Source organism: Neophocaena asiaeorientalis, unplaced genomic scaffold, assembly GCF_003031525.2.
Source record: "Neophocaena asiaeorientalis asiaeorientalis breed wild unplaced genomic scaffold, Neophocaena_asiaeorientalis_V1.1 scaffold280, whole genome shotgun sequence".
In the NCBI taxonomy this organism is placed as follows: domain Eukaryota; kingdom Metazoa; phylum Chordata; class Mammalia; order Artiodactyla; family Phocoenidae; genus Neophocaena; species Neophocaena asiaeorientalis.
In genome coordinates, this window is record NW_020185321.1 from 8,957,328 (window position 1) to 9,029,192 (window position 71,865).

A 71,865-nucleotide genomic window follows, 5' to 3' on the forward strand; every position below is an offset into this window, starting at 1 on the left:
CCTACAGGTTAGTTTTTTCTACTACTGATAATCAAAACAACTGCTTGATGGAAATAAAATTTTGGTTTAAAATGTAACTCACATATTATCTTTAAAATGAGAATAGGAAAGATACTGTGAGAGGAAATGAGTATAAACCAATATCAATTTTCTTAAATGTGGTTATTTTCTACATAAAATAAAACAACACAGTATTTGGAAATATACTTATTGACATAAAACTATAGTGTATACATACTATAAATATGTATACATTCATATAGTTTATGTATGTGCATAGATATTAATAGTGTATACATACTAATAAAACAAGTTTATTTTCATGATGATTCTTTCTAATGTGCACTCAATTAGAAAGCAGTAAAAACACCAGCAGATGGCTCAGAGTGGTTGACAATAAACCTTTTCTCCTCAGGTCACTAATACAGAATTGTAATGAAAAATTGTATATACTTTACTCAGCACCTTTGCTTAGGACACTGTGAGCACAAGATATTGCCTAATACTGCTTTATTTGCTACGTTTGCAACAATAAGCTAGCAAGAAGAAGTCGCTTATGCATGTATACAGGTTTATACACTTTTGCAATTTTTGAGGATTATCAAGGTTTGGTCTTGCCCTGTGATTTAATCCTATTAAATTACATTTAAATATGATATATAGCATTTTATTTTGTACTTAGTATTATCCAAAGAAATAATATTACATATAGACCTCTTAAAAAATAACTTAGGCAAAAGCAAGTTTAAAAAATACAATAGAAACTCTTATAACCTACTTAGAAATATCAGGTATGGGTTTAAGAATTAGATAGCCTAATATCTACCCTAATTCTTACCATTCCCTTGTCGTCATGAGACTGTTGCTTGAAGTAAGAAAATATTATCTTGAATTTATATAACTATTTTTATTCAAAACAAAAAATTGGAACTATCTTATATATGGTAGTCCTGTATCCTAACAGTATCTTCATGAATACTAATTCTAGGTAACATTTATTGAGCGCCCCTTTGTACCAGACACTCTGCTTAGCACTTTACATTTAATCTTCACAACAGCTCTCTGAGGTAGGTATATGATTGAGCCCTCTTTACAAAAGAGGCCTTCAGTTTGAGGTTCATGGAAGGAAAAAGATGCAGATGGGGATGTTTATACCCTGGTCTTCCTGAGCTCCTCAACGGACTGAGCTCCTTGAGGAGGGGCTTTCTCTTACTGTGTCTCAGCATGCACTACTGTGCTGATCGTGTAGAGGAGAGTGGGGAGAAGGAAGTGAGAGGAGATCCGTGCATTGGTGTCATGACAGTGGGCAACACTAGATCTAGCAGATGAGTAGCCAGATCAAGAAGTGTAATCATGCTCCGAGCAAGCTAAGAGAAAATCACATTTGTAAGGATGTTAGAGTAGGAAAATAATTCCACAAGAATGGTAGCATACTATGAAAATTAAACATTCAAACACCCGTCTAATTTCCCTGGGATTAAATCTAATTAATTAGTGCCGATATTATTATCTATTATGATGACTATTGTTGAAAACCTAGGAGTTTTTGTTATCATGTTAAGCTAGTTCCTTTGTCTTAGCCTCTTATTTCATCTTAATGTTTCTTTTCAACTCACTTGTATCTCTGAAAGGAAAAAATTATGAAAGGGAAACAATGTAAGCCATTTACATTTCTCTGAGGCAGAAGACTGCAGGGTCCGAATTTTTGGTATTTGTGGTCAATCAGAATAATTAATTAAAACTTAAAAGGGGTCTTTTGGGTTCTTTATTTAAACCTTTACTACTTTATTCTAAATGAGGTCAGGAATAGTGATTAAAGAATGTGAATAAATCACATTCATCGCCTATAAATATGTTAAATTTCTTTACCAGTGCAACTTTGGGCTTCTCAAAGGTCTTCAGCATCCTGAAGAAGACAGGAGCCGCAAGATGAGCCATTTTCCTGCTCCTGCCCTATTCAGAGTCCCTACTTTTTTTTTTTTTTTAACAGAGTTCACAGTTTAGCAAAAAGGTCTACTGAACTATTTAAGCTCACTGTGACTGTGTTCTGAAGTCCTAAGTGAAAGTAGTTTATCCCAAATTGGCCCAGAGGAAACAAAAATCAAAGTGAAAAGAAATAATTTCATGTTGTTTGGAATGTCAAATTACGTAAAGGTAAACACCTTTGGTCAAAAAAAGGGAAGAAAAATAAAGGAAAAAAAAAAAAAGAAAAAACAAACAACCCCCCACCACCAAGTGTTCAGTATTGTTTTTCCCACTCGTAAAGAGAACTTTTTAAAAAGTGCCTTTCTTTCATGCACATTAAAGCAAATGTGAAAAAAGATTGATTCAGTGCTCTGCTTTGTGAGGAAAACAGCCTGGGGATACTTTAGCTCCCTGCTAAGCCTTTGGTATCCATCAGAACTGTATTTCCATAGTTGCAAAATTGACTGTAAGTGAAAGTCTGTTCAATTATCTGTGTATTTCCAATTTGTCCACATAAAAGCACTTGTAACAGTGCCTGGCACATAGGTAGTGTACCTATGCCACAATGTACAATGGTAGCAATTGCAAGAGAACAGCTTAGATAGCATCCATATCCTGCTAAGGCAAAAAAGGAAACGTCAGATGGGATGATTGTTTTGTGTTAGGCAACTCAAGTCTTTTCAAGAAAATTAAAAAAGGATATTGATCAAGTCTGAAATTAAACATTCATGAATTTTCAGGAGGCTGCCCTCAGGATCTTCCAACCTTACCTTTTCAACTCTATTTTAAAACATAAGAATTCAGAAAATATTTTTTAACAAACAGAGCAATCTTTTACTTCCAATTTCCTACATTAGACTGTTGTATCTTATTTGGGGTTTGAGGAGATATACAAAGTGTTTGATTTATCACTGTTTGAGTATATTTTATAACACAACTCAGAAAACCAAGCTGTGCTCAGTTAAAACGCAAAACAAACTATAGCTCAAAGGATTGAACCAGCAAGGAATTAACATGGGTTTATAATAGCTGTTAATATTAACTGATAACCCATGCTAAATGACCAGGTAAAACCTTTTAGTGTTTAATCTTACAAAAACCATTTGGTCATCAAAGTAACAAAAAAAAATTTTTTTTCCCCAAATACTGAAAGATTTTGGTAAGCCTACCCAAAATAAAAGTTTTTCTTTATAACCATATTTTAATGTGCTTAATAAACTATTCCACATGAAAAATAACAAAAAAACTTTTAAAGCACAACACAAATTCTAATGCACAAGAAAAAAGCTGAGGGGAAAAATTGGAAAAGTTATCAATTTTAACATGGACCTTACTGCCACTAGTCATATCTCCCTTAGTATTGATATGAGGTCTGCAGGTAGGAAAATTCCAACTTGATCGTATTTAAATATGTAAATATTGGTTGTGTCTTCAGGTTTCTAGTCACGTGCTTAATGAAGCAATAACTCTGAAACTGCTTCAACTTCAGGATACTCTTGTTGTAAAGGACAGCACTAAGAACATTAGAATGTACTTGCCATTTAGTGTACCAAAATGAGCTAGACTTTTTGGTTTACTTAATTATAGAGTCTTACCACCCAAAATAGATTCTCGAAGTTAAAAAAATACTTTCTTTGTAATATTTGATGACATTTCTGATCAAAGCCTATAACATCTCTTTAAAAAATAAAACAGTACTTCAAGATGTAGATATAGAATTCTCAAAAAACTTGTCATTTAAAAAACACTGCTTCCTTCCTGTTTCTGTTCCTGTCAAAAAGCAGGTTATCTTTACACAGTCTCTGTAGCTCCAAGGAATTCCATTTCTACAGCAGCTTTTGGTGCTTTGGTTGAAGCACTCTTCTTTCGGAACTCTGCTGCAATTTCCTCAAAGGACTTTCCTTTGGTTTCTGGAACTTTGAAAAATGTAAACAGAGTAAAGGCCAGGACTACACCAGCAAAGAGGAAAAACACATAAGGTCCACAGAAGTCCTGCACAGAGAATAAACAGAGTTCCAATTAGCAGCTCTTCAACCTTATCTTCTGTTCAGTAAATTTGTACAGTATTAGGCTGCTTACCGCAATGTACTGGAAACACAGAGCTATAATGAAATTGCAGGTCCAGTTGCTGAACGCAGCCATTGCTAAAGCAGCAGGGCGTGGTCCTTGACTAAAAAACTCAGCCACCATGAACCAGGGGATGGGGCCTGGTCCAATTTCAAAAAAACTGACAAAGAGGAAGATGGCTGTCATGCTCACGTAACTCATCCAAGCCAATTTATTCTGAGGAGAAAACAAAAAACAAAGCAAAAGTGGAACTGACATTGACTGCTTCTTCCTTTAGCTAGGTAGATTCTCATTGAGTTCAGAGATGACATAGCTCCCTTCTTGATGTGTTTATATTCAATTAAGTATAAGTTATTCTAGTCGTAGACAAGTTTATTCTAGTTTTAGTCATCCTTAAATCTTTTGCGCTATAGGAAATCCTCTGGATTAGGATTTTCCATGACTCTCAGTCACTCTTTTCCTGTGAAAGAGGAAAAGCAAGGATCCAGTGACCTTTGCTTCTACTCATACCAAGGTTGCTAGACAGGATGCATGACCTCCTGTAAAGTAGTGGATGCTGGTGCTGGGCTGGAAAGGTCTAGGTACTTGTCCAAGGTCACACAGGCAGCCAAGTGGCAGAGCCAGGATTAGAACCTGGTTGGGCTAATCCCAGAGCTTGTGCTCTACTATTATATACATTGCCTCTCTGGGTAACAAGCACAGTTTACCTGCTGATGTTCTATATTTAAACCCCTAAACTAGTTCTCTTTTTCTTTACACTTCTCCTTTGTATTATATGCTGTTCCTCTTGCTTTATTTCGTAAGTCAATCTCAAACATTTAACCTTGTAGCTCAGAAGTGCTATCATATGGTAATCAAAAATCTCAGTGCAGGCACCAAACTCACCAGTAGCACAAGTCCCACCGACATGAAGATGGCACAAACAAACATCCCACTCATTCCGATTAAAAACAGAGAGCGTCGCCCTGCCTTCTCCACAAGGAATACCTAGGAAAAATGTAAAACATATTGGCTTTATACTTAAATCGTTTTTACTGCCAAAGAGATCATTTTAATTTATACAGCTGGAAAGAGGCCGTTCTGTTATTACGTTTTACAGATGTGGAACTCAGGAGGGGGGTGACTGTTGCCTGGGGTGGCAAAGCTGTTCTCAGTGAACAGAGGTGATTTACAACTACTGGCTTCCTTTCGTCACATTGATTTGAACAGGCCATTCTAGAGAAAGAACCATAGCATTACCACCACTGATGTTTATCATTTTGGGTGCAATATTTAGAGACTGGACCTCTTGGACCTCTCCCAGTATATTTCCTGTAGACTTAAAATACGAAGGTCCTACATAAAAATGATGTTAATTTCCCTTCTGATAATTATCCTAAGTTATAATTGCAAGGGTTTGAGCACTGCAGACCCCTGAAACAGTACAACTGTTGATGTGTTAACTATTTTCATCCAACTTTCTTACTGCAAATAAAGTCAAACTGTGTCCACTCAGGGGCAGCATACAGAGTCTGATGGCCTTACCAAAATAGTCAGGTCCACATTTTTCTGGTGAGCCTAAATGTACCTGGTGCTGGTAATGAACTATCCACTTGAAAAGGTATGACTTTAAAGCAAAAGGTTAAAGGGCTTTCTTATCCTAATTCAGGAGATTTGGTGTCGATTCCTGTGGGTCTGTGGATCTTGCACTAATGGTTAAGATTTACAATTAGCCAGGACCAGAGTTTGTTGAATAGACTCTTGCTTGATCCTTGGAATACTGCCGAGGTTGGAGAGTCACACACACAAAAACTACCTGTCATAATTTCTCACTTCAGTGAGTAAATTGGCTAGGCTCATAAATCTATCAGTAAATCAACAGCAATCCAATACCCTTAGTATAGTGAGTTTTGGCTCTGAAAATATCAGAGAAACATTTCTTTTCACCTACAATGAAAGCCCCTTTCATCTCAGAGACATTTCATATTAGAGTTTCAAATCACTTCAGGGTGGTAAGCAAAGAGCCACATTAAAAAAAAAAATTTTTTTTTTTAATTTTCTTTATATTTTTGGCTCTGTGGGGTCTTAGTTGCAGCATGCGGGATCTTTTGTTGTGGTGCGTGGGCTTCTCTCTTAGTTGTGGTGTGCAGGTTTTCTCTCCCTAGTTGAGGCGTGCGGGTTCCAGAGCGTGTGGGCTCTGTAGTTTGCGGTACGTGGGCTGTCTTGTTGAGGCGCTCGAGCTCAGTAGTCGCGGAGCGTGGGCTCTAGGGCGTGCGGGCTTCAGTAGTTGTGGCTCATGGGCTTAGTTGCCCCGTGGCATGTGGGATCTTAGTTCCCTGACCAGGGATCAAACCCGCGTCCCCTGCATTGGAAGGTGGCTTCTTTACCACTGGGCCACCAGGGAAGCAAGGAGCCCACGTTTAATTGTTGAGAAGAAAGTGGGAAAAACAAACCTTTCTCAAGTTCATAAAATTTCTCTCTATATTTTGACTCTTTAATTATGACTTTTAAATCTGATTTGATGACACCATGTCAAGCTGCCAAGAAAACTGGAGGATTTCTTCAGGAATAAGGGCTTTTACTGTGTCTGTTTCTTCTATTTCTGAACAATTATTGCTAATAGGATTATAAACTCTAAAACTACATGCCTTGAAAATTGAGTTGGACTCCCTCCTTGGGGCTAGGTGAGCACTCAGGAAAGGGTGTGATACAGGGTGAGATTTGGTCAGGGGCCAGAGATGTCTACCTCATCTTAATTCTCATTTTCGCTGCAGACACTGTACATCACTCAGATCCTGGATGCTTACTTGGAGCCACTCTTTCTCCTCTGGACCTATGCTGCCTTCCAGTTCCCTTTATATTCTTCCTGTTTTGTTTTCTTACTCAAGATTACAGGGTCCCTTCTACCAGCTCATTAGTTTAAAAGAAAATCTGGAAATGTGGAACATAATTCAGCATCGAGTTGGAAAAGTCTATCTCTTTCTCCAAGTACTCATCCAGAAAAAAAAGATTGATTATGTTCCTTCCAAACTGTTGAAACATTAATATGCTATCAGTACATATTCCTAATTGCACATCTTTATTTGAAAGGATACACAGAATTCGGTAACCTTGGTTGATTTTGGCGAGAGAAACTGGATGACTGAGAGGCTGTCCTTTATGTACTTCTTTGAACTTTAAAACAACTTTTCAAAAATAAATATAATTAAAAATGTTAACTGTTATCTGTAGTCCTGGAGGGTTAATTAGACAGCTGATTAGAGTTGACTTTTTAAAATTATGTCAGGGGGCTTCCCTGGTGGCGCAGTGGTTGAGAGTCCGCCTGCCAATGCAGGGGACACGGGTTCGTGCCCCGATCCGGGAAGATCCCACATGACGCGGAGCGGCTGGGCCCGTGAGCCATGGCCGCTGAGCCTGTGCGTCCGGAGCCTGTGCTCCGCAATGGGAGAGGCCACAACAGTGAGAGGCCTGCGTACCGCAAAAAAAAAAAAAAAAATTATGTCAGTCATGCAAAAACTTTCACAGAATAAAAGGATGAGTTCAAAAAAGGTAGATTCAAAATAATCAAGGCTCTATTTTCAGAACAACTCTTCCCACTCCATGGGGTTGGCTGGTGGGGGGGAGGACAAAAATGGAATTCTGCAGTAGTTTTCTCGTTAGATATTCTTAGAGTTTGGGTTACCCTGATCTTGATAACGTGATGCTTTACATAGCAAATCCTGTTACACATAAAATGTTTTAATCATAGTCTCTATATGAAAAAAATATGTTGAAGTGGGATTTGCAAAAATATTATCTCAGGAGACAAAAGAATGGGAATAGTCCCTTGGATTCCATCCTAGTACCAGGCCTTTATTGGTTTAGAGTGGCCTTTTGGATTGAACAGGCCATGAATGCCTTTAAATGCCTCTAAAGGCATTTCTACAGAAGCACTGGTGTTCCCTTAATATCTGTTCTTCCTTCTCTTTCCAAGGTCCAGTTCTGTTTAATGTGGCCTGGACAAACCTGCCTTTTGATCTAGGTAGCCAGGTTGTAATTTATTGACTACTCTAGGTAATAGTTAAAAGTCCATGTGCAGAGAATGAAAAACAAGTGACTAAAGTATATTGAGTATATAGCACTGTGACCAAAATTAAAAAGCACAAGCTTTTTTAACATCTGCATTCAAAGATAAACTCAATTATCCTCATTTTAAAGTGAGTTACGTTAGTTGGGAAGTTTGGGGGGTTTTGCTGTTGTTTTTTGTTTACTTTAATTCTTAGATTGTTATATTAAATATTATTACTGTCAATATACTGAATCATTCCTTAGATAAGGTATTTGATCTTAAGAAGAGTATATGACCTCCTCCCTTGCTGAGAAAAATTTTCAAAAGTGTATAATAAAATTTGACAGTTGAAAAAGTTACATTTCAAAAATAGCAATAACATTTCAAGTTATAAACCGCTTCTATTCCATCCTCTCATAATATCACAGTCACATACATCACCAGAAGCCATGGCCTTGTGAACTACCTGGAAGTTCTGCCCAATGGCCTAACATCATAAGAATTTACTGAATCAGTTTAATTTTGCTAGAGGCTTAGCTATCTAATTGAGAGGACCATGTTTATTTTAAAAATGTTTTTTCTGAGATATCAGGATAAAAATTTTCAACCATGGAAGGAGAGGATCTAGGATCCAATGCTGATAGAAATGACAAGCTGTTTGCTAATATCAAGGGGCTTAAGTACAGAGCAAAGGAGAAAGAGCCCAGGTATTTACACAAAAATACTAAGTGTCTGTGCCCCCAAGTGAGTTACTAATTCACAAATGAGTGACAAATGACATCTTCAGCAGATAAGGAGAACCAGTGATCCACCTGTTCAGTTATGCCTAATCTCAATACAGTGGTTGGTTATTCACATATAGGACTCTTCCTGTGACCCACTTGGTTCTATCTACATACCCACTACACGTGGACAATAAGTCATAGGTCACTTTTATATTACAAGGTTATTTTACTCCCATTTCTGGACTGAGGAGCAAGCAGAATATTTATATAGAGTTATTTTACTTACGGAGAGAGCAGTGAAAACTGTGTTGACAGCACCAACTCCAATAGTTGCATAAACAGGTTGGCTGATTCCAGCTGTCTGAAAAATGCTGGTTGAGTAGTAAAATATCTGCAAAATAATAATAGTTTAGCCTTAATCAAGAAGCCTAGCACTCATGGCTTTAAAGCAAGAATTATTTTAGTTTTTTTATTTTTAGGTGTTTCAATGGAACCAGGGTCCCTAATACTCCCAAAAGGTTTTATCCACCCTCTTCCTCCAGGGAAGGAGAAACCACAATCTTCCTTCAGTGTGTAAAGCTTCCAGTCACTTAAAAGTTCTCCTTCTATTTAGCTGAAAACTGTACATCTGCACTTTATTTTTTTGTTCAAGTATAAAATACATGCAAAAAAGTACACATATCATTTAAGTGCACAGCTCAATTAATTTTCACAAACTAAACACACCTGTATAGTCTAGATCAAAAACAAATCATTTCCTGCCCTCCAGAAGCCCCCTGAATGTCACCCTTTTCTCAAAGGAAACTCTTTCAACTTCTATCCTTATAGATAAATTTTGCCTAGTCTTGTACATGATATAAATGGAACCGCATAGTTTGTGTGTATTTTGTATCTGGCATCAACATTACTTTTATAGAATTATCCATATTGTTGTATTTTCAGGCTGTTCATTATCATTGCTGTTTAGTGTATAATTGTATTAATATACCACAATTTAGTTACTCATTCTACTATTGATGGGTATTTAGGTAGTTATTTAGAGTGGCTATGAATAGTGCTGCTATGAACATTCTAGTACAAGCCTTTTGGTAAAATATGTATACATTTACACCTAGGAATAGAATTGCTGGGTTGTAGTGTATGCATGTTCTCAGCTTTGATAGATACTGCCAAACAGTTTTCCAAAGAAGCTGTGTCACATACACAACTAATGGAGACCTACTGTATAGCCCAGGGAACTCTACTCAGTACTCTGTAATGGCCTATATGGGAAAAGAATCTAAAAAAAGAGTGGATATATGTATTTGTATAACAGATTGCTGTATACCTGAAACTAACCCAACACTGTAAATCAATTATACCTCAATAAAAATTAAAAAAAAAAAGTTGTGTCGATTTGTACTCTCACCAGTGTGTATAGAGTTCTAGTTGTCATTGATGTAACCCAAAATTTTCCACCAATCTCAGTGGATGGAGAAATCTGATTATTTGGCTACGTCCTTATGTTTATAATAGTCTTTTACATCATCTTTTTTGTTCTATCATCTTCCATCAGTTCCTTTCCCACATAACATGTCCTGCTGCTGGTGCCTCTTCCTGCAGACATGGCTGACGCAGGAGGACTGTTCAGACTGTGTTCAGTGAGGAGTGGATTACTCACTGCACACCAGCCCACCATTTTAGGCTGCCTGACAGCGCGTGGTTCGACACTTCCTGAGTGCCTCTAAGTCAGGCACAGGGATGGAAGCTAGAGCAGGGAGGTTTAGAGAGATTAAGTGTTGTGCTCTTGGATATACAAGCAGAGCCGAGAGAGAGGATAACAGATTTGGTCTCTGAGCCCCAAAGTTATAAAGAGTTAAGAGATAAAAAATGAGTATCAGGGACCTGTTAAAGGAGGATGGAGACCACAGCAGAGCAGCATTCACTTTGTGGAGTGAGGCTCAGGTCTTCTTTTGCTTCAACTCATGCTTCAACTTTTGCTTTCTTTGCTTCCCCCAAGTCTCTGCCCATTCATCAGTCACCCCCAAAGTGTCTTTGTGAATCTAGGATTGGCTCACTATAAAAGCCCAAACCACATTTTTAACAGCAATGAAAGGGGATCAGTGATTTTCTTTATCTAGTTTCTTAACAAATGCTTAATTTTTTTCTTCTAGTAGCTAATTATCAGTAGAACAATTTTAGTCTGCGTAATATGAGAATTTCAATTCAAAACCTAAATGCTAGCTAGTTTAGTACTCAGAATGTTTTTCAGTCATTTCTTTTCTATTACCCTTACTCACCAATATCATGTCAGTTCACTCTATTGTTTATTTTGTGTGCTATCTCCCCAAATAGAGTGAAAGTTTCTTGGATGGCAGGAAACTTCTTTGCACAAGGCTATCTGGTGTACTTCATTTAAATAGACAGAGGGAATCATGGACTCCTTTTGCTTAGGCTATCAGAAATCCTAAATTTGATACTCAACTCTGGAAGCCCCTTGTAATTTAGTCTTCTAGTTATATTTATTCTCCTCTTCCCTCTTTTGTATTCATTATGACTTGCCTTTTAACCTTCACCTTAATAGACATGCAGACCATTGATTATTGACATTTTAAAAAACTGTAAGTTGATTTTAGAAGGCAGATGAGTCAAGACAAAAAATTAACGCTCATTCAATATATTTGTTGTAGTAAGACATGTGATGTCAACATTTTAAAGTATCCTTTAGTTATTTAAACTTAAACCCCTTTCCTCAGCTACCTTAATTCACTTTGCTCTTAAGAGTTAGGGGACGTTCTTAAACTTACCCCATTGATTCCAGAAAACTGCTGAGCCATGTGCAGCATCAATGCCACTAGAATAGGCTGTCGGTAGCTGGAATTGGTGAAGAGCTGAACTATGGAGACTCTCTTTTCACTTGATGCTTCTTCCCTTTCTTTTCTCATCTCAGTGATGTCATTGGTGACATCATCACTTCCTCTGAGTCTTTTCAAGCCTGTCCCCCAAAACGATCAGGTTGACACAACTCAGATCAAAACAAAAATAAATTTATTTGTATTATGTTAATGAAAGAGCTACAGTTCTGCATAGCCCTTTCTGTTACTTAATAGCATGGGTGTTGGAAATTCTTTCTTGTTAAATTAAATCCTGCTTTTTTATTTCTCAAAAAGGCAGAACATTTCGCTTCATCTTATGACAAACAAAGCTGTGATCCTCATTATCATGGAAGGATAATGCAGGAAAGGTCTCTTAGAAGTCTCCGTATGTGGATTTTCTGTTTGGGTTTGTGTGAATGTTTACGGTTGCAAAATGGCATACACCAGTCAGATTAAGTGATCTTGCATATTCTTCTTACATATAATCACTGACTTCATTTGGAAAGCGCTGGTAGCAATTTCATGAGTATCCATTCATGCACACTCTTTCTCATTAGCTGATAGTTCCAAAACAATAGGAAGAAAGTAAAACCACCCATAGACTTACTTTTCTTTGCTTTGGCTTCCTCATCCAACTTGATGTAAAGGTATCTGGGGCTTTCTGGACAGAAGAAGAGCAGCAAAGATTGGAAAACAGCTGGCACAGCAGACAGACCAAGCAGGATGTGCCACAGCTCATGATTGCCCAGGATAAAGTCGAGGCCAACGATCTGAAAAGTCAGGGAGGAAGCATGTCAACTGCACATCACTCTGGATCTGCCTTCTGAAACAGTTTGTTGAAAAAGCACATTGGCTATTTGATAGTAATCCCTGACAGCTGTGACTCACGTATGCACAAGCATGCACAAGATGAAAACTACTGCTAGTGTGTCTCATCTGAACTGAATTATGGACTCTTTGTTCTACAAAGAATGCACCTAGATTTGTTTTCATTAACTCCTATGGGACATTTAGGATGCGAATCAACCAAACTTTTAAGCACACATTCGATATCTAAAACAACAGCAAAAATCATGCATCTTTGGACCTTTGTTAAAAAAATTTCTTCTTAGGGCTTCCCTGGTGGCGCAGTGGTTGAGAGTCCGCCTGCCGATGCAGGGGACACGGGTTCGTGCCCCGGTCCGGGAAGATCCCACATGCCGCGGAGCAGCTGGGCCCGTGAGCCATGGCCGCTGAGCCTGCGAATCCGGAGCCTGTGCTCGGCAACGGGAGAGACCACAACGGTGAGCGGCCCGCGTAACGCAAAAAAAAAAAAAAAAAAAAAATTTCTTCTTAGATTACCCAGAACTTAAATAGAATGGGGTTACATAGATAAAACAATTACTCTGATGAGAACTAGTTTTGTGATCCCTACTGCAAGTAGTTTATCCTCTGGATAGCCATAGGTTTGAGGTTCTAGGACTCCCTCTGAGAACGTAGGACAGAAGGAAAGAGTAGAGCCAGCTGAACAAGAACTGCTGTTGTAAGCATTTGCATATTAAATTTGAGCAGGTAAGATGCTCAGAACAAAGGAAACCTGGGTAGGCAAAATTTTGAAATTTTTTATTCCTTGAAATCTAAATGGAGTAATTTAATTCTAGAATAGCTCCAGCAGTTCAAGACTTGGCTTACCAGGTCACCTCCAGTGCCAACCCCACCGCAACTCCAAGGGGAAAAGTGAAGAGTGGAGTAGTAGTACTTTAGCTTTGAGCTAAAAAGCCTATGTCTCTATACCACCTCCACTACCACCTGTGGAACTGCCTCTTTCCTCTGTGTCGTTCTACAGTGAGAGTGGACAGTCAGGGAAGGAGAAGTTGGGTAAAGTAGAGGATGGGTGAGGTAGGGGATGGGAGTTTTTACCTGACTAATAAGAATGCCTGTGACAATGGCCAGCTGATGAAGGGCGCCAATAGCGCCCCTGAGCGTGGTTGGAGCAATTTCACCAATGTACATTGGAACCAAGCCTGAAATTAACCCTGAATGAAACATGAACATAAACGTTAAAGTGTAGCCAGGACTATCTCAATAACAATAATTCTGTTTAAGTACAGTCAATATTCTGCTGAAACTCCCTTCCTGAGTTCGTTGGAAGGAAGAGCCCTTGTCACCAACAATTACACACAGTTTACGCAAAGAATGTTTGCTGATGCGACTCCAGATGAAGTTGTAGTTGGATATACAAATAGAAAGGAATGGTTAGTCATGCATTTGGCAATTATTCATAGCATTGTCTTACTTAGTTAAAAAAAATCCATGTTAATATTGAGTTTGTATCACAATGCCTTAGGTTATCTTCAGAAAAGAGACTGAAGAATGCTTTAACAATATTCTTAAAAACACAATAATATTCTCACTCTAGATTTGTGGGATTAAAGGAAATTAGAACTTATCTAGGCCAACTTCTTTACTTGATAAAGGTGAGAAACGACTTAGCCAAGATCACAGTGCAATAGAGTGTTAGTGGAGAACTACAAGCCCTGTCTGAGTATCCACAATGTGGAGGTGCCTCAAGGTCACAGTTGAGTTGGCCAGGCCAAGGGGGAAGGTGGAAGGGGTTGAGGAACTCAGAGGCTCTTCCCCCAATCACTCCAACCAGAGAAAACCTAGCTTCTTTATTCTCTCCAAATAATAGGCTTCAGAAAAGATTTTATTTGCATAAAGACTTCTGGTGCTTAAAGGAATACAGACATTTGAAAAGCTCTAGGCCATTCTGCCGTCTATAGTTTTCCTAGATGCAGATGCAATCAGTCATGTTGGAAATGGTGGAGTATCTAGCCATTTGCTGAGTGCATAAGAAGGTCAGAGACTATCAATGAGCAAGGCTGAATGCGATGTTCGGCATTTTCTTAAGAATTTAAAAGTGAGATTTGTCATAGGCTTCCTCTTAGAGGGACGGCCTGCCTATCAAATGTATGAAAGATGCTTTGAGGAATTTTCAATATTTTTTTTCAATATTTTTTAATCCTTCAAATTGTTCTTAATATCACATGAACATTTGCATGATTGATACAGCATCTGAATTTCTGCTTTTACATGTAACTCTAATGAGTGGTCTGTTGATCTTAAAGAAGAAGGGGAAAAAAACCCATTTGTTTGGTCCTATTCTAGGCTGTACTATTTTTGTGTAATGCCTAACATTATACCCCAAGAACAGAAAACGCAGATAAGCTCACAGGTCTGAAGTCACATGAACCTGAAGTCAAATTGTATTTCCTATAATTTTTAGCAATTTTAATGCTCATAATAGGATCCGACATAATTTTAAAAGGTGGTTGGAGAGTACGAGTTACTTGGCTATGCTAGTGATAGGTTGCTCCATGTTACGTTTACAGCATTTATCTTCAACTTTACCAAAAATATTTTGTCATTTTTTTCTTGCTATATTTTAAAAAACAGAGAGAAAAGATAGAAGAATCATGATTTGGACTTCTTTGATTGTGTTATTATTTGCATTTTACAGAAGAGGAAACTGAGTCTCACATTCAGTTACTAAGGCCAGACACAGACAGTGCCAGAATCGATTCACGCTGAATCCAAAGCTTTTTCCACAAGTGGGGTGACTCTTGACCTTGATCAAGCTACCCTTCAGTTATTTTTATTAGCATTGAAAATAACAAAAAGAGACAAGTAATCTTAGACTTTTGTTTCAACTGATCATTGAAGACTCATGGAATTATAGTCTTTTCCTCTTTGCAGGTAAAAGTGTTAAAAATATTTTATATACCATTTTGTGCCCTCACCTTTCCTCTCCCACCCCCAATGGATATTATTAGTGGCTGTGATTTGGGACAATGGGTGTCACTGGGATTGAGAAGCAAAAGATTTGACTATTTTAGAGAATGCACGATCCTCCCTTTCTGCTGATAATTTGCTTCAGGTAGTTTGAAAAGCTGTGTCCAAGAAATAGTGATTCAGCTGTTTAGATGGGAAGTTCTTAGGAAGAGCACCCTTCCTCCCTTCTGAACTCCTCTACCAACTGATTCTGCCTGATTCCCTCTCCCTATATGGTCAGCACCACTTTAACCCTTCAACCAGCTACATGTGGAAGCATTTAGGGCTAGGGAATGTGGTCTGAGAGATGGGCCAGGATGTCAGGGTCTTTCCAGATAGGAGAGACAGAGACACCAGTGGCCAGGTAGGCCATAAGGGTAGAGTTAGGGGTCTGGGCATAGCAGTCTTCCGCTGTCTACTGAACAATGGGAGTAATGATAACAGCTAGCACATTTGGCAGCTTGCTGTAGTCACATTCTATGCTGAACACTTATTCTCACAAGCCATCTCCAGGAGGTAGATACTGTTATCCTTCTCACTTACTGGATAAGGAAACAAAGTTAAATAATTTGTCTTAGATCGTACGACTAGAAATGTTGTCATCGCTGTGGATAAGAACATACCCTTACAACTCCACTTACTGGTCCCAAACCTCCCTGACTCAGGACTGCAACTTTATGCTACTGCCTTTCCCTTTCATGATGTCACTCGAGGCTCAAAAAAATTCTCTACATGTAACCACATCTGCCTTCAGAATAATTTTCAGATGTGTGTATGTGTTTGTGTGGGAGTGTGCGTGTGCCTGTGTGTGTGCATGACTTACCACAGTAGAGTCCTGATATGCCTCTTCCTGAAATTATAAGAATGTGAGATGGTCCCAATTTCGAAAACCCCATCAAGAGAGCTCCAGCTAATGAGAGAATGTTTGCTACCAACATGGCTTTGATTCTGAAAATTTGAAAAGCAAGAATTATAAATTTAGCATCAAGACTTGATAAAATTATTTGCTTTCAGAGCATGCTGAGATTTTTACCTAAGACTGAATATTTTAATGTTGCTGATAGAGCTAGTTGGGGAATCTTAAACCATGATTGCTACTTTGATCTGTCTGTGGGTTAAAGCATTAACAATACGTAATATATGTATAATGGGAGAATTAGGGTTGCAGGTACCTGATCTCCACATTTTGATAGAGATGATTCAATTGTGATGATGACTGGTTTGCTTTAAGATAACACTTCTGACACCTTTTCAAATAGTTAACAATTAAGTTTTCTAGAAGTTGATTGTTTTAAAGAATAATTGCCTGGTGATAGCTAAATTTAATTCTGGAGTTGTAACCTATGACACCCCTTTTCTTTTCTTTTAATGGTACAAGTTTTTAGTTGATGTAGATCATGAAAGGAACCTTCAAAGTTAAGTTTTCTCTAGTATGAATTATTTGGAAGTAAATTAAAACACGTTTTTACTTTAAGCCTTATCATAGAGAACTATAGTTATCCCTATTTTGTCATTGTATGCCAGCATATTTCCAGAATCTATGAGTTAATGTGAACCAATGTAAAATATGTAATAAAGCTGATAATAGCAACAAAAACATCATATTCAAAATTAATCATATGAAAATTGACATTTGCAGGTATCTGATACTCTTCCTCCTGTTAAATGGGAAACTGAGGTACACAAAAACCTTCTTCAAAGTTCAGTCGATGCTAAGGCCAATAAAAAGAATTTGAGTGAACAGGTGTGAAAATTTTTGTCCCACGAAGAAATGTAAGTATCTTGTTATGCTCTATGTCATTTTTGTCCCACAAAGAAATGTAAGTATCTTGTTACGCTCTATGTCAGTGTTTCAAACTTTAATAGGTGAGCTTTTTCTAAGCAAGTATCTTAAACACCAAACAGATTTTTTTTTTTCTGGAAAATAAAACTACATGATCTCATACTGCAATGATTGCCCAAAAAACCATGTGATGGGCTGGATAATACCCCACAAGGGTCCACACCCTAATCTTCAGACCCTGGGAATATGTTACTTTATATGGCAAAGGGATTTTGCAGATTGATTAAATTAAGGATTTTGAATTGAAGGGATTATCCATTCGGGCCCAATGATGTAATCATGACTATCCTTATACTAGGAAGGCAGAGGAGAAGGTGATGTGATGAAAGAAATAAAGCTTGTAGTGATGTGCTCTGAAGATGGAGGAAGGGGCCACAAGCCAAGGAACAGAAGTGGCCACCAGAAGCTGGGAAAGGGAAAGGAAATGGACTCTTCCTCAGAGCCTCCAGAAAGAATGAGTCCCGCTGACACTGTGACTTCAGCCAAGTGAAACTGAATTTGGGTCTCCAAAACGGTAAGAAAACAAATTTGTGTTGTTTTAAGCCATTAAGTTTGTAGTAATTCATTAGAGCAGTAACGGCAAGCTAGTATATGCAAGTTATCAACTACCCAAAGACAGGTAAATAGAGTGCTTTAGAGCTGACCAGCTTCAGAACTGCACAGTAGAAAAAGACAGGGGTGTTCTTCTGTGAAGTGCTTTTTCTCTACACAAGGACAGAGGGCAGGCAAATTCAATAATTTACCCTAGGAAACTGTTACTAGCTAAGCTAATAGTATATTCCATTAGGCGGGGAAAAGATAAAAAGTCGTAAAAGAGATAGATAGCCTGAAAGTATTTTTGATGCCGGATTGCTCTAAAGTCCCTCTTCCTTACCACCAGTGGATGCTGGAGCACTCTATACACCTTAAAGGATTTTAACTTCTGCTCAGACGTGAGAAATGGCCAAGAATAAATAATCTAAAAATACACGAAATGGTTGAATCAGGGAGAAAGAAATATATGTCTACGTATATTTCTTTAAATCTTGCTCTAAATACTTCTGTAGGCATAGGCTTCTTCATCATCATCATCTACACTTGCTGCCTGCTCACTTTGTGCCAAGCAGTGTACTAAACCTTTTATATTCATTTTAATTTAATCCTTACAATAATGCCACGAGGGAGGTATTTCTTTCCCCACATTGCAGATGGAGGGAAACATCTTAGAGAACTGAGGTAACTTGCTCATTTTCACATAGCTATTAAGTGACAGAGCTGGGATTTGATCTGTGTGAAACCAAAGGTTAATGCTTTATTTTGGTGAGTTCCATTTTTGATACAAAAGAAAGAACATATTCAAAGGCAAGCTGTGTATACCTTCCTTCACTCATGGTAGTGTGGATTGCCCAGATCATGGTCTCCCCTACCTTACCCTGGTACTTAAATTTTAAGTAAAATTTCACTTTGAGAACCCAAATCTATAAAACAGTGGCTATAGACATCTATTGACTATTAACACAATTACGAGGAAAGATGTTTTTTAAAGCAGTAACGGAAAAGTACACTTTTATTTACTTTTAACTAGTAAAGCAGTGACCCTGGCAATAAGGACCATCATGTTAGTTCTCAGTGAATCTCCCTAGAAAAATAGTTTTGTGAAAGAGACTGAACTATTTTGTCTTAATTTTGAAGTTAAAATGATTAGTTTTAGGGCTATTTTCAAGGAGGATCATTTTTCTACTGAGAGTTGGAGGAAGCCTCACTTTTAGTTCACAGTAAATAATTTGATAAATGGTCATTTGACATTGTTTTGGTCGTTTGACATTGTTGATGCTAAATCCTACGACCTTTTTGTTTGTTTGTTTTTGGCTGCGCTTCATCTTAGTTGCAGCACGCAGGATCTTCGTTGTGGCATGTTTTAGTTGCGGCATGCGGGATCTGTAGTTGAGGCATTCGGGCTCTTAGTTGTGGCATGCATGTGGGATCTAGTTCCCCGACCAGGGATTGAACCTGGACCCTCTGCTTTAGCAGCACAGAGTCTTACCCACTGGACCACCAGGGACGCCCCTAAATCCTAAGGCTTGAGAAGACAAGCATCCTGATTCCACCACCAGGACACTAATTAAATATTTTAGAGTAAGTCACTGGATTGTTAGAATCTGTTCTCTAAATGAGGGACAAGGGCTTAAATTCTTTCCTCAGTGATAAGAAGTATAAAACGTCAATAGCTGCTAAAAGAGTTGGTCTATCCATATTTAAAAATTTAACTTAGCTTTGCTTAATTTTATTTATTTTAGACATAATTAATCTAGAAAAATTTCCAACTATTGCTTAAACCAACTTGGTGCAAATTGAAATGATTTTTAAATTTTTTAAATAATTAAAGAGAGTTAATGACCTGCATAATTTATGGATACTGATTTAAAGATCAGCTAAACACCAGTAAGTTGATAAAAATTTGAAGAACTGACCATTTTCTTTTATGGTAGAGGAAGTCCCTCTCAAATAAGAGTAAGAATAAAACTTGCATTACCATGCTACCCATTACTTAAGAGAAATTCTTACAGTCTTATTATATAAAAACTCCAGTACAAGAGGAAGAACTTATCAGAATTTAATAACCAGAGAGGGAAAACTATAATTTAAAGTAGGAATTTTAGGATTTCCCTGGTGGTCCAGTTGTTAAGACTCTGCACTTCCACTGCAGGGGTTGCGGATTCGACCCCCTGGTCAGGGAACTAAGATTCTTGCATGCCATGTGGCGTGGCCAAGAAAACAAAAAGTAGGGATTTTATTAATTAAATGAGGGACTTCCCTGGTGGTCCAGTGGTAAAGAATCTGCCTTCCAATACTGGGGACGCGGGTTAGATCCCTGGTCGGGAAACTAAGATCCCACGTGCTGCAGGGCAACTAAGCCCACGCGCCACAACTACTGAGCTCGCGCACCTCAACGAGAGAGAGAAAAGCCGCATGCCACAGCTAGAGAGAAACCTGAGCAGGCTGCATGCCGTAACAAAAAGGATCCTACATGCCTCAACAAAGATCCTGTGTGCCGCAACTAAGACCCAACGCAGCCAAAAAAAAGGAAAATAAATAAATACAATAAATAAATATTTTAAAAATAGTTAAATGAATTGTAATCCAGTATTACTAAGATAGTTGCCTATATCATTTAGAACTTTAAAGGTTTTGCATTTTCCATATTTGCATGTTTTTATCATGAGAAAAAGAGTGATAAAAGATGGATGCAAAGAGCAGAAAATAAATCTAAAGAAATAACCGTTTTATTTTCTGTTTTACTTCCTCTCTGCGGGGGTGGGGGGGATCCAAGAGCTTTAGTACATCACATGACTAAATGAAATTTGAGTGTAAAGGAGTTCCGCTGATGTTTTTAATCCAAAACACATAATAGAAACCAAAGTAGAGAAATGGAGACACCACTTGCTTCAGCCCTTTGTTGGGGCTTTGAGATAAAAGGAGCGGTAGCTAGAAACCCCAAGCCAAGTATATTGGGCAACTGGGAGCGGGGGATATTGACTGGACCTTAGGACCTGACTGATCCAAATGTCAAATTCTAATTTGAAGATGAAAACCTGGATGTCTGAGAAATGGAGCAATTTGATGAAGCCAGCAATCGACTCCCAGGTTAAAAATTCCACGCTTGACTCCCCACTGAGTTCCTGAGTAAACCACTTGTGCGGTGGTTTCTCAATATGTTTTACAAGTTACAAAGTCAGAGAATCAGAGTGATTATCTAGAAATACACACCAAACTCACTTTTGCTGTAAATGCCTCCACTATTAAGCCGATGGTTGCAACAGATTTTTCCATTATTTGGTCCAATACCAACCTAACTCATAGGGTCGTGAGTTGAAAAAACAACTCTGAAACTATTCCACAAAAGGAAAGATGATTTCTTTCTAAGCAAATTATGACACCGAAAATACTGAAGTTTCTGTGTTTCTGCTTGTCTATGAAATTTGCCTACCTTCCAAGCTGGTCTCCAAGCAACCCACCAAAGAATGAGGCAATCATTCCACCAACTGGAAAGCTGGACACAGACAGGGACCAGAACATGGTGACGAGGCTAGCAGATGCCACAGGCTCTTCCTCAGCCCAAGGGGTTGGTGTTGGGACCCCTAGGAATGGGCTTGCGGGTAGTTCCTCTGTACTGTTGATAGCATAGCTGTTGATAGCTTTTCGGTCATCAAGCGGAACACCCAAAACATGTCTATAATGGGTTATTATTACCTAAGGAGATAAAAAGAAAAATAGCTCCAATATTTCAAACATTCTGTATATTTTTTGTTTGTTTTTCCTTTAAAATATTTGTTAGGTGTTTAAACAGGATTATCTCAATTATGTGTGTTATGCACTTACTAACGCATCTAGTTGTTTCAGTTGACCATATCCTATAAAACAGAGGTCACAAATTCCAGTGCCAACAGGAACCAGACAGGAACAAACAAGTGAAGGAGGCAAGAAGGATCTTGATGACTAGAGGACTGAAATACTGTCTGTAATTTTGAGAATGTAATAGTGAGTTGGCAGAATTTATTTGTCCCATCTGAAGGAGGAAGTTGCAATGTGAGACTAGTGTTGCATGACCTTTAATTTTTTTTTAACATCTTTACTGGAGTATAATTGCTTTACAATGTTGTGTTAGCTTCTGCTGTATAACAAAGTGAATCAGCTATACGTATACATATATCCATGTCTATTTATGACCTTTAATTTTTAACGAGAAGCCAGAAATCTGGATTTTTATGTAAAATTCTTCAAGTTTTAAAGGTTGGCTACTATCCAAATTGAAAATATCCTGCAGGTTGAAAAGATATATTTTCACTCCACTGTTACCCCTGCATAGCAGGATTTTAATTGGCTTCTGTAAATATTTTAACAGAAACATAAAAGTAGGTATAAGAATAAAGATTGGGAAAGATGAGGCCCAAAATAAAGTTGGTATACAAATTTAAACACTAGGTGCTGCATCCTTGCTTTAGGTGAGCTCTAAATTTATTAATAAGCTTCCTAGCAGCCAGTGAAAAGAGAGGAAAACAGTCATATATACTGGTGAATTCTGAAGATCAAAAACAACTCAGTAGTACCTGAGAAGGTATTGAGACCTGAAGGAAGTTTCTTGTATGGGTCCTCACAGAGTTCAGTATGTAACAGAATAAACAATGTTCAAAACTAGATTTCACAGTGCCGTATTTTATAATGTGTTTCAGTAGAGGTAAAGATCAAACAAAAGTATAATCGAGTAAAGGCACATCCTTCAGGCTCTCTTCCTTCTGTGTCATTCCTCTGGATGATTTGGTCACTATTTAGCAGCAATGAGCTGGGAGGACCTCTGACAAGGACCTGGAATGCAGCTGCCCTAGGTTGCCAGTCCTGGGCAAAGTCTTATGTGGTAAAATCAGCCAATGAGGGAGAGAATGATATCCTCTTACAATAAAAGAAGTCTGATCCAGACATTTATCTCATGGAAGGCCACTCTATATGGATAATATACACAGAAGAAAGGCTGAAAGGAAATATCCCAAATGTTCTCAGCAGTTTGCTCTACATGAATAATCATGAATTTTTTTCTTCTAAAACTTTCTGCAACAGCCATGCATAGTTTTCATATTTGTAAAAAAAATGTGACTTTAAAATACCCTAAAACAATTCCAAATGTCATTCTGCTAATAAAAACAAATGGGCCTGAATGACTCTTCTTACGTAATAGTGTTTAAGCAGCTCTTTCCATACAGAAGGAAGGGTTATAGAGAGGGCACTAATCCGGATGCCAGTGGGGGATCTCTGTGTTTAGGTTTGGCTCTAGGACTTGGATTGGAGGAGGGGAAACCTTAGATTAATTTTCCCTCCCAAGACTGAAGAGGATGCTTTAAATAAGGATTTGAAAAGTTCTACCACAAGAAGAGAAAACGTTCTACCAATTCCAAATTTCAAGAATCCTGTTAAATTAGCATGTGTTGTCATCACCCACAGAAAAAATTATATGGCCCCCAGAGTTATTCCCCAAGTCTCTCAGCCTTGGCAAAGGCTGCCACACTCATGATGCTATGTGGTACCTAACCAGAGCACATCTTTTAGTTCAAGGAGCAACGCTTTTCAGCAGATGGACTGTGGCAAGTACACATTTCACACGTTCACACCCTGTAGTCTCTTACATTTTCCTTGGAGTCCAGTGTCGTAAGAGAAGCAGATGAAATGTGATGGATTCATAGAAGGCACCGAACAAATGCTTGTACCATCACCTTATGCCACCCCTTCCCCTAGCTTCTCTTCTCTCTCTCTCTGTGTCTCTTTCTCTCTCTCTTCTTCATTCACTAAACACTTTATTGTTTACATCAATCATTGTGCTTGGCACTGGTGCTAGGAAGAAGAATAAGACATCAATCCCACCCTAAACGACCTGACAGTCTGATTCAGAGCAGAGGGAACGAAGTCCTGGTTTCCCCACTTACAGCCTGTGGGGTCTGAGAAAAATGACATCCTTCTCCTGTCTATTCACTGGAAACCAGAGTAGGGATGCACAAAGTAAATGAGAAAAATGATAGAAATTATTCAATATTTTTAAAAAATACCCATTCACATGGTCAACATGGAGAAAACCCAAACTTTGTTGGCCTTGTTGACTATTATTTAAAGGTTTTGTATTATTTTACTTTGGATCACCTATGGGACACAGGAGTAGGGGGAAGGACTAGAATCTTGTTAGTGTTAGGGCTCCTAAGTGTTTTTTGTTTGCTTGTTTGTCATTTTTTTCTTGTGATGAGAACTCAGGATTCACTGTCTCAAAACCTTTCATATATAACATACAGCAGTGTTAATTATATTTACCATGTTGTACCTAACATCCCTAGTGCTTATTTATCCTATACCTGGAAGTTTGTAACTTTGACCTCCTTCATCCAATTCCATCCCCTCCCCTGCCCACTCCCCACCCCTGCAGGGTTCCAAAATGTTTTAATCTGGACAAGAAATGGGCAAAATAAGGTGGTTGGGCGAGTCAAATGGGGGAGAGCATATGTTAGTGCCTGACGCACAGTGAGTTGGTGCTCAGTACAGGTATGTGCGCTGAAACAACCTTATCCTTCCATTGTTTCCTCTTATTCCCTGGCATTTTCATCTGTGCATCTGGGAGCTCTGAATGTATGCTTCAATCAGCTCTTAAGTCTTTTTAAAAAAATCCTTAGGCACGTGGTATTCTAGCTGGAGTTTTCTGTGAGCTCAGCGAATAGCTGAGTCAGAGATCAAGGATTATTTATTACTCTTTCTTTTTCTGTGAGGGTTTTAAAGTGAGGAGTCAAGGCCAAGTTATCAGCCTTGGAAGCACACATGTGGAACCTGACAGAGAGCAGGATTATCCCGTGTTCCCCGCGTGGACCCACCTTATCTCTCTGGATGTGGAGCAGATACCTTTCTGTCACTGATAGAAATTACCAAAAAGAGAACTTGGGCATATTTCACTTGCCTGTTGAGGTGCATTGATCACGCCAATGTCATATCCAAACTGGAAGGAACCCAGCACGGCAGTGAAGACAGTAAAAACCAAGGTCCTGGTGACCTGTGGGGAATGAAACACAGGGCTGGGAAACACCAGGCAATTCCAGTTACCATCGCCCCATCTCTCTGCAGCTTGGACTTCTGACAGGCTCCACTGGCTGGTTCTTGCCCCTTGATACTCATTCACTGTGTGCCCTATGCTCCTGGCAGGGCTCACTCATATGAGACTGTGGGCACCTTTCATTTCCCCTACACTGCTAAAGCAGCAAACATCTGGGACAGCTTCGTCCAGGGGAGGAACCAGACATCCTTTTCCCTATATATATATATGTGTATATTTTCTTTTAAGCTTCAAAATCAGGACTGTGAACTAGAATTGCTGCTGACTAAAGGACACTGCCAAGATAAAAACAGTTTTTTGTTTGTTGTTGTTTTTTTTTTAAAAAACAATTTTAAAATAAAATTTTAAAAATCATTGAAAAGTCAAATAAGACACCAGTAACAAAGAGATAGGGAGCTCTCCTGGACATTGCCATGATACAGAAACACCTCAGAACTCATCTAAGAGGCATCACAATCCACATCAACATCTAGGTAAAATACTTTTCAGGATCTGCAACTTGTTGAACCTGGAGTTGTGAATTAAGGGATATTATTTTCTCCCGAACTTCATGCAGCTACAAAAAACTGTAGAAAGTGGCAGAGCATCCATCCCTTTCAACTTATAATTACATGTCTAACCATCTTAGAGAACTCATATCATGCATACAGAGTCACGTATAAGGATATTTGATGCATTTTTGTGCATGTTATAGCAAGAATTGTGGAAAGAACCTAAATGTCATTCAACGGAATGGCCAAATAGATTCAAATACATCACGATACAGCAGTTAGAATAATGTGATTGTTATATACTGACTTTTTAAGTGACAAAGGAAATTGTGAAATCGAATTATTTTTTTAAAAAGACTTAAACCTAAGTGTTATTTGATTTGTGTGTGTTTTATGTAACTCATAGAATATTTTCTTGAAAAACAAATACCAAAAGGCTGACCTTTGAGGAGGAATGTGAGATTGGAGAGGTGGGGTAAAAGAGTATTTTTCTTTTATTTATATTATTATACATTTTGTAAGGAAAATATTTCATGTATAATTATGTAATTTGAAATTTTAAAGTAAATGACATAAGATACAGGAGGAACTTTGTTGAATGAATTAATGAGTCATATCAACACAGCGTTTAGTTCCCACTCTGATACCTAGTGGGTATGTGACCCAAGCCACTTTCCCTATATAATCTTCAGTTTTCTCTCAATTGGCAAATAATTGTAAATCCCCCTACTCCAGCATGAAGAATAGCTAATTAACCAGACCTCCTTATTCCCCAATTAAATTTCTGGAGATCAGAAATTTCACAGTGTCATCATCAACAAAGTATTATCACAGTACCACCCTGAGAGCCCTTGAAGTTACTGTCTAATGGTCCTAAAACCAGACTTTACTTGAAGAGCTTATTACATGTGTAGCTTCCTGGGGCTCACCTCGGATCTACTAGTGGATTGGAATCGCTGGGGTGATGATTGGGAATCTGTATGTTCCCTCTCTTTCTACTAATTCAGAATTAATTGCAGGTGGCCCCTATATAGACTTTCCCTCCCAGTAACTTTGTTCCCTGAAAGGCAAGACATCAAAGCTGACCCAAATTACATGCTAATACGGTATATATATATCTCCAAAGAACCATATAAGTATGAAGCATATATATAATATCTTATATATCATATAATTATATAATTCACATTTGTATTTATTAGATATAAGTCATATATACATATATAGTTATTCATTAATAATCAATAGTAAAATAATTATAAATAAAATATATGTAAAAAGTGCACATGTGCGAGTGCTTACACACACAAATACACACACACGGTATGGTTATGGTGTGTGGGATTACCAGAGACTTTGAATTATCCTCTGAAACGGAACTGGAGACATCTAAAACGCAGTGGCTCAGGCAGCCAAAGCTAAGATGAGGTTCCATTCACTTGGTTGGTGATTTCTCCTTAAATCCTTTTTCCCTTTAAGCTGTTTCCAAGGACAGAGAATTTCAACCCATTTACATTAGTAATGAGGGGACCAAGAAGCACCTTAAGCAGGCTTTAACCCCCTTCTTGATAATCTCCATTACTGCAGTCTGGACAATCTGATGTTAGGTGCAATGCAAACAGAGCTTCAATGCCTAATACTGATTATTTTGCCTACTGCATGCCATTCATGGCTGTATGTGTATTATGTCAGTTACCTGTAATCGTTTTCTCTTGTTGCTATTACAAATAACCAAACAAAGCAGTGGCTTAAATAACACAAATTTATGATTTTACAGTGTTTGTAGATCAGAAGTCTGACACTAGTCTCATCAGACTAAAATCAAAGTGTTGGCAAGCTGTGTTCCTTTCTGGAGGATGTAGGGGAAAATTTGGGTTGATGATAGAATTTAGTTCCTTGTGGTTGAAGGACCAGGGTCCGTGCTAGCTGTAAAGCAAGGGCCATTCCCAGCTTTACAGCATTCCTTGATTAGTCATGCCCTTCCTCCATCTTCACAGCCGGAATCTCTCTATCTCAAGGGCCATAACGGTAATGGCGTTTGTAAAGCCCTTTTTACTATGTGAGGTAACATATTCACAGGTTCTGGGGACAAGGTTGTAGACATCTTTTTTATTTTTTTTTTTAATTTATTTATTTTGGCTGCGCTGGGTCTTAGTCGTGGCACCCAGGATCTTTGTTGTGGCATGCGGGATCTTTTGGTTGCAGCATGCATGCAGGATCTTGTTCCCTGACCAGGGATCAAACCCCGGCCCCCTGCATTGGGAGCACAGAGTCTTACCCACTGGACCACCAGGGAAGTCCCATGGACATCTTTTAAGGACCATTATTCTGCCAACCACACTCCTCATGACAGTACCATTAGTATCCCTATTTTATAGATAACTAGACTAGTTAAAGTCTTACAGCCAGTAACTTGTATTGATAGAATAATGATTTGGATCCAGAACTTATGCTTTTAATTACTTGGTTATTTTGCATTTCTCATTGATCAGAAACAAACATTCACAAGCCAAACAGGTCTGAAACTCTAGGATCCTAATCTTTCTAAATTGAAAAAAAAAACAACTAAGAGTGCACATATTTATAGGATTTGCCAATTGTGATGCTGAAGCAAATCACCAAACAATGACCAGTTCCACGTGCATTTTCCATTTTCCCACCACTCACCACACAAATCCCCTCCTTCCTCACACACCCATAAAAAGCTTTTGTGAGGGCTTCCCTGGTGGCGCAGTGGTTGAGAGTCCGCCTGCCGATGCAGGGGACACGGGTTCGTGCCCCGGTCCGGGAAGATCCCACAGGCCGCGGAGCGGCTGGGCCCGTGAGCCATGGCCGCTGAGCCTGCGTGTCCGGAGCCTGTGCTCCGCAACGGGAGAGGCCACAACAGTGAGAGGCCCGCGTACCGCAAAAAATAAAATAAAATAAAATAAAAAACTTTTGTGAGGGCTACGACATACTTGCCCAGTTTCATCCCTGCATCTCCTTTTCGTCCGTGGCAGAGTCTCCCAGCACTTGGTGTCTTAGTGACTGCCCCTCCCACTCCATCCCTGGGCTTCTGCTCTCTGCTGGCCCTCTCTTCCTGTCCCCACCAGACAAGCATATAGTTCCTTTCTTCTTATTTTGAGTCCAACTGGTGAGCAATGGTGAGCAGCGGTGTCACAGAAGTGGAAGTTGGGGCTGAAGGTGGTGGCTGCAGCAGATCCGGTCCCCTCTAATCTCCATCAGCCTTCCTCTTCCACTCCAAATGACAGTCTCAACAGTGTTAGCTGTTCCTTCATTGCTTTGACAAAAATGTAAGTTAATTTTCAAACATAGATCTCTGGAACTCCTGTCCCATTACCTTCCAATTAACTTGTTCTAAGTCATTGCTATAGAAATATTGGAGCTGCCCCTAAGATCACTTTCTCACATTATAGGGATAACAAAAAAGCCACTGTGAAGGAGATAAGAGAGGTTTTAAACATTTAGAAATCTTAGGGTGCTCTTAAAGTCTTGGTCCTCTGGTCTCCCCGGCTTCGTTTTCCAGCGTTGGCTCTGGTACTGCCACCCATGGCCTGAAGTTCCCCACTTTAACTCCTTGAGATAGAAATTTCACCCAGTTGCTCAGATAAGGAGCAATCTCATTTATTTTAATCGGGCCACTTGAATTCCCAACCAAAGTGATCATACCAAGTATCAAAGTCTCTGGAACTGTTTGATTGCATTTTCTTTTTTGTTTTTGTTTTGTACCTCTTATTTTCAGGTTTGATTTCCTTCCCTGAACTCCATTTTGAACTGGCTCTTCGCTTCCCATCATTTCTTTTTCCATTGTGAAATAAAAAGAGATAACATTTGTAGTTAACCTTCTTTGTGGTTAGACTTGGTCAAAGAAAGTTTTGTTTATGAGAGGGAAAATTTCTGAAAACTACTAAACAACTAAGTTTGAATTGGCCCATTAACCTCCATTCATTCAATCTAATATCCAAAAGGTTGACTCAAGGATAGGTACATAGGAGCTAGTGAAAACAGTGAGAACTTAGAGAGGAACTTACTCTTGTCCAGGCTCTGTGTTCTAAATGGTTTGCCTGCTCTCTCGACAACCTTGTAGGTGGAAATTATTATACCATTTTACGTATGGGAAAAGGTAATGATATGGAAAGGGTAATGAACTCATCTAAAGGCCATATATCCACCAAGTGGCAGCTTTCAACTTCTTCATAGGCAACAAGGTATTAAGCATGCACTTTTAGAAAGACTGTCTTCATTTGGAGCTTAATAATTTTAAGTTAAAGAAACTATGTTCTATATCCAATTAAAAATATGCGCTGGATAAATGTAGAAGAGTAGAATGGGCAAGTGGCTGAACCTTAACATAAAACAAATGTGGGGCTTCCCTGGTGGCGCAGTGGTTGAGAGTCTGCCTGCCGATGCAGGGGACATGGGTTCTTGCCCTGGTCCGGGAGGATCCCACACGCCGCGGAGCGGCTAGGCCCTTGAGCCGTGGCCGCTGAGCCTGCGCATCCGGAGCCTGTGCTCCGCAACGGGAGAGGCCACAACAGTGAGAGGCCCGCGTACCGCAAAAAAAAAACCAAACAAACAACAAAAAAACCCAAATGTGGTGTTTATTTTGTGGCTTAGAAATCAGATGGAGTCTATTAGGAAAAACAAGTAGGCTTGGGAGTCAGAAAACCTGGAAGAGTCCCAGCTAGGCCCTTAACATCCCCAAATCTCAGTTTCTTTACCCCGCAAATGGGTATAATAATAGTTAATGCATAGATTTGTTACAAAGGCTGAATAAGATACATACTGTGGTCTTCCTATAAATAGTGAAAGGGCTAAAAACCAACTGATCTTTAATCACATCATTATCATCTCATTTATCACTCTTGCCAAACAACCACCTGTCAAATTTTTAGAAATCACCAATAATCTTCACAACACTACTGCAAAGTACATGAAATTATCCCCATTTTACAGGTGAGGAAACCAGGGCTCAGAGATGAAGTGGTATGCCCAACACACATAGCTGATGAATAACAGATACTCTAGTATTGGAAACCAGAGCTCATCTTAAACTCCCACTGCTAAACAAAAAGGCAGATTTTCAGCATCTATTGATTGACTAGGTAGGGAGCAGAGCTTGTACTCTTTCCTCTACAAAATACTATGTACACCAACCCAAAGGCGATCTTGCACCCAACTTTGGAAAAGTCCAGGAGCTTCTCAAGCCATAGAATTTTCAAGCTGAAAGGGACCTTTGAGAGCAATGGATTCTAGGCTAATCTCCTCCTCTTTCAGTTGAAGAATCTGAGTCCAAGTCTTTTGAATTACACAGTGCATTACTGGGTATATCCAGAGTGAGAACCCAGGTCTCCTAACCCTCAGTCTCATGCTTAGTTCACTTCTTTCAAAGTCTGGGTGGTTTTACGAAGCTATAACATTGTGCTTTACATCAGTTCTCATTCTTTCTGGGTTCCCTTTTTAGGCAATTCCTTAATTCTCAAGAGAAGTACTACAACACAATTTCTAAAGGCCCCTGAGGGAATTTAAGGATAGTTCTATATGAAACTTGATCATAGGCTATGTGCCAGGCAGTGTGGTTAAGCACCTTTCTTTTTGCAATATCTACCAAACGTCACTTGTTTGAACACTACCTTCATAATTTTTGCCAAATCTACATACCATCCGTATAGTTATTAACTTAATATTTGTCTTTATACTATTTTTAAAGTTTTAACTACTTTAGCTGTATCCTGGGCTCTTATAGGAAATCATGAAATCCTAGTTATTCCTTAAATACACATTATATAAATACATAACTATTGATATTAAAATGTTTGTCATCTGAGTTTCTATAATATTATCTCATTTAATTACACCCCTACAGCAGAGAACTATTATAATCCCTGTATATCCCATACTATATCCTTATGTTATATCCCAATGTGTTCTTAATCTGTTGCAGTCGAGAAAAGCACTCGAGAAAATCATACAGACTACTCAGAAAACAGAGAAAATATCCTTAAAATCTCAATTAGTGGATAGGCCAGTTAAATAACTTAACCCCAGTATCACAGCAGGTAAGTAGTATCAGCACACTCCAAATCCAGGTCCCTGACTGCAAAGCCTGTGCTCCTAGCCTTGTCACTTACTGACATGAAAGATGGCTCAGCAGAGTAAGTTACACCAGATACTTGTGTCACTTCACTCCTAAATACTTCAGCATGTACTCACTAAGAACATAGACATTCTCCTACATAATTACAATACCATTATCACATCCAAGAACGTAAGAGTTATAAAACATTATCTAATACACCATTTTCAAAATTTCTCACTATCCCCATATTGTCCCTTAGAGCTGTTTTCTTCTTCCTTCCACCATCTAAGATCACTTGTTGCATTTGGTCATCAGTTCTTCTTAGTCTCCTTTAATCTAAAACAGGCCTTCTACCCTTTGTTTTTTGAATATTGATATTTTTGAAGATTTCAGATCAGTTTCACGATTAGTTAGATTTGGGTGAATATGCCTTTTTTTGCACATTCCTTCCATAATATGGTTATGTAGTACCACTCGAGAAAACATTACACAGGCTAGTCAGAAAAGAGAGCAAATATCCTTAAAGTCCCAATTACTGAATAAAAAATATGATTTTTTTAGCAGCCAAACTATCAATCGGCCAAGAGAAGTAGCTTTGATCTGTGACAGCTACACCCAACATCCCCCAAATCCTCAACATGCTCACTGACTTCAACAGATTTCCCTATTCACGTCCGCAAATGGACATAATACGACTGTACCTTATCTTCTGTCATTTTGTGGGTTGGAGTCCTCCTCTTAATTCCCGGTCCTGTAGTGAGTGTGGCAGATACCGTGGCCAGTCCCTGACTGTCCTCCTCCAGCTTCCTGAGACTAGTTATACATTAGAGTAGGAGGAGCAAAGCAAAGAAGGCATGAGGCCAAGTCTAATCCTGGGCAGAGGGCGAATATTGATGGGAATCCAATCAATAAATGCTTTTTGCCTCTGTGACTTGTGGCTTCAATGCCTTTGTTCCACCAGGAAAGAAAATGGGAGCAGGTCCCTTAGGCGTAAGTTAGAAACCAGAGGCGGTCATGTTTTAAGGCACGTTCTAAATGGGGCAGTAACCAGGGGCAGGTGAAAAAGGAAATCTTTGGGGTCTTTTGTGGAAAATGAGAGAAGCTGGGCTGCCATGCTATGCTGTGGGGAAAAGAAAGACAGGTGCGTGGGAGGCACATGCACTGCCCTGCAGAGAAACAGTTCTGTGGTGCTTTGCGCTTCAGAGCTGGACTGTGTGGCCAGAGGTCACTGTAGGCTTGAGTGGTTACCTGAATGCGTTTGGAGAGTCAGGAACTTGGGTTTGAATGTCACCATTTTACTGGTGTTGTGACCTTAAACAAGTGGCTCATTGTGACTTTTCTGTGCCTTAGTTTTTTCACCTGATAGAATGAAAATAACAGAATATACACTTTGTTTATTGCTTGGGTTAAATGTGGTAATATATGAAAGTGTTTAGCATGGTGAATAATAGGTGCTCAGCAAATGTTGGTTGCTCTTGTTTTTGCTGTTATAGGTACTGGTTCGGTGTATGTCAAGAGGCACCTGAAGGAGGCAGTAGTGGAGCTCTCAAATAAATCTCCCAGGGCTTGGGCTTGTGCCCGTCTGCACATCCTCTACCATGTCCAGTCTCGGGGGGGTGAGGGGGCAGGTGACATCAAAATCGGTTGAGCTTGAACTGTGCCTGGCAAACCGTGTTACTGGTTCCACTGAGGCTCAGCTGGAACCAGTGTCCAGCAGGGAAGATGTAACGAACAGCCCCATAAATGAGGGGTGCTATGAGGAAACAGAATGAGGAGATAAAGGAGGCTGAGATTTCACTTGTCTTTGATTTCCCCACTCTTTTCATTTGTATCACTTCTGCAAGGTAATGCAAGTGAGTATCATTCAATTCAAATCACAAACTTCTATTGAGCCCAGCACAGTCCCAGGCTCTGAGATGCATGATATAAATATGACACTTTGGAGCTCATAATGCATAAGGAGAGAGAAAAGTAACCATAAACAGCAGTCCAGTAATTTCTGAGTGGAAAGGCATGAATGAATATTACTAACAAAGACAGTTAATCTTTATTGAGTTCTTGTTTAGTGCCAGGTGCTGCCCTCAGCGCTTTACATGGATTAACCCATTGAATCATAACATAAGGCACTCTCCCTTGCAGAGTCAAGCTTTGGGGAGCAGTTTTGAAATCAGAATTTAAAGACCCCGGGTAGCCGCGCTGCCGTTAGTGCACGGCCGGCTCCTGGCTTTCTGCTCCAGTTTCAGCTGGTGATGTGCACGACCAATTGTCTGAGCGTATTTAATCGGGAGACGATTCCTTAGCAATCATTTTCCAGTGACAGGAAACTCTGCCAGAAAGTCTTTGTGCGGCTGTCAAAAATGATAGTTCCCTCTGTTTACCAACCTTTGTTTTTTGAATCTTCCTTTTAAGAGATGGCCTCGAATGCTGCGTGGGGCCGTGGAGCCTTTAACTTCTCCTGCCGGGTTGGAGCTGCGCGCACAGCGCGCAAGGGAGCTGTTTTCTTCATTGGAAACACGCCCTGCCACTCGCTTAACCGGGACGCTGGACCTTAAGCCACCTAGACCAGTTTCCTCTGGTTTAGCCCAGACCTCTCCTGTTCTCTTACTCAGAAATAAGTAATCTCCGCACCTTTTAGGGATGGCTGAAACTTTATCTCCGGCTGTAGGGTGGAGGAATTGTTAACAGTGATTGCATTGGGATTTAGCCTCCGGAGAACTGATAATGCATTTCGACCTCTCAGGAGAGTTTGCCTTAGCGCCCACCCGAGGAGCTGCGGGTCCGATTGCATGAAGGCGTCTTCGTGTTTCCCTGGCTGTGGGATAAAGTCAGGCTTTTCTCGCTTTGTTGTCCGGATGGGGGCCCCTCCGTGAGGTGCGCCAGTGTCCAGAATCACCAGGAGATCCCCTCTGGGCTGTGTGAAACAGCTCTGTGTGGTTTTTTTTTAGGGTTCACTTTGTAAACCCTTCAAGTCACATTCTGATTACTTCTTTTTTCATTTAAAAAAATTTTTTAACATCTTTATTGGAGTATAATTGCTTTACAATGGTGTGTTAGTTTCTGCTGTATAACAAAGTGAATCAGCTATACATGTACATATATCCCCATATCACCTCCTTCTTGCGTCTCCCTCCCATCCTCCCTATCCCACCCCTCTAGGTGGTCACAGAGCACTGAGCTGATCTCCCTGTGCTATGCGGCTGCTTCCCACTAGCTATCTGTTTTACATTTGGTAGTGTATATATGTCCATGCCACTCTCTCACTTCGTCCCAGCTTACCCTTCCCCCTTCGTGTCTCAAGGCCATTCTCTATGTCTGCGTCTTTATAAAGTCCACTGATTTAAATATAAATCTCCTCCAAAACCCTCAGAGAAATATTCAGCATAATGTTTAACCAAATGTCTGGGTACTGTGGCCCCAAATTGACACATCAGATTAATCATCACAGCATGCTACCTTTGAGGTTGGTATTTTTCACTCAGTATAATTCCTTCCAGATGCATCTAAGTTGCACATATCAGTTGTTTGCTTTTATTGCTTAGTATTGGTCCATGGAATGGATGTACCACAACCTGTTTAATCATTAACCTTTGAAGGACATCTCGGTCCTCTCCAGTTTTGGGTTATTACAAATAAAACTGCCATAAATATTCATGTAAATAAAGAAAACCCTTTTTGTGTGGCCATTAAGTCTTCTTTTTCTGGAATAAATGTCCATGAGTGCAGTTGTTGGGTCAGATGGTATTTGCACATTTCGTTTTTAAGAAACCGCCATTTTACCTTCTTACCAGGGATGTATGAGTGATTTAGTTTCTCTGCACCCTCATCATTTGATGTTGTCATTATTTTTTACTTTAGCCATCCTGAAAGGTGTAGTGATATCTTACTGTGGCTTTATTTTACATTTCTTTAATGGTTAATGACGTCGGGCATATAATTTAATTATCTGACATCTGTATATCCTTTTTGGTGAAATGTCTCTTCATATCTTTTGCTCATCTTCTAATTGAATGATTGTTTTGTTTCCCTTCATGGCAGAACTCTTCTGAAAAATTGTCTACACTCACTTCACTACTCACCATCCTTTTCTCCTCAATCTAACTTAAGTGGGTTTTTGTCCCTCACCGTGCCTCTGAAGTAGCTTTTTATGGGTTTCCCCCAAATCTGCGTCTCCCTAAGGCTAAAGGACAATTCTGTATCCATTGGAGTACTATCCTTTTTCTTAAAACTTTTTCTTCTCTTGTTCTCATGACAATATGATCACTTGAATTCAACGGCCACTGCCTCTTATTATCTTACTCCCTCTTTATTCCTAGACTTCTAAATGGTATTGTTGTCCAGGGCTCAGTCCTTGGCCTGTTCTTCTTTTTATCTACATCCATTCTGTAGATGAACTCATCAGATATAATGGCCTTAAGAACCATCCCTGTGCAATAGAACGTTTTGTGATGATAAAAATATCCGACATCTGTGCTGTTCAATATAGTTGCCACTAGCCACATGTGGCTATTTCAACTTAAGTTAATTAAAAATTTAAATTTCAGCTACTCAGTCCTACTGAAACCGAGCAGGACCCTGCGAGGCCTTCCCGGGAACAGACTCCCCTCCTAACCACAACACACCCCGTGTCCTCTCCCTCTTGTTTGTAAAAAAGCTTTAGCCTCCCTGAGTTCCAAAGAGCGAATTTAATCAGTGAAGTGAGACAATGCAGAAACAAAGGAAAAGAGTCAAGCAAGAGAAGATCATCATAGTTTAGCCATAAAACAAAGTCAAGGACCTTTAGTTCCTCCTCGGGGGTTATAGGTAATATCCTGAGCTATACCCTTGAGCTGACTTGCAGATACTAAAACCCCCACCAGGTGGAAGAAGTTACCCTTTACCGCATGCTGACCGCAAGCACATAGATCCCAGACTAGCTGGAACCAGAAGGTTGATGATGTTGATTCCCGAAATACCACCCGGTTACTGCACTACCAACCAACAGAAGAATGTCCACAAGCCGATCAGGCACCTTTCGACCCTCTTCCTCACCTTGCCTTTAAAAACCCTTCCTCAAAAGGTTTCAGGGTGGTTTGGGTCTTTTGAGCGTGAAGGTTATCTTCAATTTTTAGACAAACAACAAGCAAGGCAAGAGGCAACTTCACAAATGAACTAGGAGTTAGAAAAATAATTAACCATCAAGTTCCTACCACCTCTTTCTAAACTATCGAACACCTACCATGGTTCAGAATTTCACACATTGTCACTTCATCCCTATAGCACCATTTAAATAGAATATTCTCATTTACCTGTGAGAAGACTGAGCCCCAGAGCATTGAAGGATCTATCCCAAGTTTCCATGGCTAATCAGTGGAAAAGCTGTGATTACTCACTCAGCCTTTCAACAGATGTTTGGAGATTATCTTTTATGTGCCGGAACTGGAGACAACAGTGAACCCATCAGATAAGATTCCTGTCTTCCAAGAATTTACATGTTATAGGGATTGGGATCCAAGTTTTAGAGCCTACCTTGAGAGTGCTCAAACTTTCCCAAATGACAACCTATTAGGTTCCATATAAACCCAGATTTTTAGCTTCAGTTCTTTCTGCTATAGCCCACCATCGTTGTTACTGTTCTGCAAGACATTTTTGAAGCTTGTCATCATGTGATCTACTCCACAGTGAACGCTGGCTCTCTTTACATTCATATGCTGTATGGCCCAACTTATTCAACAATTAATAACTGGATTCTTGACCACTAAGGGTAAGAGTGAACAGTTGTTTAAACTACAAAAGCATTGTCATGTTTTCCACCCAGTCTAGAGACCCTCACGCCTACTCACTCCTTCTTTCAGTTCTACCTACAATCCAAATAGAAAGTCATCTGTCGTATGGAGAATACCCATTTAATAAGAATCCCTATGATAGCTCTCCTTGTGAAAAGATAAAATGAGGACTTTACTGAATGTATTGAGAATAAGGATTTGAGATTATTTAATTTTAGAAGACCCTAAACAATTTAAGTAAATAGTTTGGAGACAATTTAGTGGCCACGAAACGTTTCAAATTCAAGCCTTAATTAAACTTTGTGTCCCTAAGCAATGTGAGACAGTAGGGCCGATAATATTAGACCCTTATTTCTTAGAGTAGGTTTTAGGAATAAATAATCCAATGAGCACTGAAGTCTGAGCTTTGATGTAATAGACTTGAGGGAGGGGTTTGATTAAGTGTAGATATTTCTCTGACAGACAGTAATGTGAGTGTGGGTTGGGTGGGCCAATGAGTGAAAAAGGAAAGATGGAGGACGCTAAAAGGAACGGAGTCCAGGTCTCCAGGAAGGCCTGCTGAGGCTGGCATATGGTTCCTGATCCTGCTCTGGGACCCATACTGACCTCTTGGGCTTCCCCTGGAAGTGAGCCTTGGCAGAGGTCCAGCGAGGTCAAGTCTTTGTCCAAGGTCAGTGATGGTCTCTATCTTCAGCCATATCCATGGCTAGGGGAGCCTGCTAGGATCTTAAGGAGAGTGTCCTGTGCTGGCACTAAGAGGGAAGGACATGGGGCAGGTTGTTTGTGCCAGTTCTGCCTGTGACAGCCAATAAATTGCCCTATTTCCTTTATTCCTTTCCTTTTCTTTCTTTTAAACTTGCCTGTTAATGCGTCAATTCAATGAATCTATAGGTGGATAAGAAGGGATTAGTAGATTCTTCTGGCTAGCTCCGTGGTCACCTGGAGACACTCAGGCAATCTTAGGTGATAAACCCAAATGTACACAGAGGCCTGTGGGACCTCTTAACCCCCTCCCAAAGGCAAACCTATAGCCCCAGGTGCAGGGAAGAGGAAGTAGCTCTGGTCAGTGGGGCTGTGACTGTCTACTTCTTGGACAGATACACTGACCTTAACAGCCTTTCAATACCCACATTGGGAGTCTCAGGTACCAGATGAAAAGCTACCCAATAGCTGTACAAGTCTAGGCACTGTCCTCACTTTTCCTTTGTCTCTTTTTCTCCTTTCAAAAATATTTACTTCATTTTAATAACAAATTAAACATAAATACATGAGACCACTGTCCTTGAGAAAATTTTGTAGAATACAGATAAAGCTGAAATAACCCTCTACCACCACCTTCAACCAAGATAGCTCCTCAGAGATGTCTCTGTTTTCAGTTTGGTAGGTGTCTTTCCAATCCACCATCCCCTTTGAATCTTCTACTCTTAATTGTTTCTGTCACTTTGTCTCCTCTCCAAATTTGTCCTCTCTGCCATTTTAGGATGAAGTTTTAATTTAACTACTACTCCTCAGGAAGCTTCCTCTTGGACTTCCCTGGTGACGCAGAGGTTAAGAATCCACCTGCCAATGCAGGGGACATGGGTTTGATCCCTGGTCTTGGAAGATCCCACATGCCACGGAGCAACTAAGCCCGTGCCCCACAATTACTGAGGCTGCGAGCCACAACTACTGAAGCCCGCACATCTAGAGCCCATGCTCTGCAACAAGAGAAGCCACCACATTGAGGAGCCCCTGCACTGCAACGAAGAGTAGCCCCCGCTTGCCGCAACTAGAGAAAGCCCGCGTGCACAGCAACGAAGACCCAACACAGCCAAAAATAAATAAAATAAATAAATAAATAAACTTATTAAAAAGAAAAGAAAAAAAAAGCTTCCTCTTAATTTGCCCTCCTTGGTATGGCACAGAAGCCATAGACAAGTGATGCACAGTTCCTCAGGTGTCTGGATATCCTTTTCCAGCACCCCAGGCCTATGCTTGTCTGAGAGAGAACATGAGAAGAAGAGCAGCTGTGTCACCACTTCTGCTAGACCAGATGATACCTGGCTGACCCCTTTAGCCTGGTGGCCATCACTTTAGAAAGGATGAAAAACTTTCCCTCCCTGGAATGGTTTTATATCTTTTCGGAACCCAAGGAACCTTGTAAAATGAATTCATGCCACCCTCTCACAAGGGTTTGGAGCACTGGACTGGGGTCAAAAGATGTTTTCTGGGTTCTCCCTCTCCAGAACGTTTGGCCTTTTGACTATGGGTAAGTCTTGCTTAACTTCTCTGGACTTCATCTGTAGAACAAACTGGATAATCTCTGTCTCTTCACGTGTAAGACGGAGATTGTATTGGATTCATGGGATTATTGCGGGGGTTAAATAAGCTAGTACGGATACAGTGCTTAGAAGAAAGCCCAGCACATAGTAAACCCTCAGTAGATGTCAGCTGTCATTATTTTTCTGCTGTCATTTTCCATGATTCGTTCTTAATTTAACACCCTCTCCAAAAGTTAGTATAGGGTCCTGTGACTCCCAGGGTTGACTAGCTATGTGAGCTCTGCTCCTTTTTTTTAGCCTGGAGTTTGTGTTATTTGGCTCATTAAAAGAACAAGGGGCCACCTACTGAGTGGCCACTTCCCTGGATTTGTGCCATTCACGTAAGGAAGGTTTGACAATTTGTGACAAATTCCTTTGACAGATGTGCATCTATGGTAATTTATCAGTGGGCTCTGCCCCAAATTAATTAATCATTGGGCAATTCAGTCTAAATTGGATGGTGCTACCGCCTGCAGAAAATTTTTGTTTGCCATTCTTGAGTCATCTCAGTTTAAAATAAGTCAATTAAAATTCTCTGTTCCTAACCATTTTTCAATCAAGTGTGCCTAGACGGCCACAGTACTCTGCAGGGCATCTTTCTGCTCATGAGCTTGTGTCTCTTTAATGTCTGTGGGTTAATCATTTTCCGACAGTGTGCTATTTTCTACCACTGCCTTCAGTAGCTTTTGCTGCTAGCTTGCGGGGTACTAAGGGAGGCTTACGCGGTTGACATAAAAAAGTGGGAGTGAAGATCATGAGGTCATCACTGAGGTACAACAAACAATGTTGCTCGGTGTTATTGACCAATAGGTCACCAATAAAAGAAGCAGCGTCAGGGAGAAATGGTTCTCGTGACAGCTGTTTACCAGACATAGAGGAGTTCCAGGAATGTACTGTAGCAAGCAGATGGTGCAACTCGGTGATGGGTGAGTTGTTGACCAGGTACTTTTTTTGTCTTGTAGATCTTTAAGAGACATAATCAGCTTCAGTTTATTAGCCCCATTCTCCTCGGAAAATCCCCAGTGCTTACCGACACCCAGTGTGGGCTCTGGCATCTGTTCAGAGACTTGGAGAGTCAGTGGCAAGACTGGTAAAGATAAACCCAAACAGAACTTCTCGCTCCCTTACAACTTGACATCATCTTCCCTCTTTGAACAGGGCGACTGGGTTTGGGGAAGCACTTTGTGGTGGTTGGTGGGGAGAGGAAGTTGTTTTCATTTTTCATCAGTGAGTCAAATGAGTACATCAAAAATGGAAGCTCAGTGCCTTGGTGCCTCCATGCAGTAGAAAAGACGGCGTCCACTGTCCTAGAAGCAATCCTCTGAGCCTCTAGGGATGTCCAAGGCAGCTGCAGAATGGAGCCCTCCTTTGTGGTGGCCACAGTCTCCCCTCACAACTGGAGTCTACCCCACGTTTGCGTCCTGCCTTTCTTCTCACTTCTGTTCGCTCCTTTTTCTTCTCTCTTCCCAAAGGCTCCTCAGGTGGCCTATGCTGAGCTGAAGGGGGAAATTTCTTTGTTCTGCTACAGCAAGAGCACAGGGTCTCTCACCCTGACCCAGCTGTCAGATTCCAAGCAAGCCTTACGGTGTGCTGTTGCCTTTGTTTTGCCACCGATGGGAGCAAGAAGAAAAGGGTCAGGGATGTGGCTTGGTGGGGAGGAAAGAGTGCTGTCCTAGGAGGCTTCTTGTTCCACTGCTGATGCAGCCCTCCAGCCCACCTTGAGCCACTCAGGGACTTGGAGCCGTGGTCTCTGAAGAGTTAGGCTCTAAGTTCCCTGAAATTTTGTCCTTCCAAGACATGTAAGATCACAGCAAGGATAGGGATAGGTTTCTTGCTGATGGCTTCATAATGAAGGGCAAAGAGATGGTCGAGTGTTCCCATAGCTAAGTGTCCTGAGTGAGAAACTCTAGTTCATTTCCGGTGGTTATAGCACTGGCTAGGAGGCGGCCCCAACACTAGAATGTCCGTGATCCTTTTGTCCTTATCAGTAGCACCTGACCTGACTCATCCATTGTCCTTACAGATTTCTCGCCGGTGAGAATTCCCTTAGCATTTTAATCCATTAATTTGCTGCTGCAGAGCCAGCTCTGCCTAGGAGAAAACCGCTCCAGATGCCAAGGCACTGAAAGATTGCTGTCTGAAAAGTTCACTGAGTAATGAAATAAAAAAGCATCTCAAACACCAGACGCACAAGGTAATGCTTTTTCCGACTGTCATTGTTAACTTCCACAAAGATTGTAGCAGAGTGCTGTTGGGAAAGTGGAAGGGAGAACTAGATCGGGGGAGAAACCGTGAGTTTGCTGCAGAAGTCACTGCTTGATTAGTAAGATCAAATCTGAGTGTAAAGACAGACTTCCTTATAAAGTATCTTTCATTAAGGTAGCGTTATTCACTTTTTTTTAACCATCGAAACTTAAGGAATGAAGCAGGCATATAACACGGGGCTATAAACCCAAGAGCATGGAAATGTGCATTAAACAACGGAATGTCAAAAAAAGGTAATTTGGTTTTTTAGAAAAGGAAAAAAGGGGGAAAATATGATTTTGGGTATTGAGAGTGGCAAAGGCGCCTTATTCCTTCCCTCTTTAGATAAACCAATATGCATATTTAAAAAGTAAAAATGGTATTCTTTTTTATGTAGTGATTCCTCTAACATTTCTCTTGAATTTTATGGGCATTATAACAACAATTATGCACAAAGTTTACAAAGAGCTTTTTTATTGGTGATCTGATCTGATCAACGTAACACAAATGTGAGTAGGGCAGGAACGGCCTCGTGATCTGCATTTTAGAAATAAGAAAACAGAGGCTCAGAGACGTCTGTCTGTTTGCTTAGGGTCTCACACATCGTGTTCTGACTTTAGATTCTGTTCTTCCATGTATTTTACAAATAAAGTCCCAGTTCTTAGCTTTCCCTTTTTCCCGTTGTTTTCTCATGTCCTTTTAGTGAAGGCCAAGGAAAACCTTCTCCCAGGGTGATCACCGACATTGAATCACAGTCGTGACTCTGATGTCTCAGGAACCAAATGCTCTTGGATGAGATGCTACTCAAGTGTTCTCTGTTTTTAAAGAGGACGGGTGCTCTTTGCAGGGTCATTGTTGATGGAGTGGTTTGGTCGAAAGAGCACCAGACTGGTCACCAAAAGAGCCAGCTTCTTGTTTAGGTTCCACCACTGCCCACCCTAAGATCTGGAGCAAGTTATTTCTTCTCTTTGCAGCTCAGGGTCCCCATTCACAAAATGAGGGGGTTAAACAGAATGAGCTCTAAATTAAAATTAGGGAAAAATTTTAAATATGTTGGAAAAAATTTAAATGCATGATGAAACAAATAATTAGAACATATAAAAAGTAGGCAAGACCAATGAAACAAACCAAGAGACCAAGAAATTAAGAGTAATGAGGGAATATAAATGTAGATTAAAGTATAAAATGTAAATAAAAAGAGGACAAAGGGTAAAAGCAAATAACATACAAAGGTAAATGGAGATATTTAAGCATAAGAATATTCAAAGGAGAAAAGCAAAATAAGAAGGATTTAAAGTCACAAAGAAGTAGAAATCAGTACAGCTGCTGAATAAAAGGGAGAGGTTGGACTTCCCTGGTGGCTCAGTGGTTGAGAATCCGCCTGCCAGTGCAGGGGACACGGGTTCGATCCCTGGCCTGCGGAGCAGCCAAGCCTGTGCACCACAACTACTGAGCCTGCACTCTAGAGCCTGCTGCCACAACTACTGAGCCCACGCACTGCAACTACTAAAGCCTGCATGCTCTAGGGCCCGCGTGCCACAACCACTGAAGCCCTCGCGCCTAGAGCCCATGCTCCTCAACAAGAGAAGCCACCGCAATGAAAAGCCTGCACACCGGAACGAAGAGTAGCCCCGGCTCGCTGCAACTAGAGAAAGCCCGTGCGCAGCAACAAAGACCCAACACAGCCAAATAAAATAAAGATAACAGGGAGAGGTTAAATAGAACGTAAATAGCTTTGCTGTACACCTGAAACTAACACAACACTGTAAATCAGCTATACTCCAATAAAAAGTTTTAAAAAAGGAAATAGCTAAGTAAAAGAAATTAGAAGTTGAGTATAAAAAGACAAATGTTAGGCCCGTGAGCCACGGCCGCTGAGCCTGCATGTCCGGAGCCTGTGCTCCACAACGGGAGAGGCCACAACGGTGAGAGGCCCGCGTACTGCAAAAAAAAAAAAAGACAAGTATTAAAGTAGCAATAGAAATTTATTATCTCAACCTAAATCTAAGAGACAATAAAAAAGATGGTAAAAGTCAATGGAGGTTTGAAATTTTGAGATAGAAAGAGGGTCAGCATGAAAAAAGAAAAGCAGTTCAAAGCCATATAAGAACAGCAAAGTATGCAAATAGGCAAAAATAACAGCAATAGAATGTACTTTTAAAAGGGTATATTTTAAAAGTAAAAGGTGTTATTAACTTCAAGAAAACAAGAAGAAAATGACCCGAGTAGGAGAGCAGGTAGGCGTCCTGTGTCTTCGGCAAGGCCCTCTGAGCTGAGGCCATGGGCTGCAATGTTGCGTCACCAAGTAGGAGGCTCAGGCCCCCGTGGGTAGCAAAGCTCCCGGCTGTGAGGAAGAGCGTGCACCAGTGACGAAGGGAAGTAGCACGGTAGATGAGGAGTGAGGTCGGTGGCCCAGATAGCTTGTTCCATTTGGCTGGTCACAGCAGCACCTGGGCAAGACTTCTGCAATCCCTACTTGGGACAAAAGATGGTACCCAAGACGCTTGCACAACATGAAACAAGGTGGTTGTTTGCACGCACTTTTGGTGTCTAGACATACTGGAAACATGCAGAATTGTTCAAAGGGGAAGAAAGGAAAACTCCAGAAGTATAGTGTCTCTCAAAGTGTGGGATGGGGGGTGGTTCAAGACCACGGGCATCCAAATTACAGACTGCTGCTCAGAGCAGGGTTGGGGTGTTCCAGAATGTCTGCCTGAGTAACCAGCATGTGGGTGATTCCTATGACCAGGAGAGTTTGGGCGAGTAGGGCCCGGGCCAGCTTCATGCTTCAGAGCTGGGCTTCAGTGAAGAAATCTGGGGACTTAGTCCTACAGACAGCAACTAAAAGAATGCTGGGAATTACATGCACGAAATGATCCATTCTCACGGGTTTCACCACAAACACACAGGAATCACTGCGTTCTTAACTGACGGCGTGATTCATTCATCAAACATTGCCCACGTTGGCCAGGTAGCTGTCTGCATCAGGAATTTGAAAGCCCTGGGGCCTATGTTAGAGGACTGGCACAGGGGTGTAAAGACTATGCGCCACACTCATGTACTCAGGTGATTGTTTTTCCTGCTCCACCAGCACTTTCTCTAGTCATGCTGAGCTACTCGCCATTTCCAGGCCCACATGCTCTTCATTCCTCTGCGCCTTTGTTTGAGCCGCTCCCTCTTGTTGGAATGCCTCCCTCCCTTTTTCCTGTCCCATAACCTGGTAAAGGCCACCTGCTCCTGGAAGCCCTCCATAACCATTCTAGGCAGAGGGTCCCTTCTCTTCAGTCCCATAGTAGTCCCTGCCTTCCTCTGTCAAATGCTGGGCTCTGCTTCTTTCGCTATTGTCTCTGGGCCTGTTTGTATTCCTCCCCTGCCTTCCCCACCTGCCCCGGAGCCAAAGGAGACTGCAGCACCTTAGGGGCAGGGATCATTTCTTCGTCAGCTGTTTCTGCCTTAGCGTCCAGTGGTGAGGCCTGCTATGTATTAAGCAGCTGGTAAATAAATGGTTGCTTTGCTTTTCTCTACACAGGTGGGTTTGTGTTGGTGGCTTGTCAAAAGTCAGATCATGGCTGTCTCAAACACTTTAAAAAATAAGATGGCATATAAACAGGCAAAAAATAAAAATACTATGATGAATTTTTTTGAGCTCTCTGATAGTTGAAGGTGATAAGGCAGCTTTATTAAGATGAACTGAACCAATGACCGTTAATACATACACATTAAACATTGCCATAAAACACAACCAATATACAAATGAAGATTCTTAGGGAAAATGATTATAGTTACGTTTTCCAACTTATGGGCCAGGGACCTCAGCAGGGCTTGGGGTTGTGGATCTATAACAAAGAGTCCAGTATCCAAGCATATACCAAGCATTGTTTGTAGACTAAATGACTCACATGTATAAGTACTTTTTCTCAAATGAGTGTGGCTTATAAATTGCAGTTTCACTTAAAAGTGTTACTGAACTTTTTGCTGCTTTTTAGTTTCGTAGGTGGTTACGATGGGAAGTCATCATATTTAAAATGACTGGGGAACTCAGGCTTATTAGGTGGCTGGGACGCAGTTAATTGACGACTCCTGTGTTGTGCAATGTCTTCTGTCACAGCATGTTCACTCTGCACTGGTACTTAGGCCTGTGGAAGCTGTTTGAATTCTGCCTGAAATTAACCACCACTTACCTGGATAAAGCCAGCAACAGAAGTCTAACTACGGACACCAGGGCGGGCATCTGCTTTGTTCCTGATGCTGGATCATGCTCTTTCCCTTTTCCCCCCATTCTATATTTATCCCTTCAGTTTTTGAGATGGGCAGTACATTTCTATACTAAACAAAGATCTGGACTTCTATAAGTACTCTGGAGCAGTTATTACCACATTAAAAAAAACTTTTCACTAAGCAGGAAAATTTCAAAAACAAAACCCCATGCAACCCCAGATCCTGTGGGGACCAACAAAAAGACTGCCAATTTTTAATTTTGCCAAGCTAGAACATTTAATGAAATCAATGTGTATATATTATCACCAGACTCTCAAATACATCTTTTCACTATACAGTGAGAACATGCTGCCTCCAAATAAGACTGTCTTTAAATGAGCTTTATGGAAAGCTCACTGTGTTGTCCTTTGTCTTGGACTGGTGATAACTTTGGCCTGCCCAGATTGATGGGCCTCCAATTATGAATGGCTGTCCTAGTGAGGAGGAAGGGTGAGATAGGGGAAAACGTCAGATTGACCTGAAGGCTATGCTCTTTCTTTCTGGTCCGGTGATGCCATCTAGCCCTAAATTCCTCAATCTTTTTTTTTTTTTTTTGCAGTACTCGGGCCTCTCACTGTTGCGGCCTCTCCCGTTGCGGAGCACAGGCTCCGGACGCGCAGGCTCAGCGGCCATGGCTCACGGGCCTAGCTGCTCTGCGGCATGTGGGATCTTCCCGGACCGGGGCACGAACCCGTGTCCCCTGCATCGGCAGGCGGACTCTCAACCACTGTGCCACCAGGGAAGCCCCTAAATTCCTCAATCTTAACTGGCATCTTTTTTTTTTTTCTTTAAATTTTATTTATTTATTTATTTTTGCTGTGTTGGCTCTTCGTTTCTGGGCGAGGGCTTTCTCTAGTTGCGGTGAGCGGGGGCCACTCTTCATCGCGGTGCGCGGGCCTCTCACTATCGCGGCCTCTCTTGTTGCAGAGCACAGGCTCCAGACGCGCAGGCTCAGTAATTGTGGCTCACGGGCCTAGTTGCTCCGCGGCATGTGGGATCTTCCCAGACCAGGGCTCGAACCCGTGTCCCCTGCATTAGCAGGCAGATTCTCAACCACTGCGCCACCAGGGAAGCCCTGGCATCTCTTACTAAACGAGTTTAGTAATCCAAGATGACCCGAGATCATGCAGCACTGGGTGTAGGGCTAAAACATTTGGTCAGACCATGATGCTGCTAGTCTGTGTCCTCACGACACCATCTGGCAAATTAACTTTGAACTTTGGAAACCAAGATGACTATTTTTCTTGGCTGGAGGTGATCGTCTTTCAAATCGTTATTGTCATGGAACATGAACTTAGTTGCTTATGGATGTATAAAAACATGTTTTCAAGCTGGTGATATTCCATTTTAAAGAAAACCAGCACTCAAATATTTTCACATAAATTATTGAAAACTCATTTTAAAATCATTTATGGTATCTATACAACTGGAATTTGTGATGCTTAGATTGTTCACAACGACTGACACCTTGGGCATTTCTCAGCGTCTGTTCCACATTCTCTATCTGTACCTGGAACCAATGCTCTGTATCTTCTGTAAAGGACTCCAGGAATCTACAGCTAAGTACCATGGAATCCAAAAATGGCTGTGGTCCTGGAAAAGATTGATTAAGACCATCACCCTTGCTATTGAGCACGAATTATATGTTATCTTTCATCCCAACAGATTTGTGAAAAGGCATGGAAAATAACAGAGGAACAAAAAAAATTATTTCACTGTTATATTGCTTCATATTACATCATTTCATTATCTTCTTCCTTTATTTTTTAAAATATTTCTTTTATTAAGTGAGCAGGGAAATACATGATTGAACAAATTGAAACTACAAGCGGTGACCTTTACAAGACTGAATGAAACAATAAATTCGTCAGAAGGCATGTGTCAATTTCCTACAATAAAACTTCATGCAACAACATTCAGTGGAGCTAAATATATACAGATGTTAGAGGCTGCCCAGCGAAGCCTCAGAACTATTGTCACCTGGAAGAATGTAAGACCCGAATGTCATTAGGCTTTCTTGAAGCTGCATTTGGCAGAATACCTTTAATGTTGTTTATTTCTTGTTTTAGAAAAAAATTTGTTGTTATCATTTTTAAACATTTAGACCAGAAAACAAAATTCAGTATCCTCTTCCCACTTCTAGTAACTCTGTACTTATTGCACTGCCAGTAGCTTAAAATCGATCATTATCTGTATAAATGTAATGGTTTTGAAATACATTTTTCTCAAGGTTCTATATGACAGCCTCTCTTCCAACCCTGCAGCTTGGCCTGTTAAGATGATTCATGGAGCAAGAAAGTACAGCCAGGATTATAGCGAGGTGTTTTCCATCCACAATAGCCTTCCAGGAAAGGAAATCCATTAGGTTTTCCATATCTACATGAAAGCAGACCTATGCTTTTATGATATAGACTTTGGACACAGCTTTTTGTTTTGCTATTGAAATGAAAATGAACTTTTAGTTTTATACCTTAATAAAAAATCCCCAAACTCTGTTATTTATTTTCATTCATTCGTTCATCTGATAAATACTTACTGAGTGATTACTATTTGCCAGGCATTATTATATGTATTTGAGATAGGCCAGTGAACGGACTAGATGTTGATAAGCGCTATGAAAGGCAGAGACTAAGTGGGGGATTGGAAATTATTTTATATAGGTCTCTGATAGTTTAGGGATATTTGTGCAGAGACCCAAAGGAAGTGGGGGAGCACATGAATGGAGAGATACATGAATGGAGAGCTTTCCAGACAGAGGAAACAGCCAGGGCAAAGACCCTGAGACAGGAGCATGCTTTGAGGGTCTCCTGGGTAAAGCAAGGAGGGCAGTGTGGCTGGAGCAAAGTGAACTAGGGTAACAGTAGATGAGGTCAGAGAAGTGGTAGTGGTGGTTGGGAATGGAGCAAAGGCTAGGTCAGATTTATTAGGGCCTTATGGGCCACTGTAGGACGTTGACATTCTGAGTGAGATGGGAAGACACTGAGCACTTGAGCAGAAAAGTGGCCTAAACTGGTATATTAGTGGATGTTTTAAAAGTGTCATCTCAGGTAAAATGTGGCATGGTCTCAGCTTGGATTATGGGTATTTTCTAAAGTGGGCCGGTGCGGGGGAATAAGGTGTTTTGTTTTTAATGGATTGCATGCAGTATGTGAAAGAGAAAAATGAAGGGAAATGATAAGATCTTCTGGTCTGGAGGAACAAAGTTGCCATTTACTGACACAGAGAAGACTGTAATGGGAGTAGATCTGTAGGTGGGGTGCAAATTAGTGTAGTTTTAAATATGTTGGGTTTGAGATGTCAATTATGCAGCCAATGAAGATGCCAAGTAAGTAGTTAGACATATAAATCTGGCTCTCAGAAAAGAGATTAGGGCTGGAGATAAAAATATGAGTATTGATAAAAATATGATGGTTTTTCAAGCCCCAAGACTAGAAGAGATCACTTAGAAAGGGGATGTCCAGTGCTGGGCACTCTAGGAATTCAGCAAAGGAGACCAGTAAGGAATGGTCAGAGAGGTGAGAGAACACGAGAGGGATGTCCCAGAGCTGAGAAACTATTCAATACTTCAAGAAGGAAGGAGTTATTCCCCGTGTTAAAGACTGCAGGTAAATTAAACGGCACGAAGTCAGAGACCTGGCCATTGCACTTGACAGTGTGGATATAACTGGTGTCCTTGGCAAGAGCTGCTTGTGGTGGGGATGCAAAGCTGATTTGTTTTTTTTGTGTGAAGGGGAACAGATAAGTAAGATGGCAGTTAGGGATGGTAGTGGGGCCCGGGGTGTTTATAACACAGGAGATTGCAGCATGAATGCAGTGCAGCCCTCCAACAGAATGAGTCAAGCTGGTGACACAGAAGATTTTTGGGGTGATGACCTTTTTTTGGTGACAGTGGATGGGATCCACCTGGAGCAAAGGGGAAGAATTGCCTGCTACTAGTTTAGGAGGTGGTGAGGTAATTGGTAAGTTTCACTGTTCAAGATCAGGAAACTGAGTAGCCAGGGATTCTCTTAAGTCGTTCTTGAAATCACCAAGAATTAATCAAGGTGGTGTTGGAGATGGTGACAGTGAGCTAAGAGCCAAGATACTGAAGCAAAGAGGGGGAGTGACCGAAGGTAACTGGAGAACTTATTGGCTGATGGCAAGAGCTTCAAAGCATTGAAGTGTTGAGAAGGAAGAAGGGATAATAGTCTGGAAGTGGCAATGAAGAACAAGCAGGCGTCCTACTACTATCAATATTTTATTTTTCACATTTTGATAGAGATAACATAAAATAGTATATTCCAGGGTGTGGCAGTCACAGTATGGGAAAACCCCGGCTTAGAACCTATCAGATCATTTCTAACTACAGCTTGGAACAAACTTATGGACAACAGTAACTGAAGGCTTTTTGAATGCAGGGGGAAAAAAATACTTGAAAGTAACCAAAAGGTTCAGACTAGAAAATATGCCAAGAAGATTTTCTTCTTTTATACCCTGACACAGGTGAGACTTAGCCAGTTTCAGCACGTTTTTGACAATTTAAAACACTTTAGAAAACTGGAGATTTAAACAATGTAAACACTTGTAGGCATAGCGAAATGATAGTTTTCCCTTCCAATATTATAAATTTGGCATTTCTACAGTTACGTTAACATTGTAAAAAAGATAGCTAAAACGCACAAAAATAGTTTCACAACATCCAATTTTAAACTTCATCCAAGCTGTCATCCTTTTTTGTTTTTTCCTGCTGCAGATTTATTTCTTGCTGTCACCTAACACTTGAAATTCTGATTCAGGGTGATGTCTGAGGTTTTTAAATAAACCATAATACAGAATTACTATTCCTTAATACTAACCCCAGGGGAAGAGATAGGAGGAAGAGGCAGCTGGGGCATGGATATTTGCTATGGACAAACAATGATCCATTGCTGGAAATGAAAACTCACCTTTCCTCGAGTATTTGCCCAGCCTCAACGGTGCAATGCAATTTAGTGTGATAAAAACAAAGCATCAAAACCAAACCCTATCATGCAAGGAGTTGAGTTAGTTTGAAGATATCTACACAAAGCAAAAATCTGGAAACTTTAGAGCATTTCTATTTTAAACTGTATTTTCTAGTCTTCATCCAAATGTTTGGCATCATGGACAGAGTCAAAGATTTTGGTCTGAATTTAGAATATCTCGAAACTTATCCAGGGATTTTTGCTTTTAAAATGCTTTTATGAGTTTTATTTTGGTGCATTCTGGCATTTTCTGGAATGACAGCCCTAGAAGAATGAAGTTCAAAGCAGAGAGTTATGGCCTCATACTGTTTGATGCTATGCAAATTTTTGAATATTCTAATTGTCTATGGAAAAAGTCCCAGAACAATGAATGATACAGTATGCAAATCAAACAACACTAGAAAATATTTGGTAGACATGTACAAATGGTCGGTTATGAACTTGCAAATTCTCAGGAGGTTTTCTTTTTTGCTGGAGCTTCTGAAAGAAGATCAGTTTATACCCATTTTGGGACCCATAAAAGGAGAGCAGCACATTTTAAGGTTCTCAATATTGCAGTCCCGATCAAGGCCAAAATGTAATGGTATTTATGAGAAACGCTGGCAGGTAAATGAAATCAAATTCAGATTTTTGGATTTTATTTTGTAACTGTATAGTCTCAGGGAAGCCAGCTTTGGATGTGTTTGTTACCCTTTGATACAGTTAGATTTAAAATTTTGCGGGAGGAACTAAAAGGTAACTCATAATTCACAGAAACTGTTGAGATGGTCAGAACATAGAATCAGGAGACTTGGGAACATCGGGAGCATGGCAGGGTCATTCAGAATTGCCATCAGCATGTTGGCATATGGATATTCTCCTATTTTCCTCCGGAAGGTTAAAAAAAGTTTGACCAGTAACTGCATCTTCTTTCTTAAAAATAATGTAGCACATCTTATACCTGAAAGCAGTCAGCACAAATGCAAGTGATGCCTATTCAAGCAGACTTTCAAAGACAGCACACACTGTTAACACAAATAGCTCTTCAACACTTCAAGAATACAGTGACAGGAAGTGGGACACATACTAGTAGGGAAAACATTTTTTTTTTTTTTTTTAACTTCATGGAATGTGAGGTCAGACTTCAGCCGCTTCTTGTCTGGCAATGGACAAAACCAAAATGGCTCCGGCCTGAATTTCACATCTCTTTCTAATCTACGGCACAGGAGGGACCAGAGACACCAATTACCAATAAGTCACAAGAGCAGACAGAAAACTGTTAGGAGGTCTTGACAACCAGGAATTAAGATGCTTTTAAAAAATGTGTACTTGATGCAACGTATGTAAGAAGCGTGTCTTGGAAAGCTGTGTCAAAGTGTTAGAAAAATGGAGTCCCTGTTTGAGTGGCCTTGTGGGATGTCATCTGTGCCTTAACCTATACCGTTGCAGTAGCTCTAAGCCTTCTTGAAGCACTGTTCGAAAGTCTTCAAGAAAAATGATATCTAAATAGAGTCATTAGATTTTATGTGGCACTTGGTGCAAGCTGTCTTCACTTATATTGTGTGCAAGGACAACGGTCTGAATGTAATTGGCGTGGAGAGAGAGTACTCTCCCCATCTGAAGGGGTCTTACAGGTCCGCTGTTCCCACTACCCACTGCATGGAGGAATCTTCTCTAGCGTCCCCGACCAGCACTCAGCAACGATAGTCACCTGACAGACCCCGGCCCACGACGATGGTGTGAGCAGCTGCAGTGGATTGTACTGCATGAGTATCAATGGAGAGTAGCAAGGACAGAAGAGATCTAGAGAAACATAACTTTGAGGGAGAGAGGGCTCAGTTTCTCTTTGTATAGAAATCTTCATAAAAATTTCTTTGGTCTTGAAACTAGTTTCAGTTTTTAGTTTTATTTTTTCCTGCTGGGGATTTTATCTCTAGAACTGGCTCATTTTATTTTTAAGATGATATTAAGGGGGATGAAAAGCACAACCACCCCCTCACCCCTGCCGCCCCCCCCCCCAAAAAAAAAAGAATAAAAAATGAAAGCAAACCAAAAAGTTGGGAATTGTTACGGGCCCAAGAATAGTTATTCTGAAATATTCTGCATGACCTAGGCCTCAGTATTTCAGGGCTAGGGCCAGTCCTGATGGAGGAAAATGTATTTTTGGAGATAAAAGCTTCAAAGAACTCTTTAGAAATCTTTTAAGGAGCACAGCTTTGTGGGGGGCCCTTGTTAAATTTGGTTTTGCCTTGTACTCTGTGGAAGATATTTGTACAAAAATATAAAAGGCATGGCTTGATGTTTAACGTCTGTGTTTTATTGTTGTTGGCACCAGAAAAGCTCATGTTCTATGTTATGTCACTGTACATACTGTAAACAAGACTGCATTAATATTGTTCTCTCATGATTTTTTGTTTCAATGAATCTAGGCTTTAAAAAATACATTCACAAACTACCTTATGTTTAAACACAATGATTCCCTTTTATTTCTTAACTGTACCCAAATCCCACAATAAAAAAATCATTTAAAGCTGTGTGTTTTGAACTTACCACTTAGAAATCAAAACAAAACAAAACATAAAAACAAAGATCAGTTTGCAACATAATTTAAAGAAGCTTCTGGTTTAAAATACCACAGCAGCAATATAAAGAGCTGGTGGCAATCACATGCGGGGATGAGACCCAAATCAATATATCTTGTCCACGTCAGCATCCAATTACAGTAGCTGCTAAATTCAATCCAAAACGTTATTGCTGAATTTGTTGCACGGAATTTGTGAAGGTGATACTGTTTAGCAGCAGAACCTTAGCAGTAAAAATGAGAACGGGAGGATATCATTGCTTCTGAGCACTAAAGGGACCACGATGAGGACATCTTGGTGATTGCCTGAAGATAATCCTCAATTCCATTCCTGTGTTACCTGCTTAAAATAAATGCAAATGACAACCACCTTTACAGGAGGGGCAGAATCATCTATAACAGAACTAGAATATTTCCCCTTCCCTGTTTCCCCCCTTGCCCAAGCCACCAGATTGAAATGGCGCCATTTTCCTAATGTGTATTTCGTTCTCATTAATAGTACATCAGCTGCTCACATATTTAGGCAAAATCAGTAGGATCATAGATTTTTTTTTTTGATCTCTTTAGAGTAATTGTTTTCTCCAGAAACAAGCCACATTAGTTTTGTTGTTGTTGGATTTTTTTTTTTTTCAATTTTTCAAGAGGAACAATTTGGTCAACTACTGTTTTATTTTAAAATATTAAGTGCACCTGAGATTGCCAGTTGAGCTCTCTATATGTCTCCTGGAGATAACCCTGCTGTGATGAACAGTGAAACAAAACAAACGAAACGAGGTAGGTTAAAACAGGAAGCGCAACACAGATATCGTTTTGCAACACCTTGATACCACAGGCGGCCATGCTGGTAGCTTTGGAAAAAAAAATCCCAGACAGTCACGTAAAAGTTCGAATCATCCGCGTAAGAGTCTATAAGGACACAAGTCAACCTGAACAAAATACATACAAATTCTGCACAAATGTTGTTTACCGTATGTTGGGTAATTTGGAGGAAGGTAAAATGATTAGGGTCTCAGAATTTTGGCCAAAGCCTTGCTTTCTAGTTCTAGAACATCTGAACCAACGATGCCCGCTGGGTCTCAGGCAGGCTTAGTAGTCTAGTCCCTTCTCTCACCAACCCAGAGAGGACACAGGCAGCTCAGAAACATTTATTATTATTATTTTTTCAGTCACAGTTTTCATCTTGGGAAAGTGGCACCCTCAGGAGAACGCTGGGAACGACCAGAGCCTGGATCTTATTTATTCTCCAATTCCCAGAAAGAACAAAGTCTTAACTCCTAACGAAGCCCAAACAGAGTGACCTCTTAGCTGGGAAGTTTTGTGCATTTGGAAAAAAAAAAGTGTGTGTGTGTATATACATTTTTAGCTTGTTTCCAGAAGCTCTTTCTGTCTGACCCCCTCTGTCATCCCATCTTTTGCCCTGATCTGTTGCATAATCGCTGAGGCAATGTTGTATTATAGAGTCCCTCATTCACTAGAGCCAACTCAACTCAATGGCACTGCTATCCCATTCAACACACTCTGTTCTGTACAGGGCCATATAAAATAGGGCCTGCCAGACTCACAGAAATGGTATTTGATTTTATTAGTCTAAGGCTAGTAGTTTAGCCATTTAAAATCTATTTCCCGAAAGTGGGGAAAACTAGTATTTTTCTTCTCTTTTAAAAATCCATTAGCAGTTGCTATGAAAAAGCAACCTTTTGGGTTCGTGAAGGCAAAAGAGTTCTACAATTACCCCACTATGTAGTTATGGCCTTCAGTGTAAAGAGATAAGGTACATTTATTGTGCTGTCTCTCACCATTCGAAATTGGAAATTTTACAACACATTGTATACTTAAAGCTAGCAGGCAGACAGAATTAAAAACAGACATTTTCTCAGTATGCATTCTTTCCCCATTCTTACAAAGTAAAGGGGTAAAGAAAAAAGGTAAAAAAACGAAACAAAATAAAACTCAAAAACCCACCAGAACACAGCTTAATCATAAGAGCACACAATATTTGTTTCTATCCCTAACTCCGAAGAGCACATGGTCCACCTTTGTCCACAGACAACGCAGCATTCTTGGGGATCTCCTGGAAATTCCTGCCACCTTTTTCTCTCCTTCTCAACCAGGCTGCAACATTGAAAGATGGACTGTACTGGGACGGGTGGAGGGAGAGGAAAAGGGTAAAGTGGTATGGTCAACCAAGCCTTCTGATTCTGCCTCTAGACTGGCATAAGTCCACATGAGTTATGTTCTTTTAAATTAGAAATAACGCCATGAAGATAAGTGCCAAGTGCTCTTCTGTTACCAGTTCATCATGGAATTTCTGTTGAGGGTCATGAAAAACACTTGGCTACTTCCTCCAGATCGCACGGATGCAAAAAATACCTGTTTGAAATTAAAAAGAAGTTAGTTCAACTGCATGGTTTCTTTCCCTCTTTTCTTCAACCGTCCATCCATTTTCTCTCACATGTCCTATCCTTGCCATGTGTCAGCTCTTAAGACTTAATGGCTGGTGTTTATAAAGTGCCTTTTAATTCAGTGCAACCTCTGTAAACATTCCTGCCTTTATTCCTATGAAGGTTACTATGACTGACTGTGGCATTGGCCTTCAGGGACCCAGAAGGGGCTATATCTTGACTTGTTAACAACCCTTTGGGCGCTCACTTTTTACAAGGGAGTTTCGGGCTAGGATAATATGCCTGGATTTCTGGTCTAGGACACAACATGTCCTTTGTTAATTTCTGGAAAGCCACAGGGGCTCCCCTTTTCTCTCCCCTAATAACAAGAGGGCAGACTTTGGGAATGAAGAGAATCCTCTCACATTTCCAAAGTCAAGGGGGAATTTGGGGCCTACTGACTACTATACAACTTCATTTCTCAATTAAGAAAAAAAAGTAAGTGGTTCTGGTCAGAGAGGGTAAGGTGTTTAATGCCTATTCACTTTGGCATTCCAAGAGTTAATGCTTGGTTTCTCTGCTGATGAATGCATATCCTAGGCCAAAGGAGATCATGGCATTAGTAAGGAGAACCACAGTCCATTTGGTCTGGGTCTGCTAAATCATCTCATCAAATGACTGAGAGAAGCGAGCAAAATTTGGGGTACTGCTTGCTTGAGCTGAACATCAGTGAACCACTGCCCAGCAAAATAATATTCTGGGCTGTGGCCCAGTCCTTCAGTCAGCCAACACCAAACTTCGGTCCAAGGCATTTACTTTTGTCATTAGTATAAAGTCTCTGCTACTTCATTCCCACAGTTTCTTCAGAAGAATGCTGTCTCTCCCAACAACTTCTTCGGAAGTTCTGTGGAAATGCTCACCTTTCAGCTAATGCTACATATGTAAGTAAAGCTACTGTTAGGGTCAGTGAATCAAAACGGGGAAGCACAGAGGACCCATGGGAACACAATGAGGGAAAGAAAGGGCTGCTGTTCTCTCCAGGTTCTGTGAGCCCTGGCTCTAAACCTCAGGCCCCAGATGCTGGTGTGGTCCCAGCCTGCTGCTGAGGGTGTGGTCGTGACTTGAAATTGGCTTTCTGGGGTGGGACTTCAATGAACTGGAGTGTGGGTGTCCGTGCCCAGATCGCTCCTAGTCTTATGATTCCCAGAGACTAGGCGGGGGCTGGAATTTTACTAGGGGTCAGGTCTGTTTTCTGGTGTATTCCGATAAGGGCCTGGGACCATCCTTGCCATCCCCAGCTGTTGTCCACCCAGACCACACCAGACCATACCAGGTCAGAGTAGTTGGCTACTCCAGGGCCAGACTAAGACCAGCCTGGCTTCTGGGGAACGGGAGTGAACCAAGAGATGCAGGTCTGTTCAACCTGTCACGTTCTTTTCTATAGATGTTTATGTCTGCTGTTTTGGGGACAGCATTTCTAAGTTGGCCATAGTCCCAAAGGATGAATTCACAAATACAGAAGAGCTTAGCTACTAAAAACTCTGGGATAGTCTACAGGGAGGGCAAGGCAGAAGCAGCACTGCTGCAGAACACGCCTTCTGGGCGACTGATCATGCCAGACGAACACTGCCGATTTCACTGGAAAACAGTCCCCCTATGACACTTCAGAAGAAACATGGCTGGAATGACACAGACATGGCACTAGTTGAGTTTGCGATTGTGCATTCCTTAAGGTATGGGTGACACTTTTAAAAAGTTTATATTTCTACATGTCAAATGTTTTACATTTAAAATCGAATATAATGTGATGGGTTACGTCCCAATAATGATTTTGTGAAACGTCTAAAAGTGGGGTATAAAGTTGACCCACTGTGAGATGACTAATGAGAGGCCGGCTCTTCTAAGTGCTTAGGAGAATTTGGGTTATTTGCTGAGTCATCTTAAGGCCTGCAAGCCACACAAGTTACAAAGAGTTTACAAGAAATTTTTTAGATGTTTTTATGTCTTTTTTTTTTTTTTTGCAGTACGCGGGCCTCTCACTGTTGTGGCCTCTCCCGTTGCGGAGCACAGGCTCCGGACACGCAGGCTCAGCGGCCATGGCTCAAGGGCCCAGCCGCTCCGCGGCATGTGGGATCTTCCCGGACCGGGGCACGAACCCGTGTCCCCTGCATTGGCAGGCGGACTCTCAACCACTGCGCCACCAGGGAAGCCCTTATGTCTTTTTTGATGCGTGAATAATATATTTTGAGGGTTCACATGAATCAAACCAAATAATGCCATTTCAAGATAATATTGATTGTTTAACACAGATGTGATTCAAATCAGTATAAAGGAAAATGAAGGTTTCACAGGTACCTGGTGGTCTCTTAAAATGCAAACACTAATGCAAATGTTGAAACGGATTTACCTTATCATTTCTTTCACATAGAAACTTTAACCTTTGAGCTCGCTTATGCATAAATACTCCATCCAAATGTCCTGTTTCCACTGACCGGATCTCAATAGCTTTCTCGCCCCAGCCCATTATCTGATTGGAATGAATGTAGGCTGTCAAAAGGAATTTCCAAAACTGCATTAAAAACATTAGATGGGCAATAACTCACAGCATCTGTTCACATCTTAACCACAAAAATGACAAACGACTTGAGATAAACAGACAAAGCAAGTCTTACAAGTGTTATTCACAGACTTTTTTTTTTGTGGAATCAAATGGTTGTTTCACATTTCTTGACTTTCGTTTCATTTGGGGGGTGTAACTGCTGAAGGAGATAAGGAATGGTTAACCTACCCACAGACGTGGGCATTTCTCCCCATTGGAGCACCACATCCTTAGTTATCCGGCCGTAGGTGTTTACATACACCCCCTCATCCTCATAGCAAACAAGCATTTCCATTCCATCTGTTTTAGGCAAGATGACAATGGCATGAGGAGTAATATTGCCCTGAATCTAGAAGACAAAGAAAGGCCAGGCATTATTCTTTTAAAAAATAAGACAGTATCTTAGCTATTAATCTCTAAGAATTGCAAAGAAAAAAAAAGAGTTTTTTCTTTTCCCTTTTCCATTTACATTCTAGAGACTGACGTTTTGTTTTGCTTAATTTAACCACCGACCTGTCAAATACCCTGGTAAATACAAACTTAGGCACTAGGTTGAGAATGCAATTTACCTGTTCTAAAAGCAACAACTACAGCTATGGAGCACCTGCCCTGTGCCAAGTGTGGGCCCTTTCCATGTATAACTTCTGGCCTTTAAAACAGCTCCCCATGCTAGATATTTCTGTCTACAGATGAAGCAACTGCACCTCAGAGGGGTTATGTAATTTGACCAAAGCTGCACTAGGATATGGTGGTAGAATTGGGATTTGAGCACATTCCCGTGGACATTGAAAATCTCGTGTTTTCTATCTACTTGCAAAAAAGATGAGGAGAATGCAATCCAGTTGGATCTGATGGAAAGAGCCCAAGTGGGGCCAAAAGGTGGGACCAAAACAGGCTATGAACAGTCAATACAGATAGTTTATCTGGGTGCCTAAATTAGTCCCCTACATACGAACCTTCAAGGTGCGAACTTTCCAAGGTGCGAACGTGTGTTCGCATGTCCAGCATTCACGTGCCTGGTGTACATTGTGACGTGCGTGCATCCTCTACCAGTGGTTGTGCTTTTGTGTACTTTACTTTTACAGTACTGTATAGAGCACACTAGTACAGGATCATTATTTCAAGCCCAGGAGGTCCGGAAGCAAGAGTAAAAGCAGCAGTGATGTAGCTGGTACTGCTAAGGAGTGCCAGCTGTTGTGCTGTACTACTGTACCTCTCAAGGCACTGTACTGCCAGATTAAAAATGTTTTCTTTATTTTTTGTGTTTGTTTTTTATGTATTATTTGTGTGAGAAGTATCATAAACCTATTACAGTACAGTACTATATAGCCGATTGTGTTAGTCGGGTACCTAGGCTAACTTCGCTGGACTTATGAACTAACTAAACTTACGAACTTGCTCTCGGAACGGAACTCGTTCTTATGTAGGGGACTTACTGCAGTCCAAATTAATGGCTTGTTGAGAAAAAATTTAAAAATGACCGTTCACTAAAAAAAAAAAATCATACTATTCAGATAAGTGTAGATTGACTTGTTCTGGGAAAAGAGACGTGGTGTCGCTGCGATCCCCTGGTTGAGAATGTCATGGCCGTCCAGTAGGTACATGGTGGACAGGAATGAGGGGATGGAGGGTGCTGATGGGGACAGCCCGGTCCCCTCACCAACAGCACGGGCTGTGAGTCCTGTGTGCACATACACACACGAGAAAAGCTGTAATGTAACAACCAATGACGTATGTGTGCCGTGCCCCAAAACAACTTTTTTCAATTCTTGTGCTCCTTTGGAGCAAAGTCTTTAAAGTCTCAAAATACCAAACAGTAACAGATTAGGTCTCAGACGTTGTTGACGAATAATTTCTACTGTATGCTAGCCTTGGGACTACACACGTTAGTGGAAACAAAATTTACACTGCATTCATCCTACTACATGAAACCATGGGCAGCACGTCCCTTAAAAGTCACGTTTTAGGCAATGTGTCAGTATAGTAATATTAATAGTACAATTTGCAGGGCCCTGTGCCAACTACTTTAGATGTAGGACCTCACTTAATGCTGACGATAACCCTATGTGATAGGTCCTCTTAGCCCCATTTTACAGATGTGAAAGGTGAGGGTTGGACAGGCTGCCTAATGTGTCCACTATTGTAAAGCGAATACATGCAAGAGCCAGAGCAGGTGCTCCAGGGTGTCTGATTCCGCCACGTGACACTGCCCTCCACTTGAAGAGAGGAACGATAGCAGAAAAAGGATCACTGGACTTCTCCCACATAAAATGAACCAATCTCCTTCAAAAACTAAAGATAGAAGCTCATCTACTATAGTCTTGCTTAAAAAACAGAATCTATGCCCTTGAACAAAAACCACTGTACGTATTTTAATGTAAAATCCAATGAGACAACATGTCCAGTAAATGGCAAATAATTGCTATTACGTGTTACTCAATTTAAAGCAGCCATAAAAATCAGTTAAAGTTACATGTTTTATGACTTAAAAGCCTCATCTATTTAGTGCTATTTAGTGAAGACCATAAGTCCATCTGCTTTATTGATTAGTAAAAGTTAGCATGACCTCCACTAAAAATGCACAAAAACAAATCTATACACACAGGTTGTGGAACAGAGTCTTGACAGTCTGCTTCCAGGAACTTACATGAGATGGTATGTAGATATCATAAGAGTTTCCTGAATCAACATCAATTACATGGAAACCAGTGTGTGAACCAAAAATAACCTTTAATCTTTGACCTTCTTCTACTGTGAGATCAACAAGCAGTGGCTTGTGCTGGAGATCTGCAAAAGACTTTAAAAATCACCCCATGAGTACCCACATCATTCAAAGACGTTACCTTAATAAATTTTTCCTTTAGCCATTTCCTGTGGAAGTTAATGTCTGACTTTCTTAAATTGAAAAGCTAGGAAATCTTTCTTTCAATTTTAGGGCTATTCATATTCTGACTCTGGAAGGAAGAGTCTAGCATCCATTTGTTCCCCTTTTTCTACCCCTTGTGCTCCAGGGCAGCGAAGCTGGTTGACAGTTGTCTGTTTTTATAGTGTCATCATATATTAAAAATTTGGTGGGCTTCCCTAGTGGTGCAGTGGTTGAGGGTCCGCCTGCCGATGCAGGGGATGCGGGTTCGTGCCCCGGTCCGGGGGGATCCCACATGCCGCGGAGCGGCTGGGCCCGTGAGCCATGGCCGCTGAGCCTGCGCGTCCGGAGCCTGTGCTCCGCAACGGGAGAGGCCACAGCAGTGAGAGGCCCGCGTACCGCAAAAAAAAAAAAAAATTGGTGTCTGGGTGCTGCTGTTCTTCCCTGTTTATTTCTGGCCTTTTCCCCAAGAAGAAGGTCCAGTCACCTCTCTGGCCCCTCTCCTTCCCAAGGGACAGCCAGGCCCAGGCATGGCTACTACCTTTTCAGAGACAGACTGGGTGGGCAGGTGGGCCAGCCCTGTGCTCAGCCTGTTCAGGGTTAACAGGCATGCTCTGGTTCTGACTCTCCTGGGTGAGTGAGTACACATCAGGCTGGCGCTTTCTCTAAACTTAACGTTGAGATCTGAGACTTGGGTTTGGGCGATAGAGGACGGTGGGGATGATTCATCTCAAGACTCACGGCTTACGCTGGCTAGCTGGGTTTAAAAGGAAAAGAAAAAAAGAGCTCCAGCCACGTTTATCAGAGTTCTGTGTGTGAGACTCCAGAGTCTAAGCCCCAACTAACTGTCAAGTGTTTCTCTGTTTTCCTCTGCCATTATTTAATCCACACTCCACCTGTATTGGCCTTGAAGTCTGGGCGAGAATCTGTGAAACCACAAGTGCCTCGGCTATCATGTCACCGTCACCTAAGAGACCCCTCCCTCCTTCTCTTTTGCTAACATCATTCTCATATATGGGAGGTTCGAGCCTTATCTCCTTGCCCCACGGGAGGGCTCGACTCCCTGCCGGCTCCAGTCTTCCCTCTTTCTAGGTTGGCCATGGTTTGCTCAACAAAGCATTTTGCAGTCAATCCTGCACTTTGGCTAGTACACTGATGACAGTAACTTCAGAACCGGAACAGGGACAGGATCTTGACTGAAAAGCTTTTGTGAAGAGAGATTTTGGTGGGACAGCAGCACCGCTGTAGCTGTCAGGAGTCATCCCTGAAGTGTTATTACTAACCCAATGCATTCCAAACATTTCTCTCCATAAAAGCGGGGTTAACGAGTGGGGCCCATTTCGCATCTTCCTGAGCACATCACAAATGAACTCCTTGCCCTGCTAAAGGAACAAGATAGAAGCGGGGGTGATTCAGCCCTGAAGAGGGCTTTGTAATGTTCCCAAGGCAGCTTCTGCCCTCACGGGGCATATGTGGCCACAGAAAATATATAAAGGGTCAAAGAAAGATAATAGTCATAAAGGTGGGGAGAAAAAGTGAGGGCCAAGGAGATATAAAGAAAGAGAGAGATGTAGGCAGAGAGTAAGAATGAACAGAAGGTAAATTCACACTGGCTATGGGTAGACTGTGCAGCTCTGAAAACATCAGAGTGCCTGTAAGTACTGGTCCTTCTGGCATTTGGGGGTCAGCTTTCATGATCTGGAGTCAACGGGACCAGCATTTCCCCATCCTACTTCTGTCGAAGCTCATGAGTTATCAAGCCAACCACAGTGGGTACAGACTTAGACAAGATAAAAAATGAAACAGCAATGAAAATTGAAGGATGCAGAGAAACTAGGCCATTTCCATATGTGACTACATTCAGTATTCATTTCAGAGAAGTCCAACAGCAATGGGGATATTCGAGCATCAAGTGAGTTTTAGCGACTTTTCCCCAAAAGGCTTACAAGGATTATAAGATTTAGAGACTCAGTTCAGCCTTCAGATTCAGTGCTGTTTGCTGTCGGTCTGCCTTTTTCAGACGAAATATCAAGAGAGTGCCCTAGTTAGGTGGGTGTATAATAAATCTCATTGCCTAATATCATAATGAATGCTTTGCCTGGTAACCATTCCATGCTAAATGCCACTTAGAGATGACGGTGCATAGACCTGAAATGGAGGAGGGTGTACCCAAATTTTAATTTGACTAATTAACAGTATTTACTAATACCTAGTCTTTACTTTTAGAATAACAAATAAGAGCTCCTACACTTTTAAAAAAGGTTTATTATATACAGAAAAATTGGTACTAGTGTATGTGTAAGTTAACCACTGTTAACTGATGGGAACCTAAACTATACAAAAAAACAAGCCCTTGTTAGGTAATCACATGCCTACTTACCTTAAATGCCATGAACTTATGATATGGTTTAGGAGCCCAAGCATATATCTCCACAGCATTCTTTAAGGCAATCACCAAGAATTTGATCCTTTCATATTTGACTGTAATAGAAAAATTATGAATTAAAATAGTTCATTAATTTATTCAAGTTTTTGTATTAAAGAATGTGTAAACCACTATATATATATATATATATATACACACACACACACACACACATATATATCATCCTGATTGAGGGTAATGCTCTGGTGTGGGATGTTCTCATAGATACAGATTTAACTTCCTTTAATGTACTTGGTTTGCAGGATACCTGGGGCATTTTGCTTCATACTGAAGGCTCTTTTCTTCATCTAAAGATGTAACTGGCTTAGGACTGCCTCTAAGCACTAGGTCTAGATGTGAATTACTTATTGTAAGAAGAATCTGTATAAAAATCCTTCATGTTTCCTTGCCTGGCTTTTATGTTCACCCACATATAAGCAGCTGAGAGCTGGTATGGCAAGATGGTAGAAAAATCAACAAATGGGTAGAGACATAATGGCTGCTGTTCGCTTATTATTTAAATTTGGATTCCAGTTATTAGGAATTCAAAAAGGACCAGTGCCCTTAACATGAGACCCCAGAGAGATCCCTCTCCCTTCCTGCTATGTGACGTTATAGGAAAAAGACCACTGTCTATGACCCAGGAAGCAGGCCCTCACCAGATACTGAATCTGCCACCAACTTGATCTTGGCTCTTCTCAGCCTCTAGAGCTGTGAGAAATAAACTCATGTTGTTTATAAGCCACCCAGTCTGTGGTATTCTGTTATAGCAGCTTGAACAGACTAAGACAGTACACATGGCAGTCTTTTTATTTATAAAATGTTTGAACAAACAGAATATTCTGTGTCCTAAAGAATTTAGCCCAAGATAACTGACCAAATTCTTGTTCTCTGAGCTCTTTTTCTGTAGCATGCCTCTCCTGTTTACTATTCTGTCTTTAATATACTTTCAAATACTTCTTCAGCGATTTATTTCCATATATATATATATATATATTTTTTGCGGTACATGGGCCTCTCACTGTTGTGGCCTCTCCCGTTGCAGAGCACAGGCTCCGGATGCACAGGCCCAGTGGCCATGGCTCACGGGCCCAGCTGCTCCGCGGCATGTGGGATCTTCCCGGACCGGGGCACGAACCCGTGTCCCCTGCATCGGCAGGCAGACTCTCAACCACTGAGCCACCAGGGAAGCCCTCCATATTTCTAAATGACGTGCTGATAATGTTATTTACAACTTTTTTCAGCTGTAGATATTACCTACTGACTCTGGAGAATGGAAGGGTCTAGTCTCTAATAGCAATCTCCTCTCTCTAGATCTCTCTTTCAAACGTACACATCTCTTCCTCCCCACACCTCCAATATAGTTATATTTACAAGTTTTGGTTAAGTCAATATCCTGTGTTTAAATCATTATTGTTCATAGATGAGGCATGTAGTATACCATTATTATAATTCCTTTCTTGCTTTCAAATTTTTTTCACTTCCTTATTTTCTATGTATCTATCTCTAAGCACATGGAAACTTTCTGTTAGTGCTGTCAGTATAGTCAAATATGGCAGGTAATCTATTAGTAACATTTTATTTTTCTTGTAGGTACCTCTTCCTGAACCCTCCATTGTCCCACTTTGCCTGGACTAATTTCTTTCTCCTTCTCTGTCTCTCTCTCTATATATACACATCCTGCTTGTTCTGTTTCTCTGGAGAGCCCTGGCTAATACAGATGGGTTATAAAATACTAAGTGAAAAAAATTTTTCTGTTAAAACTTTGAAAGCCTTGCTCCATTGTCTTTTTTCTTTTCTCTTGGCTGTGCTGCACGGCATGTGGGATTTTAGTTCCCTGACCAGGGATCAAACCCTTGCCACCTGCAGTGGGAGCGTGGAGTTTTAACCACTGGACTGCCAGGGAAGTCCCCTCCATTGTCTTCTAACCTTCTAGTACTGCTGTAAGTCCCAGGCCACCTAATTCTGTGTCTATTACATGTAAACTGTTTATTTATTTACTTATAATTTGAAACCTTTAAGAGCCTTCTCATTTCCTGGGTACTGAAATATCATGTTGCTATGTCCTCTTGTGAGTCGTTTTTCATTCATTATACTAGGTACTCAGTGAATCTTTTTAATTTGAGATTTTGAGGTCTTAATTCTAGAAACTTTTCTTGTATTCTTTCTTTGATGCTTTCTTCCCCTTCCACTTCTTAATCTTTTTCCTAAAACTCACGTAACTTATGTTTTGAACCACTTGGACTGAAACTTTTGTTTTCTTACCTATTCTCTCTTTTTTCTTCTCTTTTCATTCTACTTTCTAGGACATTTCTCATGTTTGTCTTTCGACCCTTCTACTGCATTTTTTATTCCTGCCAATATATTTTAATTTCCAAGATTTTTTTCTTGGTCTCTGAATGACAGTCTCCAACCCTGTTCCATCTTTTTAAAAAAAACAACACCTATTCTTCTTTTATGGAAACAGTATTTCTAATCTCTCTGAAGTTATTATATTGATAGTTTCTTTTAAAAATTTTTTGTTCCACTCCTCATTATCCTTGTTTCCTCTAAAGTCCCTTCTTTCTGTTTAAGTTTCCTTCCCATTAGTGGATTTTCCCACTGTCTGCTCTAGTGGGCTTATCGACTGATGGGTTTCGCTTTTAAGGTGGTTAGATAGCATGCTCTTTTCACGGCATTTCAAATATTAGTATCTCAACATCTTTTCTTGCTGGCCATTTAGTTTCTCCAAAGACCATCTTTCAATCTCTTGCTTGGGAGTATAAGCATGGCTGGCAACATTTGGGGTGCTAAACAGGGGAAGGAGGTGTCTGTGTGTGTATCAATGTGTCCTTATAATTCAATATTCCCCATCAACAGATTGGCTGTGCCCACCTTTCATCTTTTGGTGCTGTCAGGGAGGGTGGCTGCCTGACTGGGTTCTGGAGGATTTGCTGTTCATCAACTTTCCAACAATCCTCCCATTTTCGATCCCACCCTCCACCTCCACCTCAGATACACCTGGGACCTCAGGTCCTGGCCCTTTCTGAGTGCTGTTGAGTGACTGGATTGATTTTGATGACTTTCCTCACAGCAGATTTCCTGGTCAGCTAGTTCTGCTCCTCGTCGTCTAACAATTCTTGTTCAATTTTGTTGACATCTCTTATCTGTTTTCTCTTCTCCTGGTCCCTTTGTCCTTGTAGGTTTACAGCACTTTTATTTCTTCATGGTTATTTTAATGGGTCTTTGGGAGCGAGTTCAAACTGGAGCCTAAGACTTTATTCTGAAAGCATTCTTTGAACTTCATCAATCTAACTTTTGGGGGAAATAACGCAAGTATATTTAAGGTTCCAGCAGTGTCTTAAACTGGTCACAAATGCATCATCAATATCTGATGGAAAACAACTAAATGAAACTTAACTGAATAATTTGGATTGAGCAAACAATTCCATGTCTTGAGACTTACCAACTTTGTAATGTATACAGCCTTCCAAGTCCCCAACAGTGATCCAGCCTTGTTTCTTTTCTACTTCTGGGTCATTGTGTAATATTCTGTTTCTTAACCATGAAAGATAGTAAACTCGTAGCTTATTCTTCTTTCCTGTTGAAGTAATAGAACTTTAATTTCAAGGCCCTGAGACAGCTTTTTCTCTCAATCCTTCTCCATCTCCATTTTATTGTATTTATTTTTATTTACACTTGTGTGTGTGTCTGTGTATGTGTGAAGGCACAATAACCAGTGTCTCCAGCATCATCAAAGTATTGTCTCTGCCAGAACTTACGATCAAAACAGGTCCAAGTGTTTTGGGCAAATAACCATTGCATAATTTGTCTTTACCTTCTGGTGCTTTCTATTTGAGCAAGGTGCTCTTATTCTCTCCTCCCCGTGCAAAGGGCAGTGTCTGCTCAGTAAGACCTAATTCTGTAACGGAATGGTTGATCAGTGTTCCAAAACATTCCAGATCTAATTACATGAAGGAGTTCTGACAACTGGACATTTTAGCATACTCATGTGTGACTACCTTCTACCCAACAGCATATGTTAATGCAGAGCCCCCCTTACTCGCCTCCTCTATTACTTTAAAGATGACAGCTGGTAGTAGTTTCATTTTACCAAACAGAAAAAGGAATTTCTTAAGGAGATATGAGAAACAAGTTCAATGACGGCAATCAGGGCTCAGAAAATAACCCTTGGACATGTTTACAGTGCTGAGATCCCTGAAAGGAGTGTCAAACAAAAAGAAGAATGGAGAAAAAGATGTATACTTGGAAAAAAACCCACAAAAGTTCCCTTTGGTAAATGATGGGAAAGAGATCATGGACTAAAGAATTCTTACTATGATAAGGAAACATCTTAAAAACATTGAGGTGTTTTAAATTGAGGAGCAAAATTTAATATATTGAGATTATCTGAGTACCAGATAAGAAGATGTCCCTTGGGGTGGCTTTTCCTAAGTGATCAGTAATTTAAGCCTGTGGGTTATACTTCTTGGGTACTTATTTTCCTTTCACTTCTCTTAGGTGTCAAAAAATGTTCCATATTTTGCAGCTGTGATATGTACCAGAAGAAAAGAATTCATTAAAGCATTGCACACTGGATTTGACAGGAGAGTACATTTATAACCTAAATTAAGGGAACCATGTGCAGTTACTATTCCTTTTTATAACCAGAAGCCTTGAATATGCATTGATTTCTATAGCGAGGATGGGCAGGAGGGCTGGTGCTTTCTCCTCTCTGTGCCAACACAGATCCGAGGGCAGTTCAATAAAATTTGGCTTCTGTTTTCATTTTCTTCTTTCCCTACCTATGCACCTCATGATAATAGGAAATGGTTACACTTTTAAAAATGGGATGTGTCACTAACAACATAATGAAGTCTGAACATGGATTTTCTGATATCATTTCCACTTTTGGTAGGTGACTGGCAGATGTACGGTTTTAAATTTGATTTGGGGGTGTTGCAATCAAGAACGCATTACCCAGAATAAAGGAGTACACTGAATTAAACTCAAATGATAATATAAGAAGAATTTACTTGGCGAACCCTTATTTGGGGAGAATAAAAAGAGATGAAACTGAGCATTCAATGGACAGGCAAAAGAGGAAATTGTAGCATCAAATAAGGGCCTTTTCTCAAAACAGAAGTACAGCTGAAGAGTTAAACTTTATTCAAGGTTCAACCCAAGAGGAGCCCTATGTTTCTCTTTGCAAAACAATGGCTGGTTCTCAAACTTGGCTACACAGTGGAGACACCTCAGGAGCCATGAAAGCTTCTGAGACCTGGGCCACACTCCCAGATTCTGACCCGTTAGTCTGGAGTGCATCCTGGAGTTTTCACACCTCCTCAGGTGGTTCTAATGTGCAGGGGTACTCTCGGTTTCATACTGGATGGGATAGGAGGGGAAAAGAGGGGTATTATTTATTAAACTCCTTCAAACACCATCCGAAACAAAAAACTTTCAAGAACGTAGACTCCTTCAGGTTACATTTTGAACTTGTCAGTAGTAAGGTCTTCACTTTTGTCTCTTTTTTTTTAAGCTCTTTTTGAGAAGTGGAAAGCTGCAGAGGGTGGCAATGATTCCTACCTTCCAATCTCCTTGCAGACTCAATCACCCAATGGGCCAGCTGCACTTGCTAAAATGTCAGTGAACTATGAACTAAAGCAGTTCTTATAAGAAAAGAGACCAGAGAAATTTCTGCTTACAAAATTTCTCACTCCCAGAAGCTTGCATTTATTTTTAATTTTTTTAATTTAATTTAATTTTAATTTTTATATAGCAGGTTCTTATTAGTTATCTATTTTATACATATTAGCGTATATATGTCAATCCCAATCTCCCAATTCATCCAGAAGTCTACATTTTTATATTCTCCATCTGAGAGTAGATGGCAGTGACTGGAGTACAGACACCTTAAAAGGATCCTTGCTGAGTCCCAGCAGAGGGTGAAGGCCCATATGTACATAGCCGTGGTGGTATGTCTCTGTCTGATTCAGATTTCAGGCAGAGGTGAGAGACTTCCCTTTGAAGGTCAGAATCTCTGGAGTTACAAAACGTGGGTGATGTCATTCTGGTCCTACTGCCATAATTTATCGTGCTGCTCGTCGGCTGGGAAGGGCAGAGCTTACTATTCCTTCAGAAGTGAGGTGATCACCTTTCCCACCTGTGCAGACCTGGAGGACTTGGTCATCCCAGCAACATACCTGATATCGTCACGAGGACATTCAGTCCCTCTAGCACATCCATCTGCTGAAATCGCCTCCGGTTGATCAGATTATAAACTTTGCCTTGCCCGCTGCGGTCCAAAAGCATCAGGCCATTTTCAGTTCCCACCAGGAGGTTTACACCTGCAAATTTAAGAAGCATCCCAAGACTGACTCTTATGGACTTTACTCTTCCGCATCCAGGGTCCCTTTAAAACCTAAGAAACTGTGACTTGTAAATATAAACTAATGGGCAAGCAGGTACTACCGTAGGGAGTGTAGAAGTAGTAGCTCTGAGACAGTAATTAAATCACTGTCCCTCTGGTAATGAAATTAGTTTTCTTTTATAAAGTAGTAGCAGCAATCATTACATGTAGCCCTTTACTACCTAAAATAGAGTTCTCAAGAGAAGCCTGAGGCACAGATGTGACGCTAGTTCCTTTCCTGTAACACCCACCCTTTTCTTGGCTCTCTCTATAAATCACACCTCGAGACTTCCCCAAGGTTCACCCCACTCCTATTCATGCAGTGATTTCTAGCCTACCCACCTTCTACATATAATAGAGTGCCCCATTTCCATACTCTTGGAAGAAAAGCCCTTCTTCGTTCTCACACCAGAGCTTAATTTACATCCCACACCTTAAGGTTCTGCTCTTTGTTAGGGAAATGACAAGCCAATTCAAGTGCAGGTATTAATAGCCCAAGAGTCACAGAAATATTGACTGTAAGGCAGGGGTCCCCAATTCCCCGCCCCCCCGCGGAAAAACTGTCTTCCACGAAACCGGTCCCTGGTGCCAAAAAGGTTGTGGACTGCTGCTGTAAGGGACTCCTCAGGCATCGAACTCTAGTCCAGCCCACCTCCCATGCAGTAATTCCTATTACAAAAACTCTGGTAGGTAAGTGGTCTTGTCTGGATGGCTACAATCTTGAAAATTCATCTCTAGGCAAATAAACACCCCTGACTCCCAACATACACACAGACACGTGCACACATTGTGAGTTCAGCGGTGCAATGGCCTATATTTAGGAACGGGTAACTTTTCCACCTCTTTTGCTTACTGCACATCTGTCTTCTAAGTAACGTGAAAGTCTGCTCTTTCAACCACATGTTAGTCAATATGAAACAGGGTTACCTTGTTGCCTTCTAATAGTCTCTTCTCCAGAGGACAGAGCCTTACTCCCCTGAAATGGTGTCCAGGCTCTGTGCTCACCCCTGCTAACAACTCAAATGCCCTTGCCCTTATAAAATTGTGGTGCTTCAAACTAGGTGTAGTATTTTAGATGGGCGCAAATGAGCCATGTCCTTCCTTGATCTGTATGTCATGTTTATGGTAGCACAGACCAGGATTTTGACAGAATCTCATCACACCTATACTGAGTCTGAGGTCAGCTAAAATCTTTTTCACAAGAACTGCAGGTTGATGTTTTGAACTAAAAGGGAAGGCTCTTCATTTGTTGTCCTTTTCAAGTTTTATCTTGCTACTACTACTGGTATGGCCTTTGGCGATTCACTAAAATATTCTGTGCTGCTTTTTCGACTGTCACATGGAGGTCACGCCATTATTGCCCTTGCAGAATGTTGTATGGATCACAGAGACAGGACGTGGGGCACATCGCACAGTGCTGGGCACGGAGTGGGCATACATTAAGTGGTAGTTAGTTCTGTTGTTGGCTTTAGCCCATCACTGTTATGTGACAAGGTCACTCTGAATCTCATTGCTATCCTGGGTATCAGTTCTTTCTAAATATAAAATTGTATCAGTTAGGGTATCAGTGCTTTCTAAATATAAAATTGCTCTTGGTCTCTCTTGAGGCCGAGACAGTCCCAAATCG

The 71,865-nt window shown here is 40.7% G+C and overlaps 2 protein-coding genes and 1 non-coding gene across 8 annotated transcripts in view; all 3 read right to left on the reverse strand.

Moving 5' to 3' along the window:
- Positions 1-493: 493 nt before the first annotated feature.
- SLC2A2 (solute carrier family 2 member 2) lies at positions 494-33,946 on the reverse strand. Of its 3 annotated transcripts, none has more exons than XM_024734086.1 (11): positions 33,860-33,946; positions 24,755-24,847; positions 21,260-21,522; positions 16,273-16,397; positions 13,539-13,654; positions 12,247-12,409; positions 11,571-11,758; positions 9,071-9,175; positions 4,918-5,019; positions 4,045-4,248; positions 494-3,957 (listed from the first exon to the last, which is right to left on the reverse strand). In XM_024734086.1, exons 3-11 carry the CDS (start codon positions 21,346-21,348, stop codon positions 3,757-3,759), a joined length of 1,293 nt encoding a protein of 430 aa, XP_024589854.1. In that variant the 5' UTR covers positions 21,349-21,522; positions 24,755-24,847; positions 33,860-33,946; the 3' UTR covers positions 494-3,756. The 3 variants fall into 3 exon arrangements, with proteins under 3 accessions (XP_024589854.1, XP_024589852.1, XP_024589855.1); XM_024734084.1 differs by lacking the exon at positions 33,860-33,946 and adding an exon at positions 32,179-32,248; XM_024734087.1 differs by lacking the exons at positions 16,273-16,397; positions 24,755-24,847; positions 33,860-33,946 and having other exon boundaries at positions 21,260-21,346.
- TRNAS-GCU (transfer RNA serine (anticodon GCU)) lies at positions 19,261-19,333 on the reverse strand. The gene has a single exon. It is a non-coding gene; the product is annotated as a tRNA-Ser (tRNA).
- Positions 33,947-55,145: 21,199 nt separating the features above from the next.
- The window catches only part of TNIK (TRAF2 and NCK interacting kinase), a 408,265-nt gene continuing 391,545 nt past the window's right edge, over positions 55,146-71,865 (reverse strand). For all 4 annotated transcript variants that reach the window (XM_024733810.1, XM_024733809.1, XM_024733808.1 and 1 more), the window contains 7 exons: positions 70,033-70,176; positions 67,296-67,430; positions 63,806-63,906; positions 61,210-61,359; positions 58,752-58,911; positions 58,371-58,510; positions 55,146-55,952 (listed from right to left, as the gene is read on the reverse strand). In XM_024733810.1, the coding sequence (XP_024589578.1) occupies positions 55,869-55,952; positions 58,371-58,510; positions 58,752-58,911; positions 61,210-61,359; positions 63,806-63,906; positions 67,296-67,430; positions 70,033-70,176 (914 nt within the window). In that variant the 3' untranslated portion in view covers positions 55,146-55,868. The remainder of the gene's footprint in view (positions 55,953-58,370; positions 58,511-58,751; positions 58,912-61,209; positions 61,360-63,805; positions 63,907-67,295; positions 67,431-70,032; positions 70,177-71,865) is intronic.

Bases quoted from the DNA above. Each gene is read 5' to 3' on its own strand.
- SLC2A2 (XM_024734084.1), bottom strand. The intron at 12,410-13,538 runs GTAAAAACTCCC...CTGACTTTTCAG, and splicing joins CAGGCATTCTTATTAGTCAG to ATCGTTGGCCTCGACTTTAT. The intron at 5,020-9,070 runs GTAAGTAAAATA...CATTTTTCCTAG, and splicing joins CAGTTTTCACTGCTCTCTCC to GTATTCCTTGTGGAGAAGGC.